Source organism: Protomyctophum parallelum, assembly GCF_964188405.1.
Source record: "Protomyctophum parallelum genome assembly, chromosome: 13".
Taxonomy (NCBI): domain Eukaryota; kingdom Metazoa; phylum Chordata; class Actinopteri; order Myctophiformes; family Myctophidae; genus Protomyctophum; species Protomyctophum parallelum.
In genome coordinates, this window is record NC_139708.1 from 28,433,186 (window position 1) to 28,495,062 (window position 61,877).

Sequence of the window (61,877 nt, forward strand, 5' to 3'; positions counted from 1 at the left end):
GAGGGCTACACCATAGGGTAAAACTCAGTGAACTTTAAGCGCTAGTTCCCCACTCGGACCAAAATTAATGTTCATCACATGAATACTGACACTGTACATCCCATCCCATGAAGACAAATGTTAAGTCATTTTCATTAGGCATATGTGCCCTGTTTAAATTATATATATATATATATATATATATATATATATATATATATATATATATATATATACACACACACACACACACACACACACATCTATAATCTCACAAAAACAGAATCCAAACCATGATTTGGATTTTATACTATGTATAAAATTGAGTCTATATAGCTATATAGCAGTCAGTTGGAGAGGAGACAGAAAGAAGAATAATCAATCACAAATTGTCTACAGCTGTTGTGGCATCATCATCTCCGCATCATGTCAAAGGAGTAAGAGCTTAATGAATGAATCTACTTTGTAACTTAACAGAAATAAATGTAACATTGTTTTACCTTTAGACGAGCTTAAGTTGTTAGTTTGCAGCAGGTGGCAGCCAGGCAGCAGCAGTGAGTGAGGCAGCAGCAAGTTGGTTCAACTTCTCCCTGTCGCAGAAAGAGCAGGAAATGAGTCTGTGGGTGAAATGTGTTGCTGTATTATGTATGAGAAGATTTACTCTAAACTTATGCTCGACGAATGCAGATTCCGTAGTACGACGGTGTGCCTCGCCGAAAATAGCAAATCTACAACAAAGCTCGCACAGTCACTAAATGTTTCGCATTGTGAGCCGATCTGCCATGTTCAGCACCGGACGCCTTTATAAATTAAGGCATTGTAAATTAAAAAATATATTGTAATTGCATCCTGTCATCACAACACACGCGCGCGCGCGCGCGCACACACACACACACACACACACACACACACACACACCGGTTATTAATATGTATGTCGAGCACCAATGCTACATTGATTAAACTAACTGCCCTTTAGGTTTACAAGAGGGTCCACCATGTTCAAATCATTAAAACATTTAGAGACGTACAAATATAGATCATACCATAGCCTATAGCCAAAAAGAACAGAACAGGAATTCATCATACATGTTCAACTGCATTGTTTAAACATGACTGAGATAAATAAACTAGTCTAACTAACTAACCGTGAAGCACATAAAATATCGCCATGCAATGATGCAACCAATCAACCAACGTGCTATTTTAAGACCAAACGAAATTGCAATTGTTAACAGTCAATACAGACAGTAATGACAGTCACGGAGTGGCTACACTGTCATAAAGTTTGACAGTAACTTTCGAGCTCCATGGATGGTCTGTAAATATTCTGTGTTCTTTGACCTGGTCTGCCATCTAGTGGAGCCTGAGAGAAAATCGTCACTAAAGGGCAGTGGTACGTGGAAGTTGGAAGTATAGTAGGCCTACTCAAGTATCATTTTGATACAATACTGCAAAATAGAAATACTCTGTTATACGTAAAAGTCCGGAATTAAAAATGTACTTGAGTGTAGTACAAATGTGAAGTACAAAATATTGTGTTATGTGTTGGAACTGTAGCACTATGCATTTGTTGTGTGTATGTATAGGAATACTAATAGGCTGTAGGCTATGTTGTATATTTCACAATCTCTGCAGCAGTTGACTTCTGTTGTGGTCAAGTGTTCAATGCTTTTTTGCATGAGTCACGAGTACTATTTTCTGTGCCTTACTACACTTCCTCTTTATTTCTCTCTCCTCTCAAGGAGGCGCGTGTGTGTGTGTGTGTGTGTGTGTGTGTGTGTGCATGTGTGTGCATGTGTGCATGCAGTGCACAACAAGCAATGTACTGTGTAAAGCTTTCAGCTTCTTAGCCCCTGTCAGACTATGCCAAGCTCATTGTCTCTGTAAGGGATTTGTGTGTGTGGTTTCTGTGGGGATGATTGTGTGTATGAGTAAAAAGAAAATGGTCCGCAGAGGGTCGTAAGTCGTTTCATCTCTAATTAACAAGCCAAACACTTCTCTGGATGGCTGATTTAATCGCCGAGACTTAGGGTTGTCTTGTCATTGTTAACATCATGTTTGTGTAGCTGTTAATGTCATTAGACAAACTATTTCACTTCAGCTCACCTTTACATTTGAGTCAGTTTCCCCTTCCGACCCTTGCCCATGCAAAAGGGTGCTTGAGTATTGTTATTCTGCTTTCAAAGGCCAGAAATGTAGTATTGGTTTCTTTTCTTTTTTTAAATGCTGTGTTTTGTTGTAAGTAACAAGGCTATGTGACTAACAGTGTCTCCCAAACTGGACTTGGACAAATTAAAAGACTTCTGCAAGCCTGCAAATTAAAAGCATGCTATGCAAAGGATGGAAAAAGAAAGGTTTCACAATCAGCATTATTTACCAATCATTGTGATTAAAGTGCCACAATTAGTGCCACAATTCTATAATCTACCTGGATAATAATAACTAACCATTGGATTTACTGTTATATATTCCAAATTGTTCTTTTCATCGAAACACTGTAAATTTAAGTGTTACATTCTGTGGACAGATCCAACAGCTCGTTCAAAATATTGGATTTGACTTTCTCAGACTATTTTATAGTCTCAGCAAATCGCTTTCCTCCCCACCGGTCTTTCTCCTTTGGTCAAATAGAAATAGCAATCTTTTTAATCAGTTCTAATGGTCAAACGTATTACTAAAACATTACAGTAGCTTTAAAGAATAGCTGTTTACTGTTACTTTCACAATTCCTGGTTGTTGACATGCATTTACATCGTTTGAATATTATTGTATCAATGTGATGGGGTGCATGGTCCTGATACAATCTGTTCCTCGTTCATTTGCCAGAGAAGTCTACAGATTCAATTGGGAGAATGTACACAGGCAAGGCGGATATCCTCACACAGTTAACCACATCAGATGTCGTCCTTAAATGAAAAATTGATGTCCGATGGATGACAAGGACACTGACATGGAGAGCAACAGAAGTAAGAGAAAAATAAGAGACTGCATTCGCCCCACTCACTAGATATGTTCTAGTTACGTTCTTAGCTTACGCATGTTTCATGATGAATGCATTTTATATTATGTGATGCATTCCCATGCCTTTTTGTTATTGCTTAATGTAAATCGCTCTGGATTGAGAGTGTCTCCTAAATGCCTAAATTGTAAAAAATGGGATTATGCTTTATTGTAGTCCCATGTAAATAAACAGAACACTATGCCTTGCCAGTAAACCAAGAGATGATGTTACAGTACCATGATTTTAATGGATGGTGGCCTGTTACTGTGGTGTGGTGGTGATAACCTCAGATCCCATACATAAATTATAGCAGTTCCACCAAAGCCGCTAAACTGAATGAGAAAATGAAGCCAATAAATCAGCACAGAAGCCAGACATATCACTACTATCAGCATGCATGTATCATATTCCACAATAACAAATGAAAACACTTAAAACCATGCCATACAGTACATTAGTTAGTTCACATATTTGTGTGTGTGTGTGTGTGTGTGTGTGTGTGTGTGTGTGTGTGTGTGTGTCTCTGCCTGATGACTCAGTCTCACACTGGAACACGCAAACCTCCATGGCCTGGTTACTGGGAAGTGAATGAGGTGTCTACACTTCCAGGACTTTGTACAGGGTATGTTACTGGGGGTCTGTGTAAACCTGTCATGTCGTGGAGGTGACACTGACCAAGCGGGGGTCTGGTTTATAACAAATTAGAAGAGTAGTAATTTCCAGTATTCTGGTGGATTTGGGGAGTTTGATACTTGCAGGCTGTACTAACAGAGGGATCCATTAAAAGTCTAATTGAATTCAATTACAATTTATGAGTGTATATGTACACTGTATGTGGGACTGGAGTTTATCCAGCCATCATATACATAAAGCGAGAGTAACATTCACACTCTCTCATTGATGAGAGATAGGTCTGACCGGGTTTGACCACGCAAAAATGGTGAAATCCCCCATAAGCAGGAGAAATGCCGGCGCAGGAGACGTGCAGGAGGGTTAGCAGGTATGGGTTGCAGTGTGGGCATACCCCCTTTCGCATTGTGGAGTTGAACTTTCATTGCAAAGTTTCAAAAAATATCTCAATTAATTGTGTTCTCATCTCCCTGCGAGATAATAAACCAGTCAATTGCTCCGTGACCAAGAAGCTTAATGTTGCCCGGTTGATACAGTAATAACAGTCTAGTGCTACACAGCATTGTTTCTTGTCAAGTGAATTAATTATGTCATTTGTCACAGTTTTTGCGCTATGCCTTGACCTGAAGCTTGGAACAATCGTGTTGGGATTGGGAGAGTATGTTTTCTTTAAACTATTTGAACATGACTGCCCTTACCTCCCCTAAATACACATGCAACACACACAATAATATATTATACTCCAGGCATACACACATATGCATTACACACAGGCTAGTACCACTTTAGTACCAGACACAGATTTCAGGTAGAACTCAGTCCAGATGCCCAGTCTACTGGGACATTAGATTCTGTAGCATCTCTTTGTCTAAGTGAGGTTGCTGTAGTAAAACTCTAGATTATCTCTTCCCCTGTTCATATCATAATGTGGCTTATGGGGGGGGGGGGGGGGGGGTGACCCAGAGGTGTCCGAAAGCTGGGGCAGCTCATTCATCAAAGCCAGGAGATGACTGGATGGAATGGTGTTGTCTTTCATCTTCATAACTTTGTGTGCCTTTGATTTAGTTTTTAACTACCAGTACTTATAAACTGGGGTATGATTGTCACATAATTGTACATTTAAACTAGTTCCAAGCAGAATCTACACTTGATCCACTGTTATATAGAAGTCACGTAAAGTGTGCTTTCAATGTTTAAAGAAAAACCCAAGACAACCTTAAGCAAGTGTGTGTGTGTGTGTGTGTGTGTGTGTGTGTGTGTGTGTGTGTGTGTGTGTGTGTGTGTGTGTGTGTGTGTGTGTGTGGGTGTGTGTGACAGTGTTTTGAAATTAACCCCCTTAATGTCCTCTGTCCAGTGTCTGACAGTCTGTCTTTGAGGGAGATTGACATGAGAGGATTTTGCTCCCTAGGAAAGCTGCAAGCTGCTTAGAGAGCTGAGGCACACACTTAACGGAATTGGGGAGAAGATAGTCTTCTGATTAAGTCGATAGCTAAGCTCACCCGTGGAGAGACTCTATTGCATAACACTGTCTGTACACAGCAAAATCCTGATGTCAATTTAACACTGAGAGTATAGGGTCCATTTACAGAGTAAAATGAACACAAAGGATTTGACTAGGTTTACCTTTCTTTCTCTTACATTCAGTTAACCGTAGTGGGTCAATCAACACTCCTGAAGACCCCAACCTGTCAATCTCCCTGTCACAGTGTCACAGTGGAACGACGGCCTGGTATGAGCAGAGAAGGGACGTCGAAGATGAGGAGTGACTTGGATTGGCGCGTTGGCAAAGTGACGTGGATGGGAGGAGCCTGGAGAGTCTACTTAAACCCGCTTACAAATGTTAAGGGACAAATAATGCAATAACGCATGAAGAAAGAAGAGAGACACACAGAGAGCGTAGAGGGATGTTTCCAGGAAGAGGGTTAAGTGGATAAATACATCAAGAATATCTTATATATTGGAGAAAGAGACGACACAGAACCCTGAAGCAGCATCCACAGGAAAATTACTAAGTACATTTACATTTACTTTGTAGTCAGTCAATTTTGAATTTCTGACTATTACTTGTAACAGAGTATTTCTATATTGCAGTATTGATACTTTTACTCCAGTACAAAATGTGAGTACTTTCTCCACCGCTGCCCACATTACGTGCAGAACCAGCGTCCACAGGTAGCCCACCTCAGATCCTGGAAGAGGCCCTGATCTGACCCCAGCATGAGCAGTGGCTCCACCACCTCCTGCAGCCTCACCATGGCCGACGTCTCGACGCCCACCAAGGTGACGTTAGGCCCCACCACGCCTCGCAGGGGACCCCCCAAGTTCAAACAGAGGATGACCCGACAGTTCAAGAGCAAGCCTCCAAAGAAGGGGGTGAAAGGGTAGAGAGCTCAAGTTTATCTATACTTCCTGATGGAGTTCAAGATTCAATGCAAAATGTAGTTGCCGTTCCGTCCAGGCATGCCCAAATATGGAGTCATATTGATTGCGGTTCAGTCGATATATATATATATATTGTTTAATCCGCTGATTCGGCCACTTCCCACTTGGCGAATCACGCCTGCAGGTCTTCAACGATACTTAGGCTGAGTTCAACTTTGAAGTCAGTCGGTCCCATATAGCCAGGCATGCTAATGACATACCGGTCGGATCGGCGGTTCTGGACAAACCCCTACCCGACAGACTTGATGCCAGGCGAAGCACTCCCTCGGGTTGTTTGCAATGCGTGCACCTAGTTTGAAGTCGGTCGGTTGGACGGTATCTATTCTGAACTACAGAATAGATATGCACATACAAACACACACAGATTTTGCACATTTATAGTATGATAAGTATGCATAAATACACATTAGAACAAACACAATAACACATTATATTTTACGATGATATGGTCAGGTATCGTAATACTGCATGTTTACTCATCACACAAATCTTTTCTTTTGTCCCGATAATTATAAAAATACAATTTATGTACAATTTAATGCATAAAATTAATACTACACACACTAACTAAGACAGTTAGTGTGTGTCCAGCAATTATGAAGTATTGTTTTATTATTAAGTATTATGATACGGTACTTGAAAATGACATTATAAAATATATTGATATTGTTATAACGCATTATTAATACTTACGAGTGCTTAAATGTATAACTTGTTATATAACTGTCAAGTGTTATAATGCATTATCAGTATGTTTATACCTGCCACCTGCTTTTACCACCGCACATTGTTATCCAGATCAATTCTGACCATGTCTTTGTTGTTCTTTAAAGATTTGGAGATGACATCCCTGGAATGGAAGGGCTTGGCACTGGTGAGTAAAGCATCCTTTCCCAGAACAGTTTTGATCCCTTCTGTTACTCCACGCTGTCAGTAGGCCTACTCCACGTTTCCTACAGTAGATAACTGGGATTAGTTGTCAGGTACTTTTGACAAAGACTTGAGATTTGTGTTAGCTGAGCATATTGACGGTATAATGTCAGATGATGTGGGTTTGACAAAGCTGAAATCCCCCGCAAAAATTGTGATATGAATTGTTTGTCACTTGAAAATGTAATTCCCTTCTCAATTGGGGTTCCCCATTTAAGCCTGAGGCCGATTCTAAAAACGCCTCTAAAAAACTGAAAAACTTCAAATATTTATATAGCAGAATCAAAATGTTTACATTTTTTAATACTGTATGTAACCGAGGCCAAGTATCTGGTCTGGTCTGGGATTCCGCACTCCGTTCCTTCGTAACACTGTACATACTGTACAGAACCCAAATATGGGTTCCCGATCTGAGTGGGTAAAACACTAAAATGGGTTCCCGCCCAGAATGGGTTAAGTAACATGCTGTAAATTGTAATATATACAATTATACACAACAGTGACGGTTGATAGAATATAAATGTTAATATATTAAAGTCTTCACAGCATTACAACGGCATTTGTTCAAAATGTTATCATTTCGTAGACTGTGTTGCTACATTTACACTTTCTTCCCTTGGTCCAGACTACACTGTGGTTTGTCCATGGGAGGCGTTCAGTCACCTGGAGCTGCATGAACTGGCCCAGTATGGAATCATCTAATGACAAGAGAACCCATCACGTTACCCTCCATCTGCATCCCGAAACAGAACCAGAGACTGGACCTCACACCCCACACCTCGCTCTCTAATTCAGTGTGGCTGGCATGGACGTCACACGTTCCACTATAACAATAAAGTGAAGCCAGGGCCCTTGGGAGATTCCAGGATTTTCACCCCTATTCAGTGACCAGGGGTAGCGTGGTGTAGTAAGGGAGCAACTTCCTATGGCAATGTAGCTTTCCAGTGAATGGGTATGAAGTACACAAAAGAACATGCATGGCGAGATTCTCAGATGTACGATTATATCATCCTGTATATTTTCATGCAGTGTCATTAATCTTCTATTTTATTGTCCCCGAGCTTTAAAAAGAGAGGGATTTTGAATCCATTTTATGATTTTGCTGCGATGCAGAAAAGTGTCACAGTATGTACGCCCAGTGTTATGCTGGTCTATTTGTCGGTTGTTGCTCTGATTATCCCGTTAGTATTTTTGAATGTAGGTTTATGTTCTTAAAAGTCAGAAAAGTGTCTAATAAAAAGTTAAATCCAATGAAAAGAGCGGATGAGAGATCACCGTGTCATCAAGACTGCCTCGACTCGTGCACTAACTTCATTTTATACTTTATTAGCTCACAAAAGGTTCGAGTGGTTACAAAATACAGCATACATTTTAACATCTACACCTGTACAAACAAACAGCACAGTGAAAACGAGACAAAAACAAATGATTTGAGGCTAAATGTAAAAGCAACAAAAATAAGTGCACAGGAGGGGGGGGGGGGAGCATACAGAAAACACTGAAATAGTAAAATGTTTCATTTTTTTTTTTTTATGTACACATTCAGGTAATCCTGGCATGGTCTATAAATGTCACTGATGGCACGCCTTATCTGGGTCAATTATAAAGAATTTAAACACATCATCGAATACTGTCACGTTAAATGACGTAAATAAAATAAAATGTTCACTGCAAAAAGGTTTTACATTCATAAAATCTTTTTTGGGTCAAGTGTATTTCGCAACATAGTAAAAACTAAAATCTATCTTCGATCTCAGTAGTATATCAAAGTGCAAATATATTGTGGCGATACAAACTTCTGAATGTTTGTGTAAAAATGTGTTTAATTAATGGTGCTGATGATAAAACTGGGAATAAATATGCAATAGTGTGTTCCCAAAATCCTGTCCCAACACAGTTCTGATTCCCAGGTGGTCTCTGCTATGGTATGTGTGGCTGTAGCCAATTATATCAATCACTCTCCATCAACTTAGCCAACAATGTTCATTTGTTTAATATTTTTTTCAATGATTCAGGGGCTGGAGCCCGGCTACCATCAACCAACTCCTCAGTCAGAAACGACAATCATGTGACACAAAAGCACAAATAAGATACATCCATTACATCCACGTTTTCGTACCAAATAGGAAATGCAACTACTGTATTGGGAATGGGACTAAAACCTTTTGTCGTGCCATTGTTAATTACCAAATCCTTCAAGCCATCAAATTGTCTCCCCATATGCACCCACCCACCCCATTCTAAAGCTTAAGAAAAATACGAGACTACGTTAACAATGTAATAAATAAAAGCATCCTCACTCACACAGTGCAAAACTAAACAACATAAAAAAGTGGATGTGCTGATATCAGCTGAGCCAGAGTGCTCTTGAATCCACCCCGTTTAATGGAATTAAATCTATGACACAAACATGAACCTGTGTTTCTATGTACCCTATGTAACAAGAGCAGCAAGAGCTTTGAATGAACCTGGTTTCCAGAGTTTAATTACTTTTGTCTTCTACCACGGGACATAACTTGACGTAGAGAGGAGCCATTGCTCTAAAAGGTGCAGAGAACATTCTTAGAGGACAAGACATAGGAGTCAAAAGTTAAGCAAACAGTTATGTTCCCTTTACATTTGACTTCCAGCCCTACAGTTTGGATAGTTTATGTTCATTAATAATCCCTTCGTGCGTTCATACCAGGGGGGCAGTCAGACAGATATTTTGTGAAGCCATAAGGAAATCGGGATTTCCTGAAAATTCATATAATGGCCTGTTGTGGCGCTGTCATTGGGCTCAAAAAACCCCATAGCTCCATAGAGATCCATGTATTTGGGCCCAACTTCACCTAGACTGTATTACCTTAATAAACATGATCATGAATACTTTCTGCTTCCAGTCACTAGTTTAAAGTCTCATTTCTAATGTCATAATATTCTTTTGGGAAAATTATGGTCCCATTTATTAAAAAAATGACCATAAAGTCGCGTATGGTCTATGAACGGGATCCCCCACCCACTCGAGTCAAAATAAAAACCAACGAAGAAGAAGGGGGGAAGTCCCGCCTCGTTGTCTGGGCCAGACAATGGCTCAGCTGGGCCCAAACGGATCTAGAAAGATGGCAATTTACAATTCAAGGACTGACGGGCTTCATTTTACGTCCATATCAGACCCATATTTTTTTTTACAGTCTATGGTTCATACGCCTTCACCTATGGTCCACAAATAGAAACAACGGATAGGTTTCCTGAAAGGTCAACCCGTCCGGTCCAGACCAGTACTTGTTCTAAAGTTAAGAAACAATAAACACACTCAGTAAAGTCATTGACCCATGAGTCCATGACACATCCATCCATCAATAGGTTCCATAACCTCTCAGATAAACAATAAACACACTCAGTAAAGTCAGTGACCCATGACAGATCCATCAATAGGTTCCATAACCTCTCAGATTTGTCCATCTGGGTAAAAAACAAAAAAGAAAATGAGTGGGAGATATTTATAACCATTCGACAGGGAACGACAGACATTCTGGGCAAGTTAATTCCACCACACTTCAGATGGTGTTTTCACCATTCGACCATTTCCATGCACATTTTTCTGTCCACACCTGGCCATCTGTGGATACAAACCGTGTCCTTGTTGTGTTGTCACGGTGACCATTTTGGCATGGCCTCTTTGGACCACCACAGAGTCCACGCGTGAGTGCATAGCTGGAGCTGAGAGGTAACTAGGCAACAAGTGACCGGTGTAATCCATGGGAATGAGTGCTTTTGTTTGAGGTGTTTGTCCGTCTGGTATCTAAGTCAATCATTTACATGGTTGTTGTACCACGTGTGTGTGTGTGTGTGTGTGTGTGTGTGTGTGTGTGTGTGTGTGTGTGTGTGTGTGTGTGTGTGTGTGTGTGTGTGTGTGTGTGTGTGTACACGCGCGCGCTTGTCTCCAAGTCCATTGCACATCATCTGTGTCTACTATGTTTGTGCCAGCTGTAGTTCTTCCAGACCATGTTTGCCCAGAGTGTACCTGGCCAAGTCCTTCCTGGTCACCAGACCAACCACCTTGAGAAGAAGAGGGGGGAAAAATACAATCATCTTCCTCAACATACCAGTTGTAGTATCACCTGTAGTAAGATGCACACATCTACTATGTTTGCACACACACACACACACACACACACACACACACACACACACACACACACACACACACACACAGAAGTATAGCTGATGCATGAGACTTGTTTACTGATGCAAGCTCGCAATGCATTTCCAATGGGAGTCACATGGTTTGACACAACATTCTTGTTGTATGGGGGGGAGGGGGGCAGTCGGAACACAGCCAAAAGCTGTACAAACAAACCATGTGACTTCCATTGGAAATGCATTGGGGCGGCCATGGCACTTACCCTTTGTTTACATCTAGCATGGATCAATGTTGTATGCTAGATCGAAATGTGTGAGTGAAGCCTTAAGAGCACAGGGAATGACGAATGGATGCACACACACACACACACACACACCCACACAGCTAGAGCACAGGGAATGACGAATGGATGCACACACACACACACACGACTCGGAGTTACTTACCCTGTTCTCGTCATCCACAACCACTAGGTGTCTCAGTCCCAGAGCTCTGAACAGCTTGAACACGCGAGGCAGAGATGTCTCCTAAAACACACACACACACACACACACACCAGAAAAGTGGTGTTTACCCTTGCCCATTAATTATTTCAAGGAGCCAACAGAGTTCTTGTTTCTACACAAAAAATGTTTTTTTAGTTTACCGAATGGGTTCCCAGACTGTATATACTAGTACACCTAATAGAAGAGAATAAGGTGTATACATGTCCGCAAGTAATTGTGGAACAGTGTAAGGTGTGTGTGTGTGTGTGTGTGTACCTGTGGTACAGTGTACGGCGTAGGGTTCATGAACTCTGTGAGGTCCATCATGCACTCCCTCTCGTCTTGCGAGACGTGGATACTCTGGATGGGGGGGAAGCGGGGGTACGCGTCCCTGAAGTCCTTCAGCTGCAGCTTCCTGTGGGTCAGCCTGGACCGAGCCAGCTCCACAAACACCTGGACACACACACACACACACACACACACACACACACACACACACACACACACACACACACACACACACACACACACACACACACACACACACACACACACACACACACACACACAGTATATGAAAATATCTGGGGGACGTGTGGACACTCAAATATAACACTAACCCAATGCAGCACAAACATGATTCAGACAGATTCACACACACACACACACACATCTCACCTTGTGTTTGAGCAGAACGATGAGCTGAGAGCGAAGGATGAGACCGCAGAGCTTCGCTGGCTGAGAGAGAGAGACGGCAACAGGAACAGGTGATGGAGGGATGTGTGTAAGGAAAAGGAAATTGATTAACCTTGAATGATCAACCCACTGGTTTCTATGCGCCGTTCTGTACAGTACTGTACATGTGAATTTACTCAGAACTGTATTCTATTTTATATAACCTTCCTTAAGCTGATTTTTACATTGTGAACTATTTCACACCATCTTTTCTATACACATTATATATTTATTATGTGGACATTTTGCAGGGTGACGTCCAGTACTTTCATACATTTTATACGCATGTTCTTATTAACCCATTTAAGCCTGACCTCGAAATTTAAAAAAAATCTTCAAAATCCTCGAAAAAAGTGTTTTAAAAAAAAGTTTCACTTGACCACGCGTGAAATTGGTGAATTATTATATTTTTCACAATGAGACGTAATAATTGTTGGGGGGAAAAAGCAGCTTAAGTGATGAGCTGTATCTACAGTATACCTCGTCACTGCCGGTGAGTTGCACGACGACGGGGAAACCGTTGTGATTGGTGGAGGTGTTGCTGAGGACGTCCACGATGGTTCCCACCTTCTCTAGCCTGTTGAAACACGTCACTGGAGAACTCATCACCTCCCTGGAGACGAGAGACCGAGACATGGAACAAAGCAAGATCAAACCTCAAGACTGGGAAATGTAATGGTGGTGTTTAAGGCCGACCAGTTGGAGAAATCGTGACATTCTTATGAGACCATTCGTGTTTCTGGAAGACGCTTCTAAACTCTTAACTTAAAATAACTAATGACCGAAAATAGCAGATCTACAAGACCAAGCTCAGTCTGTGGGGCAGCATGCTTTCATGGAAGACTTCTATAGAATCCAAATGACTGAAATCAGTCGTGGCGACTGAGAACTTTAATCTATGCAGAGTGGGCTGGACAATGGGGAAAAAGGGATGGAAGAGTTAGTTAAAAGGTGAGGAGACAGAGGAAAGAAGATTATGACGAGGAGGATGATGGTTGGAACTTAATAAAGATGATGGTGTGAAAACAGAGAATGAAAAGGTGATAGTGAAAGGGATGAAGAGAAATAAACGTTGGAGAGGGACAAACCAAAACATTATTTGTTCGTCGTCTATGTGAAGTCGACATGTCATTCGTGCCAATCAGAGAAGGCCTTACATCCCTGACCTGCTATGAGCCAATCGGGGCAGTGGGTTACCTTGCCGTCAGCCAATGAGATGTGGCCGGGGCCTCCCAGTGTAGGAAGGGAACACTCTGTAGTTTGATGTGGAGGTCATATATGCCCTGGAACACAAACGCAAGAGATCACACACACTGGTTGGTCCTCTGCGCATGCGTGTCTGCAAAGCATATTACATAATTAAATAAACAAGTCTGCATATTACTAACTAAATAAACAAGTCTTCTATCAGTAGTACAAGGGACATGTGGTGATGTGTGTGTGTGTGTTGTGTACAAGCACGAGGCTGTATGTCAAACAAAGCATTTTTTTTCCCCCAGCTGAAACGCAAGGGGCTCTCCTAAAAAACGCCACCAGTCCAGAGTTGAAAATATTTCTGTAAAAATATATATATTTTTACGTTGCACTGTAAACACGCAACGCTCCTATTGGAAAACAATTCTAAAGATATGCCGTGCTCAGGAAGAAATGCCTTGGCAGAGCAGACACACTCAGAGCCTCGTCCTCTCGGCTCACCTCCACAAAGTAGTCTCCTACGATAGATAGAGTCTATAGTCTCCTACGATAGATAGAGTCTATAGTCTCCTACGATAGATACAGAGCAGACACGGAGAGTCTCTTCCCCTCGGCTCACCTCCACAAAGTAGTCTCCTACGATCTTGGCCGTCATGAGGACGAGCATGATGGGGAGACCGTAGGTGACGTTTCCTGTGGCCTCCACCATGATGACGGTCAAACTGAGGGTCATCCTCACAATGCCCCCTGCAGGGCGAAAGGCAGCATTACAAGCTAATACATATACATCATATCCCATCTTGACCCGAGATCAGATTCTAAAAATGTCTTCTACGTCTCTTCGACGAGTTTCTGAAAAAGCTATGTTTCTATGTCAGTCGTTCTTCGATAAAAAAGAAATAGCAGACCTACAAGCTCGTAGTGCGCGCTATGAGCTTGTAGGTCTGCTATTCTTCAATAGCTAAAGCATAACATAATGCTAACACCAAAAGGGGTTCCCGCCCAAAATGGGATATACATATGCATGTGTGGCATGGCCAGATTATTTATCACTGCATAGATATTAGTCTGGAACTTTGGTGTGGAAGATTTATTTCCAAGGGGCGGAAAAAACAAACTGATTCCAACGTCACAGCAAAACAAAAAAAAGTCACTTTGAATAGTGGGCTCTGATTGGTCACACACGACTCTGGGGTGAGTGGAATGCAAGTCAAACTGAGGAGTGCCAGACCAATCTCCCCAGGGATTTATTTATTATTTATACAGTAAATGATAAAAATACTGTACTGAGTACAGGACACAGAATCCAGTCTTTATTCCTGTGAAAGAGTCCTTAAGCCATTTAGGCCTGACCTCAAAATGTAAAAGTTTTTTTTTTAAATGTATATTTTTTGTGAAAAACCTCATGTTTCTATATCAGTGGTTCTCAATATTTCATGTCAAGGACCCCCATAAATATATGAAATTGGCCGCTGACCCCCATCTGAAAATGTGTTTCAGGAACCACCTCCCAGAAGCAAAGATTTGAGTTAAAAACGTTCGCTCTGAAAGAGTATATATTCAAAGCTTTGCACCACATGTTCATGATTTTAAAAAAATAGCAGACCTACAAGCTCATAGCGCGCGCTTGTAGGTCTGCTATTTATAGCTAAATTATAACATAATGTTTAAAACACCAAAAGGAGTTCCCGCCCCAAAATGGGTTAAGCAAATCAGTCAAATAATATAGAACCCGAAAACCAGTGAATATAGTACAAGTCTAGACTCTGTCTGAATCACATGCCTGGTCCAAAGTGGCCATGGCAGCGTCATCCCTTCATCCTGTTTACATTAGCCATCAAACATGAAGTCATGCCCGAGTCGTACATAATTATGAGTTGTGAGCTCGTAGATGTAGATGTAGCTACTTTTTACATGTGACACTATCACATGACAGACTATAAATGAATACTGCAATATGGTGAAACTCACCAAGCTGTGATGCAGCTCCAATCAAGGCATATTTGCCAGGGTCCGCCCAAATCTAAAAACGCACAAACAAATTAATGTAAAACAAGTTAACAACAGTTGAGCAAATGTTTACGCGAGTGAGGATGAGACTAAAAAGTAAAAAACATGTCTTGGCCCAAACAAAATGGTACATACAAATTAAAATGACATTATAGTATCTATCATTCACTTGTATGCATTTTAACTTCATGAAATTATAATGGCATATCGAGAGAGAGAGAGAGAGAGAGTGTGTGTGTGTGTGTGTGTGTGTGTGTGTGTGACTGTGTGTGTGTGTGTGTGTGTGTGTGTGTGTGTGTGTGACTGTGTGTGTGTGTGTGTGTGTGTGACTGTGTGTGTGTGTGTGTGTGTGTGTGTGTGTGTGTGTGTGTGTGTGTGTGTGTCACACGTGCATGCAAGTGTGTGTCCGCGGCTGCGCAAGTCCGTTTATGGCCAGATTATAGGAGTGAGATTTTATTCTGAATTTTGCCCACAAGGGCCCCCCCTTACATCCAACAGCAAAGCGTGTCATATTTTCTTCTGTACCACAGGTACTGTACTACTCACAGAGTCTGAGGGGCTGATGGCGGCCAGCAGTATTCCAAACAGCCTCCCCCAGGCTGCTCCTATCAGGAGGGAGGGGATGAAGACTCCTGCGGACACGGTCAGCCCGTACGTCCAGCAGGCCAGGAAGAAGTAGGTGAGAGTGAACATGCCCAGCGTCAGAGGGTTGTACGTACCTGTGGGTGAACACACACAATGCAGAGGGTTAGGGTCAGAGGGTGTGGATGTGTGCCTGATCAGCGTGATCAGAGGTGAACGGGTCGGGAAAAGTGTAAAGACTCATACATAGTCTGGATCTTCGGTGTTGAAGTGACCACCGAACTACAACATGACGTCACGAGCCGCGGTGAAGAGCAAACCACCGCCACCGCTCCAGCCCTTCTCTGTTTTTACTCACCACCGCTATTATTTCAGGTGATGGAGGGATGTGTGTAAGAAACCACCCTTATTTCAGCTCCGGTGGTCAGCTCACCACCGGAGTGGTGGTCACCTCATCACCGAAAATCCAGACTATGAATGAGCCTTAAGGGTCGAGAAAAAGGAGGGAATAAAGAGCGAGATGAGAAATTGATATGAACAGATTTGTGTAAAACTAATTCAGGTAATTTACATCCATAATTCAGACCAGCAAATCTTTATGATATTAATCTTTTTGAAAAGGTTTAAATATTATGGAGCTGGTTTGTTGAATAGAGACAGAGAGACATGTGAGTTGTACAGCATGAACCTGTAATGAGGAACATGTAATGAGGTTGTAATTGTAATGAGGTTCTTGGAAGAAAAATGAAGGCACACTGGAGGAGTGAAAGAAATGAGCGGAACATGTTACAAAACACGAGAAAGTGTTTCTGAACTGAATGCTACACACGTTAAATTGAAGGAGGATGGGGGGGGATAGTAACCTGGGAAAGTATTTATGTTGAATCCTCCAGGGATGCATTTTTTTCTTATTTTAATATGGCATTTTCTCGCGAAACGATGGAAAATGACCAATTTCTCTGATTGATTGCGGGAACAGGATTTCTTCGTGGTTCAAATCCCAACGGTCCGGTGCGATTTCTACGTTTACCGCATGTTTGTTTTAAAACTGCCTGTCAACGTCTGACATAAAACAGCTCCTAACTCGGCTTCTGTTCAAGATGAGCCTGTCACTACAAAAGCAGGTGTTACATAAAGATAATTTTCTCCAGAATGGAAGATGGTAAAATAAAAAAATTAAATTGGAGTGGACAAATGTAGCTTTCTTTTGAGGTATGCGGTGTGCTTCTCGCTATAAGAGAACATTTACTGTCGGCCTAGGAAAAGTGTGTTTGTCCAATGCTATCATCGTAGCATACCGGGTAATGAGTTTGCGGGAGCCGTTAGCAAGCAATCGGTTAAAAAGAGGTAGGGTAAGTGATATATTTATTTGTTATAGAATTAAATAGCTCTATAGTCCAATAGTCCTAATGTATATAGTGTTTGTTCAGTATATATATATATATATACACACATCATCGTCCATTACCTGGCTGGTTATGGAAGAGACTCCGGACACTTCTCTCAGGGGTGTTGAAGAAGGCCGTCGCCATAGAGTTGTACTCTCCATCTGCACAGAACAACTGTTAATGGAAGAAAAAGAGTCAATGAGAGAATCAACAAAAATAAAACACTGTATTGATAACATTGGCCAGTAATATGTGCGTGTCTGTGTGCGCGCGCACCTGCAGAGGGTACTCCTCGGAGTGGTCAGGTCCCAGCGGCTGACAGTCATTGGAGAAGTAGATCATGGCGAAGGACACAGTTGCCGTCACGGCAGCGACCAGCATGGCCTCCATCACCTGGAGACAGGGCCGGTGCACGTACCTGGAAGGAGAAGAAAATGGCAATGCCAGAGTGTCGTTTCACACGTCGTGCCCTTGAGAACATCTCATGGCTGGGTGTTGCGGACCTGCCACTGCCAACGTGAGTGGTGCTCAAGTTCCTCTTTCCACTTTAGTTGGTCGTCACTACTCAAGTGTTCCAGAGTGATTCTAGTTTGACGCCCCTTATTTAAATGAATATTTTAGTGATAATCATGTCCCCAAATCAGGAAGTAAGAGAGTCTGTCCGTCTATGTCCGTCTGTTCAGAGTTAAACTTACGGCGCCAAATGTCTTGTGCACAGTACCATATGTCACCCATTCTTGAGATAAGGGACAAAACTTTTTTTTTTTTAAGATACATTCAAATCAAATGGATGTATTTGTAGACACAGGTCTCAACTAACAATCTTGAGAAGGAACAGGTTTTTCGAATAACATTTCTTTCTAAAATGGGACATTTATGCACTTCATAACTGATTCATGTCAACATGTCAGACACACTAAAATCCCTTTTATTTTAATTTGATAATTTCAACAATAATATAAAGTCCTCAGTTATCTTATAATGGCTTTCAGTAATCATTGTTTTGTTCCAATATCACACTATTATGAAATATCCAATTTCTCAAATCCGTCATTTCAACCTTTATTTTCAATATTATAACATGAAAACCATAAAAAAACAAATCATCATTACGTATCATTTCAGTTGGTGTTTCAATACATAAGCACAAAAGATTTGACATCGAATCGTCTATTTCTTTGGAAATTAACAAAAACATCACGGGACCAACGTCTGACGGAGTTGACGGACATCTGACGGAGTTGAACTGATTTAGGTTCTAGACCACCTAGGATCTTGATTCTGGTAACTAATCCCACATTTTCAAGGATGAGGAATACAGTGGTACTATTTAGATTTGTCCTGTGACCATGGCAGCCATTTTTTTAAATGGCAGCCACCTGCTGTTTTACAATAACTCAAGTTCTACACCACCTAGGATCTTGATTCTGGTGACTAATCAATCATACATTTTCAAGGATGAGGAATACAGTTGTACTATTTATTTAGATTTATCCTGTGATTTTACCTGTGACCATGGTAGACATTTATTAATATCCCCTGACTAAATAACTCATGTTCTAGACCACCTAGACCCGACTTTAACAGAGACCCGAGTGACACCTAAACAACAAATTTGGACAGCCCCACCAATTAGTGCTACGGAAAATAGCAAGTGTCTACCCTAGGCCCAGAGGGAGACACAGAACTTAGATGCGGCTCCTCAACAAGCTGCCACCATGAGAGCTGAATTCCGCCACACAATGCTCTGCGGCCCAGGAGCAACCAACACCCTGTTGGAGTTCTCTGAGTGGTTGAAGCACGAGTCCTAACCATATAGCCTGTGCAAAGGCAAACACCTTGTCCTGCTTGAGGTGAACAGTGAGCAGTGAACAGTGAGCGAAAGACTGAAGACAGAAGATCTGCCTTCAGGACTATCAGGCAGGATGTGCAGACACTGAAGGCATCAGTGTCTTTCTCTGTGTCCCCAGCATGTCAACCAAAGCAATGTTACCAAATCAAAGGAGCCTTCACCTCAAGTCACCTGGGGCTGTGTGAGCAATCGTATCGTGTATCTAGCCTCACAACTAAATACAGACTCTTGGCCAGACTGCCGTTTGAAAGTGTCAAACCCCTCATACTGATTGGGGAAGACCACCCCACCTAATCACACCAACCGAACAAGTGAGGTTGGGTTGGGCTGGACCCTGCAGGAAAGCAATCTCCAGCCAAGACAATGTAAGTTGACAGAGCCCCAGAACACAGAGCTCATGAAAAGGATGGAGAAACACTGGCAGGAGGCCACCAAGATACAACGCCCCAGAGACCCAGAGTGTGCCACCGCTGGCAGTAAGGAGATCAACTGCTGCAGCAACAATGTCATGAAAGGCAAGTCTCCACCAAAAAAACCCTGAACCTAATCGGGGTGTCAAGAGACTAAAGTTTCTCCCCCACAGTTCCCTGCAGTGGCCAGTGAAGTCAAACTGTGCATCTGTACCTGAAAGGGACAAGTCAAAGGCCAGAAAGACCACCTCCTTTTAATGTCCTGTCAGTAGCAACTCAACCTGCACCTGAAATAAGCCCTGACCCCTCCCAGAGAAAGTTCATCCTTGAAAATGTAATGATTAGTCGCCAGAATCAAGATCCTTGGTGGTCTAAAACTTGAGTTATTGGTAAAATAACAGCAGGTTGGTGGTCATTTTGAAAAACAATGGCTGCCATGGTCACAGGACAAATCTAAATAGTACCACTGTATTCCTCATCTTTTAAAATGTATGATTAGTCGCCAGAATCAAGATCCTAGGTGGTCTAAAACAGGTGGCGGCCATCACCACGAGACAAATCTGTGATGGCCCTATAGCCAAAAATGTTCCTTAAGGCATGCTCTGTGTGCCAAATTAGAATACTTCCCAATATTCAAAAACTATAATTTTATTTTTAACACTTTTGTCGTAACTTTTGTTTTAACACTTTTGACGTCAACTCCGTCAAATGGCATTTGTTTTCATCTTAACCCTTTGTAGTACAATGTAGCCATTTAGTTTTCTTCAGTTGTTAGCTAAACCTAACCCTAAACTAAAATACTAAACATTATTTTGGAATTCTTAACAAAGATCATAATAATGATCTGAGTTGACATGTAAAAGCTGTGACCACATTGATATCAACATTGTTTGTTTAAAATATCAAACAATTGAATGCTTGTCAGACCAGGTGCTGTTGCAACAAATATAAACAGGACTTGGAAAAGGAGTCTTCAGGCTAAATCTGTCGACAATATTTTCGGATTAATTTAAGACTTTAAAAAAACCTGACGGAGTTGACGGAGACACACATTTGATATGAGATATTTATTGGAAAATGTAAAAAAAAAATGAACTCTGTATATTGTTTGCTATGTTGTTGACAATCTACTTTCATTTAGTATGTATATTTATGTGATTGTGACAGTATTAGACACTTTTTTGGCTGTTTGAAATTGTGACCACTTGCTGGGGACAGGCTAAATACAGGCATTTTTGGGTACAGAGCCTGCTTTTAACTAATTCAGATGGAATATGAAAAAACATAAAATTATTTAATACGTCAATTACGTCACTGGCCATTAGGGGGATAACACACACACAGCCACAAGTCTGAGATCCACATGAAGACATGCTGGTCCCATGTGGATTCCCTATGGAGACTCTTTGTGTCTCCACAGGGAAGCACTGCTGGTCATCAACTTCAAGTCAAGTCTAGTCTACATGGGGTGAGTAATTGATAGAAAAAAAGGGTGATTGTCCTCCCACACGACTGTGTTCTGATGCAGTGGTTATTGTTAGCAACTTAGCATACTAGAGCATTGACTCATGCTGGTATAAATATGTTGGTAAAGCATGATGAAAACGTATCATTGGTTACTTCCGTAATGTGTCTTTATGTTCATGGCTTTGTTGGTGTGGAATTGGGTTATTCTTGCTGGACGCTTGTGGTGTAATAATGCATGCTACCGAACAATTTCCTATGTCACGCACACAATTGGATTAATCACAACACAGTACAGAACTCCGACAAACCAACATCATTGTCCTACAGCGTCACAGATGACAAATGTGCTTTGTTTTAGCATTTTGTGTATTTGGAACTTGTCTCGGGCACTGAACGGTTCACCCGTTCCAAAAACGACGGTATAAGCCTTACCGTATCCTGAATATGGTCAGCCAGTAGTTTAAGACATTGAACAGGGCTCCCAGCAATCCACCTGCCGGTTAAATGCATTGTTATTCAAATCTGTTCACACAACACAAGTAGAGCACATAAAAGAGCAGAATTAATCATGAATAGTATTGACCAAAAAAGGCACAGACGTTTTAGGGAAATTCCTCTTAGGACTTTTCCCTATGGAGGTGTGGTAGAATCCACTGGCACTGCCGTTTTATTCTGTCCTAGCAAATACTTTACATGAACCCAGTGTGTCATGTGTCATTCTAACACACTCTAATCTGGGTGAGGTAGAAGTGTAACATGAGGTTGAATGCATTTAACATATACAGAAGTTGAACACGGCAGGGTGGGTGAGCTGGACTGAGGCGCAGAGAAGCTGTCATAATGGCGGGCATATGCGCCTCCTGGTGTCATAAGTAATGATGGAAGACTAGTAGTGGTGCTAGGATTGACTATGACCTTTGCGGAAGACAGGCTTTTCCTATGTAAACCTTGTTCACTGCTATTCCATCAGTTTAGTGATGGCCCATGCCTGCATGTCCGTGAAGAAATAGATTTGCTATTTGACTCTGTACTTAGGTTTCTGTCTCTCTACTGCAGAACACCGTCGCCTGCTTGCGGTCTGAGCTTTTCCACCTGCAATCCTAACTCCCGATAAGATCTAGCACTAATATTAGAGAGGAGGGGTTTTACCTATGGCTCCCATAACGATGAAAATGGGAATCTCATAGAGGTTATAGGCCACACTCTGAAACAGAAAAACAGATGTTATTTAACCTCCTAAACTGAAACATGTTTCACTCACTGATCTCTTTTCTAGACTGTCACTAGTCTTTGGGTACATTTTGAAGAATGATAAATCATGAATAATTAGTCAGAGAAATAGCCAGCTGAATTATAAACATAATACAGTGAACAGTACAGCATGTATTAAATCATTAAGCTGTATTATAGAGGCTCTCACATCACTCTCAAAGCGACCAAAGTTGATGAGACCAGGGCTGGACAGGTCACCTGGCTTTTCATGGTAGATACTCAAGAAGAAGTTCAGAGTGAAGGTGGAGATCATGGAGGCAAAGAACTGGAGAGAGAGAGAGAGAGAGAGAGAGAGAGAGACAGAGACAGAGAGACAGAGAGACAGAGAGAGAGTAGAAAAAAAGATATGGAAGAAAGTCCGGATCAGGGACCAAATGTTTACATTTTTGCATTTTGATTTTGGTCCGTCTAGCGCAGGGGTGCCCATTACGTCGATCGCGGTCGACCAGTCGATCGCAAGCGCTGCGCAGGTAGACCGCTTGGCCCTGCCATGAAAAAACTAACAAAAAAACAATCCGCGCCTCGGGCAGGCGGCGGCGCGGCGGCGGCTTTAAACCCCCCCCCACAATGCAGTGCCTTGTTTTCAAGTGTGGGGAACAAACAAACAAATTAAAAGGATATCTATCCATCATTGTTCATATAGCAAGATGCGCGCGGCAAAGAAGCCTAAAACATATCACTTCCATGCAGAGTGGGAATAAGATTATTTTTTCACAAAGTCCAACTGCGTTTGCCTTACTGCCGCTACATTCATGTGCTTCCCATTCAGAAGCTGATGTTGATTCCATTGCCTCGAAAATAGCAACACATGAACTTCTGCGTTGGAGAATGAGATCATGGCGCTGCAGGCTGACATACAGTTAAAGTTGCGCGCCCGCGATGGAGAGTTTTGGAACTTACTCGTGGAGGAAAAGTATCCAAAAATCAGGACTTGTGCAGTCTCGCTCACAGCGTTATTTGGCTCCACATATTTATGTGAATCAGCGTTTTCCCACATGAAGATAATTAAGTCCAAATATCGTTCCACGTTGACGGACGATCATTTGGAGGCCTGTTTAAGGGCCGATTCATACTTCTATTTTAGAGCCGAATAAAAGTCGGTTCGGCGCTGTAGAGCCTACAATGTGACGTCATTTGAGGTTCGGGGGGGCGGGTACCGTCCTAAAATCGGCTCTTCGGTGCTACTGAAAATTTCTGACGAGCCGAAATCATTTCGGCACTACAGCGCAGAAACAGCGGTAAAATAGGAGTATGAATCGGCCCTAAGACTAGCTGTCAGCAGTGACTGTCCGGATTACGCAGCGCTGACGGACTCCATTCAGTGCAAGGCTGCAAGCAGTCATCTGATTAAAGGGATAGTTCAGATTTTTTTAACTTAAATTGTATGAAATACTTCCCATTAATATAGTGGTTGCAACTGTATTAATTGATTGCCAGAGTCCTGTGGTGGGAGTTCTGCTCTGGTTGAGTTGAGTGGTGCATTATTCCTTCATGTGATTGTGATACTTTTAATATTTGTAACATTTTATGAGCAATATATGTTATTACAAATTGAAATTGATTGACGTTATTACAAAGAGTAACTTTAACAAAAAATCTCTTCTTTGCAATGTGGGGTAACTGAAAAGGTAAATAAATATAATTGATTTTGAAACAGTCCTAATGCCTTAATGTTATTTATTTTGAGTATTTTAAGCAATGGGATAATATTTTTTTGGTTGGTAGATCACCTTGAGCTGTAGACCTCAAGTCAAAAAAGTGTGGGCACCCCTGGTCTAGCGGGACTTTGTAAAGCGAACCAAATGACGTGGTCATACAGGCCAAATTGATCTACTGATATTTCTATGGACAATTACTTCACTGCCAAACTACAACAGAAGCTTGTTGTGAACCACACACACAGTCTTGCCAAGCCGTTAAAAATGTGCTGGCTCATAGCCTCATACAGGGAGAAAAGAGTCTATACTATAGGATAAAGTTAACGTTTATATTGCAGCTAATGAAGAAAGATCAGCTGTCATATCAATAGTGATTCCCGTAAGAAAGACATGCTTTACACAACTGCCGACGGCTATTTTGGTTAACTTCCTATATTTGGTCCTCTATAAAGTCCCTGTCCGACTGCGTTAACACCCGCACTGTGGTTTGTTTGGAAATTAACAGAGGTCGGCATTTTCAGGTTTCTCGTTCCCGTTCACACCAGCCGGACCATGGTCCCTTTTAAACGAAGCAAACAGTCCTGCTGTGAAAGCAGCCGCAAGAAAGAAAGAGTCGACTCAGGACTGGACTTCTCTGCCCCAACTTCTCCTCTCCTCTCTTCTCCACCCGTTTCAAGCCTGCTACTCTTTTCTTCCAGTGGTATTAACCTACCATCCTCTATGTCATCCTCTGATTTAGTGAGAACAGGCCACTTCCATCTTCTAATTACTTAATTAATCTATCAGTGAGAACAGACCACTTGCAATTAATTAATACATCCTCTTCCTTCCTTTCGGTATTCCCTGTCCTCCATGTCAGCATCTGGTTAACACCTATTCCCGGGTCTATTCCAGTGGTTCTCATGGATATGAGGATATTGAAAGTGGGGCCCCAAATAATTGTCAAAACATTCAGTCATTAAAGTACTCACTATCCTCCATGTGAGCATCTGGTTCCAGAAAGAAGCTCCTTCCTCCAGGGAGAACAAAACACCACCTGCATGGGACACAAGCATCACCACGGTGGAATGGAATACACAACCACATTTTATATAATAATAAGATCTTCAAGACTGCCAGTATTTTCAAATATCTGTCTCGTCGTTTTATTTTCCTGTGTGTGTGTGTGTGTGTGTGTGTGTGTGTGTGTGTGTGTGTGTGTGTGTGTGTGTTTGTTTTACCGACAGGTGCTCCAAAGGCAGCAGACACACCAGCGGCAGCTCCGGCAGATACAAAATCTCTTTTCTCTGTGTCCCTCCGAAAATATTCAAATATCTAAAAACACACATGTACACGTTAGTAAACTACTAAACTTACAGAAACACATGCCACATGGATAAATGCCTTATTATAGTCCCCAAAAACGTGTGCACTACACAGTGCAAATCTCTCAAGGTGATATGTTTTTTTTTTATCCAACATGAACAGTTTCAGTCTCAGCTGCAATTAAGTCACTTAAAACACATCGACACACACACAGTACCTTGAAGTCTCTTTTCAGAGAGGTGCTTCTACCCTGAGAGACCCCTGCAGCTACAACAGCACCAGAGTGAATCATGGGACCTTCCTGAGGAATTGTGGGACAAACAAGCAGACCACAATAATTTCCATCAATACTACCTTAAGTATAGGAAAGACACCATATTGTTATGGAATGTGGTCTCTTCAGGGACTAATGAGCGACATTTCCCTGAACAGCATGACAGCACACCATTTCCTTTCATCACACCTGTGACTAGAACATGCAATGCTTACCTTTCCCACTGCCAGGCCTCCAGCCACAGAACAGATCACACCAAACACTTTAACCAGCAGGGTCTATGGAACATGCACACACACAGAGCATGAATGCAATTTCTATCTGTTCATTGGGTGCGTAGCTGTGTGTGTGCGTAGCTGTGTGTGTGCGTGTGTGTGTGTGTGTGTGTGTGTGCGTGCGTGCTAGAGCTAGGCTACAGGTGCAATCTACCTGTGTTTATCTTCGGCAGCCTAGGACATGTACATAGTTTGGTTGTAAGAGGCTTCCAACAACTTGGGATGCTAAAAAAAGCAGCTAAACGGATTGCAAAAATGTTGTGCAATCTCTTCCACTATCGGTAGCAGCCGCCAAATATGGTGAAGACGCTGTTACTTGTACGTGTGGGTATTTGTCCGGGATTTGCTGATTGCATTCTGTACTGTAGTATTGTAGCTCTTATGTGGACATAAATAAATGATTAAAATGTGTGTGTGTGACTGTGTGTGTGTGTGTGTGTGTGTGTGTGTTTTACCTTGAGTCGTACGACCCTGGGAACCTTCACTCCATTCAGGTAGCATTTTATCTGCGGTATACCACTCCCTGCTGCAATTGGCTAAAGCAGGGAGAGGGAGCAGAGAGACCACATGAGGGGGAGGAGTTGCATATAAATGTACTGCATACAGGAGTTATGTGCATCAAAAATCTGTGCAATTAATTGTATACAAATGGGTGACAAATTAAAGGAAAAACCAGCATAGTGTCTTAGTAAAGTGTTGGTCCACCACGCCACGGGCAGTCAGAATACGACTAGGAACAAATGCTACACGTCTATTGAACTCAACTGAAGGAACGGAACACCATTGGCATTTTTGATAGTCGTGGACTGGTCAAAAGAGCTATCAAACATGTTTGATTCACATAATTGTCTTACTCATTAGACATCAATCCATTAGCCCATGTGCAGTGTGGATGGGGTCCTGTCATCCAGGATGAGACCACTCCCATCACGATAGAAATGGTTCATTTATTTCCATAAAAGGCCATAAGGGTACAAGTAGTGGGGAAATGCCCCTACAGCATAACAGATCCACCAGACCCACATAGGGGCACATAGGGTCAAGCAGTCCCCTTGTGCAGTGGTTTTCAACCAGTGGTCCTTGAGGCAGTTCCAGGTGGTCCTTAGCTAAATGATGGAGAGTTTGTAACCAAATGGACTCTTATTGTCTCCACCAGGCCGAAGGCATGTGGGGAGAGTATGTTTTGCACTCCGTCCGTCCGTGTGTCCGTCCGTCCGTCCGTCCGTGTGTCCGTGTGTCCGTGAGCAGCTAATCTCGGCCACCGTTAACCCGGTCGATGCCAAATTTTGCACACACACTCCCTGGATGCCAACGATGAACCTCTGCCCCAAACTTTCCACAACGGCCTGTTATAGCGCCACCAGGAGGCCGCTTTGTGCAAAACAAGTTTTTGCACAGTACACCTACAGATTTTGTCCAAACATCACGCAAATTGGTACACAGTCTCTCTAGAGCCATTCAACGAAACCGGTCTTTCAGATTTCTCACACTCCATCCTGATTGGTTAAGATTGGCTTCCAAAGTTCACAGGAGTGCTCAGTTTCAAACAAAATGCTGCAAATCATGAACACATCGCGTGATTTGCGTGAAATTGTGCACCCACATTCCCACTAGGCCGAGGACAAAATGCCACATCAACAATTTCAACTCAGCCTCAAGGTGGCGCTATAACTGGCCGAAAAGTGTTTTTACCTCTAACTGCACGGATCTGTGGATAACTTTGTATGCCAACTCCCTAGAGGCCATGGAAAAACCTTTGCCTGGAATTTTTCACATCTGCTCTTTATAGCGCCACCAGGAGGCCGACATATGTAAAACACATTTTCTATTATTACTCCTTCAGATTTTATCCAAATTTCACGCAAATCGGTACACATGATCTCCATAGTCATGTGATCAAGGCAGGTTTGTTTGATTTCTCATATTCCATCCTGATTGGCCACGATTGGCTCCTACAGTTTTCAGGAGTAGCCCGCTTTGTACAAATCGCCACAACTCCTCAACGCAGCGTCCGATTGCGATGACACTGTGCACGCATATTCCCACTAGGCTGAGGAAGAAATCCTGGTGGAGACCTGTGCCCAGAAGGGCACTTTTTCTAGTTAGATCTTTAACTCTTGAGTAAAATTATTGTTAAACATCTGCATTACTTAATTTACAAGTAATGCCGTTGGCTCTCCTAATGGTGCCAACTTCAATACAGCATGGGATTGTGGACAAAATCTTATCCAACGACGACAAAATATCCATACGTTTTGGGTCTGAGAGGCTAAATCTCATCAAATGGTTAGGTGGTCCATGGCTAGAATGCTGAATAAACAATAGGCCTTGATGTGAAAATGGTTGAAAACACTTGTGTATGACACACTCATTCACTTCAGTACGTGCATTTGTCTTTGTAATGTAATGAGGGAACCCCTACAATCAACATTCGTCTTCATGTAGATGTTGGCATATTGATCTTGCAGACGGCCAAATTAACGTCCTACTCTTTTACAGTTTGAAACTAATAAGACAGAGGCGACGGAATTAATTTGCAACTTCATATTGTATTTGTACTTCATTGATTAAATCAATGACTTCTATTATTAAACCCCATGCCTATACACAATTTCAACTTCAAACTGGGGTTGTTCCAATCGATTAAAAAAAAGTCAAAGTTATCCCTTTCCATACATTTACGGAGACTTTATAAGAATTATCAATTTCAGTGAGTTTTTCCTAAAATATTGGAAAAACTGGTATATAAAGCATTGCACCACTTTCAATGTTTTGCATTTTATTGTATCATACATTATGCCTGTATGGAAGCATTTGCATTTGTTATAGTTGGGAGGGAATTCATGAAAATCAATCAATCAATGATTTGATTTTTGGTGTGGTGTTAGGTACAGTATGGACATAAGGTTTTCAAAAACCATCGCAAAAGAGTTGGGCTCGCCTCGCCCCCTAGTGGTCCGTTTGCAATTAATCCAATATTAGATAGCTCAGTACAGGGTTGAAACACAAAATAAATTTTTTTTTTTATATTACTATTGGGTATGCTACATAACATACTAAAATGTAGGGAAAAAAATACTTCTGGAAAGGCATCATTTTCAAGATTAAAATGCCTCTCTGGTTACTGACTCAGTTTACAATCGAAAGGTTTTTCTCCTGTGTGGATACGCTGGTATGACTTTAGGTGAATTAACTGACTGAAACTCTTGTCACAATGTTTACAGTGGTAGGGTTCTTCTCCAGTGTGGATACAATGGTGTATTGTCAGGTCAGCTGAAAATACACCAGCGTATTTCAGTCAGTCATATAGTTTTTCTCCTGTGTGGATACGCTGGTGAATTTTCAGGTTGCTTGACTGACTGAAACTCTTGTCACACTGTTTATAGTGGTATAGTTTTTCTCCTGTGTGGATACGCTGGTGAATTTTCAGGTTGCATGACTGACTGAAACTCTTATCACACTGTTTACAGTGGTATAGTTTTTCTCCTTTGTGGATACCCTGGTGTGACTTCAGGTGAATTAACTGACTGAAACTCTTGTCACAATGTTTGCAGTGGTAGGGTTTTTCTCCCGTGTGGATACGCTGGTGAATTTTCAGGTTGCATGACTGACTGAAACTCTTATCACACTGTTTACAGTGGAAAGGTTTTTCTCCCGTGTGGATACGCTGGTGTATCTTCAGGTTCCTTAAATCACTGAAACTCTTGTCACACTGTTTACAGTGGAAAGGTTTTTCTCCCGTGTGGATACGCTGGTGTATTTTCAAACCATCAACTTGACTAAACCTCTTGTCACATTGTTTACAGAGGTAAGGTCTTTCTCCCGTGTGGATACGTTCGTGTATTTTCAGGCTGCATGACTGACAGAAACTCTTGTCACACTGTTCACAGTGGTATAGTTTTTCTCCCGTGTGGATAAGCTGGTGTGACTTCAGGTGACTTAACTGACTGAAACTCTTGTCACAATGTTTACAGTGGTATGGTCTTTCTCCTGTGTGGATACGCTGGTGTGCTTTTAGTTGACTTGGCTGACTGAAACTCTTGTTACACTGTTTACAGTGGAATGGTTTTTCTCCAGTGTGGATACGCAGGTGTGTCTCCAGGAGACATACAGCACGGAAATTCTTGTCACAATATTTACAGATGTGGGGTTTCCTCCCTTTATAAGTTGTCCGATGAGTCGTCACTTCTCCTGGCTGATTTATAGTCTTGGTAAGCTGTTGATGACAGTGCGATCTTGGTTGGTCCGTGTCTTCTTGTTTCTGGCTGTTAAGAGAACTGCTGATCGTCCGAGAGGCGGCTGAGGGGATCTGGCCTTTGCTCTGCATTTGGCAGTCCAGGTCATTGTGGCCCGTCTTTGCGTATTCATGAAGGTAGACCTGAGAATTTAAGCCATATGGACGCCGAGTAAAGCTAACCTGATTCTGGGGAGACCTCATACCTTACAGGAGTAGTGTTTAATTCGAAGAAAGGCTGCTATGCATCAACTGTGATGGGATTGAGTATAGGTGTTTTGCAGCCTGTTGTTCACTCACTTACTATTTAAAAAATCTTGCAGACAGTTAAAAAACTGGTTCTAAATGAAGTTTTCAAACTTTATATTCAGGGCTCAGGGCTGACGTCACACACAATCTATTCTAAACCATCACCATGCATGACCAACAACACCACTTTGTTCAGGCGCCGCTGCAGTTTGTGCATGTGTCCAGAATTTGGTACAATCTTAAAATGCTGTTTCAAACGTCGGGTTCAGGGACCACCAGGGATCCAAACGGACCTTTGCGGTTCTGTAACTCGGAGTGTACAAATGGAATCAAATGGACGCTTATTAGTAACAGAGTGCATAATCCTGCTCCAGTGCCGATTCTGCGTTCACACGGGCAGATGCAAAAATTCACAGCATATTTGTCGCTTAGTATCTGAAGTTGAAGCCAGTTCATCTCATTTGTAGCTTTGTAACTTTTGACTTTTCATGTCACTGGCTTACATTGCCCGTGTGAACCCTCCATGACACAAAGGCCTCTTTTCCACTATGGGGTGGAACAAGAACCAGAACTAGAACTTTCCAGATCCCAGAACTACCAGGAACCTGTGAAGTTCCAGAACCAAGTTCTGCTTCTGTTTCCATACGTTTCCAAGAACCTGATAAGTCTGCCCCCCCCTCCCCCACGACCCCTATTCCCCCAATGCTGAGTAGCTCGGCCGGCAGGGACCCCTGGTTATTATTCAACAGTCGTGGAAAGTGGAAAGTATGTATACAGTATAGTATTGTATTTAAATACATTTCAGCTATTTGAAAATAGACAATCTACAAGCTCGATGTGAGCTTGTAGATTGTCTATTTTCAAATGTATTTGTTTTATTGTACAGCCACATGCCACAGCTGTCACATATATTTCATATACATAATACAATACTGTATATATGCACAAAGTGTATATGGATATGGCATACTGTATATGCAGCATACATTCTGCATATAGGCTATATTTGCCGATATGGATTTCCTTTCCATGTGGGGAGTAGGAAAACAGTAAAACACACGTTTTAAATGCATTAGACCAGTTGTTCTCCAACCTTTACCCGTCTACAATATTTTGCTTAAACTGCAAGAGAAAAAAAGATCTCGTATAGCTCATATGATGCTAAATGATAACCCACCTTTTGAATATAGCATTTAACATGAGTGTGGGTTGACTAAACAAACTGTGCCATAACATCCAGTCCAGTTGTAATGTCAATATCAAGAAATGTGCAAATACAAATAATTTAACCGTTGTGCTAGTTTAATTTAATTCTTCCAATGTGTAGTATGGTGTACAGCACATTTCTAGTAATGATGTGCCTAATGCCTTGCCCTGAAAAAGAAAAATAAGGTATAGTGTACACACCACTGTCCGTGTATGAAACAATAGACTCTACTAATCTCCAGTAGCATTAGCCTCATAATACTGTGCTTCTGTTCTTACCATTTAGAATAGCGCGCGTGCGCGCACACAAACACACACCCCCCTCTCTCAGCAGTTAGCCTATAGCTGTTAGCTGTAGAACAACTGCAAGCAAACAACTCGTCGCGACAGCTTTATTATGGCTCTCTCTCTCTCCCTCACGCACACACACACACACGCTCTGTCTCTCCCTCTCTCGTGGCCTCTGTGCTTTTACAGGTTATTTTTCTGTGTGTCCGCTGTGTCCCACTTAGGAGTTTAAACTGTGCGGTGTTGTGTTGTGGCTGTGCGGTGTGAGCTTCTCCTCGCTCTGGTCCCCTCAGTCACCTCAGCAGCGCTGCTGGCCCCGCCCATAGGTTCCCAGAACTCAGTGTCAGTACTACCTCAAAAGCAGGGCCGAAAAAAGGTTCTGAGAACCTGGTCTGAAACCGTGCCGTACCGCGCTGTGCGCTGTGGAAACAAACCCAGAACTAAAAAAATAGGTTCAGGTTCTGGAAAGTTCTGGTTCCACCTTTCTAGTGGAAAAGGGGCCTTAGTTTCAATGAATAAGCTTGACCATTATAGGGTTGTTGTGATCACTAAACAATGGCAGTACTATAAGAGCTGGGGACACAAACTCAATTTATCAGGTCAATGTGTTCATTGTGTTGTCATTGATGATTGGTTTGAAAGCTGAACACTTTGAGGCTTAGCCAGTTACAAGTAAGACGCGCAAACGCGGGAAGCGAACGCAGCTCGTGTGTGTGTGGTTGTGTGTGTGTGTGTGTGTGTGTGACTGTGTGTGTGACTGTGTGTGTGTGTGTGTGTGTGTGTGTGTGTGTGTGTGTGTGTGTGTGTGCTACAGCTGCGCCCTGTGTGTGTGTGTGTGTGTGTGTGTGTGTGTGCTACAGCTGCGCCCTCTGGTGGCGGGCGGGTGGTGTCACAGCGGGACAGACAGACACACACACAGACACACAGACAGACATGAGCAGCAGGGTCTCATAGTAAGTGGCTCACTGCGTTCGCAATCAGCTGTGATCAAAGGCAGAAGATAAAAACAGAGAAGCAATGCTTTTGGAACAATAATGCTTAGTTTATACTTTGCCATATCATGAAGTAAATAGGCATAACCACTTCAGTGTCTCACATTCACTGGACAGCCGGGAGCTTAAAATGCCTATAAGCTCGGATTTAATATGTAAAGAAATATTGACAATTATGCTTTTCCAGAAGTTATTTTTCATTTATTTAGCATACCCAATAGTAACATAATTCAGTGAAATTCTCTTCTATAAATTATTTGGTGTTTCAATATAATATTGGATTCATTGAAAACAGACCACTAGGGGTTGAGCCAAAATAGTTTCCGATTGTTTTAGAAAAACCTTATGCCGATATCAAAAATGAAAAACTTGTCACCAAGTGCACAATCTTAATGATTTCGGATTAATTCCTTCCCAGCTACTATACTTCTCGACTCAATTATTCGGGGGATTCCTTTAACTTTCCACTCCTCTGTAGCCACAAATGACATGAAAATCACATCCCTGTTTAGAACATTTCTGTGTGTCTGTCTTACCTCAAAGAAGGCAACTATGATGGCTCCCACCATGACAAAGGCAGAATTGAGAACAGCCCATAGGATGAGAGAGATGGACAGGCCACCCACTTCTGTAAACTTCTCAATGTCTGGAGGGGTCAAAGGTCAAGGTACTACCTCACAGAGTATGGAATCATGCAGTTGGGACTGGGAGGCTGACTTACCTAATGATCAAACCAATAGTCATATATATATATAAATAAAATAAAGACATTTGCATTGTGCGCTTGTAGAGCTGCTATTTTCATTAGTTTGGTTCCCAAGCAAACATTTAATCTCTCTTTGGGGTCTCGTGTGTGTGTGTGTGTGTGTGTGTGTGTGTGTGTGTGTGTGTGTGTGTGTGTGTGTGTGTGTAAAAGTACAATAACATGGACATAGTATTTTTGGAGGTCGACAGCGCAAAAGGTTGAGAACCCCTGCACTACATACTAATGACTAGAATACAGTTATGATCAATCAAGCATAATCTTACACATCTCGATGGAAAATGCATACTAAGTGATACACATGATAGGGAATTAAATCTATAATTGTCTACAGTTCTACACAGATTCACAGATTCAAGATAAATAGACAATGGCGTCCACTGTAATGCTCACCCTTGGTATGAACCGTGGAGAGGACGGTCAGTTTGTTCGGCTTAACCAAGCGAGCTGATTGGACAAAGAGGCTTTTCATAAAGTTCTCAAACTCTGCCCGAACCCGACCAGGCCCGACCCGACGTTTTAGGGCCGGGCCGGGCCCAAAAAATATGCTAATTTGTCGGGCCGGGCCGAGCCTCGGGCTCTGTGATTTTCTGCAATTTAAAAAATACTGAGCCCAAAATGTCTGACCGGCGTCACCGTCAAATCCCGACGTCAAATCACGAACATATTAAATAATATTACTCTGTTCAGGGACCCCGTCGAGACGACTCGCAACTCGTCTTCGGGTCCTGACACAGTTGAGAAACGCTGCGTTAAAAAGTATTTAAGGATGCTCTGTTTGACCACTTGGTACTTGACTCCAGCCAGCTCCTCCACGGCAATGTCTATAAAGCAGGCAATGAGACCCGTCAGGAACCCAATCAGACCGCACACCACCCAGCGACTGATCTCCAGACAGCGGAAACCCTAGGAGGGAGAGATAGCGTGAGGGAGAGATTGTGTGATGGAAGGAATGTGCGTGGAGGGGGTTAGAATGAGAGAGTACAAGGGCATAAGAAAAACAAGAAAAAGGGGTATAAAAGAACACGCACATGGAACATGTGTAAACACGTAGTTAATGTCCCCTTTTACAAGAAGGTAAATAAAATATAGTAAAGAACTAAATGAAACGTAAACTCCAGTTAAAATCAGTTGTAAGTTGTAATAAGAGAACTTAGGAGGACTAAAAGCTAGTAATTACCTTTATACATCTATCCATCCATCTACTGTACACTACAGGAATATACATTATACACCGAGTTACCACTTACAATGTAGCTCATTCTCCTCTCCTCCTCCAGGAACAGCTGGTTCTCACTGTTATCATAGTCCAGACTCTGGAACGATTTACAATAAAGGCATTTAGCAGGATTTCACTTATGTAGAGCGACTTACAATAAGCAAGGTAAACACATAACACGAACAATATAGACAGTGAGTGTAGTGCCTTGAAAGTGTACTACAACAGGAAAACAATGGACCTAGTAATAACATGATGCCATCTAAATTAAATTCTTAACATTGTGGCACAGAAAAAGATGCACATTCGCACACAGAGAACATTCAATAACAATTGTGATTTATATATCTTTTCCAAAATTCCATAATTACTTAAATTGTGTAGTTCTGCAGACTGCAATTCTACAAGTTAGGCCCTGGTTGGCTCAAACAATTAATGCCTTGACCACATAACCAGTGAACCACAGCATCCTGTATTTGATCTGTGGTTTAGGACATGCCTTCTCCTCTCAGTTCCTCCCCATCTGTCATATTCACACAGCGGCCATTTAGTTTTAACATCACATTCTGGTGGTGGGTGGGAAACCCCAACATGATGAGGCTGTCACCTCATCAGGCCAAAACAGCCATCAGGCCAAAACCCCAAATGGCTGCTGTGAGAATAATGGTCAGCTGTCAACTCCTCACTTTACCGATTCAAAATATAGCAAAGACAACATGAATGAGGCCTATTTCTTTGTTTACCTCGTATTTGAGCGAGAGCAGCTTCTCATTGTGAGGGATCTCTTTGGGGCGTCCCCTCAGCGAGTCCTGAAAGAAGGGAATCAAGAGTACAACGGTAATACATAGAAACACTGATCTATGAGCACTGGCCTATGGAAGACCAGGGAGAGAAGAGAAAGTAATCGAAGTCGCAGAAATCAAAGTGAAGGTACAGCAAGAGTGAAGCCTATATTTTTACTTCGCCGTATGACAATGTCACTTGCCGAATATAGCATATATATAAGCTCACAACACGTCATGACGGCGTATAAATGAAGCCTAAAGGACTTCATACTACTCCAGTTTGAGGTGATAAGGTGACCACCCGGTGGTTACTAAAAACAGAGATATGTGTTTGGGGAGCGCCTGAGCGGTGAATCGCTTTCCACTGCGGTGTGACGTCATGTTGTAGTATTCGGTGGTCACCTTATCACCTAAAACTAGAGTATGAATAGGCCTTCAGTGTAGCAGTGTAGCAGCTGGTCATGAATAACAATATGACTGGGCCATACCGTTTTCAGCGGTCCTATACTCAGTCCTACTGAGCTGCAGTATGCAAGAATATTTCCTGTCACCACTAGCATTCATTTAGTCAGAGCTTGCGCTCTCCAAACAAGAGTTTACTGAGGTGTACCTTATCTTTTATTTTATTTTTTTATCACCATGTTCAATCACTGCACTTCTGTTTCGTTATGTGCAACCACAATTGCTCTACAGACAGCAGAGAATGTATAATTACATTTTTATTTGAATAAAAAAAAAAAAATCTATAAATTCATGACCATGGCGATTACACCAAGCATAGCTTTCTGAGATTTACAGACTGCAGCTCTAAGGGTCTGTGCAGTAAAAGCAGAAAAGGCATTTAGGTCAATGAGGCGATTTTACACAACCGAGCCATATAAAACCACCGTGACGAGTCCACAACATAATGTGACACCAGTGTTCCCACTTTATTTTATAGACGGGGCAGAAAGGCCTCTGACATAGCAGCACTTGGACCAAGTAACGAGACAACTCAAATAAAATCAAATGTGAAATAAAATTCTTATGAACAGGTTTATAGTTTCTGGCTGTGTTGAACTATAAGTCCAGCCCGTTCACGTGACTAATCGGGGAATCACTGGCGCACAAAACTCCAGCAAGGCAATCCTTACAAGCACACAAGACGGCAACGGTAGGCTAGAATGTGCATGCAGGGCACTAAACGGGCATGAGCACATGCATGCTCTGAGACGGTGCAATTCATATCGTCATGCACGGGATAGTATCATGCACGGGAACAAAATGTACAATATCATATCAATATAAGTAATATTAAAGCTAGGTAATTCCCAACCGTTGCCAGCTGGTGGCAGCAGTGAGTTCGTCCTCCTGCTCCCATCTGGTCTCTCTCGGGCAGAGACGATGTACTAGGAACAAAATCGGATCGGAGCGATATGCGGCCATATGCGGCCGCTAGGGGCGGGATCAACATGAGACTGGTGACGTATTGTAGCTGTGCCACGGCGCAAATGTAAACACAAGCTAACAAGACTACAATTATTATGGAGATATCATATTTTTGTCCCGCTGCTTCCGGTTCATGGTTTCTGCTTGAGCGAGACCAGATCAAGGTAGGAGGAGAGAACTTGTGAACTCAACATCTGGTGGAGTCAGGTTCAGTTGAGGCGGCTTAGTGCTGAATCTAATAGTGTTGAGCTTAAAGGCCAATGCAAGTCATCTTACAGCCAACAGAGACTCAAGCTGCATTCTTCTTTTAATGTAGTCTAAGGAACAGGATTTAAAGTCATACTGTGTATCATTCATTTTAGTAGTCTTTATGGCGAAGCCTATTGTAGCTCCGCTGTCATTATATTATTTGTCTATAAGTTCCACTCAGAAAGAATGCTCCCGGGTCCTAGCACCAGAGGATATTTTGGAAAGCAAAAACCAGTTAGAAACTGTAAAATATAAATACACATTTACAGTGTATATATCATTTGGCAAGTGTCTGGGGCTGATACTAACAGGAAATGGGGAGAGAGATGGGGGGGGATGACATGCAGTAAAGGCCGTCGGGATCGGGAGTCGAACCTGCGGCACACTGCCAGACTGGATTACCAGGCAAGGTGCCTGGACCGCTGAGCCACGGCCCAGGCCAAAATGAAAGTAGTTGTAACAGTGTTTGTTTATGTAATTGTGAAAAATATACCAGTGAAAGATCAAAAATAGCTTTTGTTTAATTGAAAACGTTACACAGTATGACAACATTATTGAAACATTTTAATCTTTTTGGGAGACTAGTGAATCAAGCTCTGTGTTTAATGTACAAGCCAACATCACATACATTCCAATTTCTTCCAAATAGCCTACTTGTTGTGGGCAGGGACCAGTTTTGATAAGCCAGTCTTTGGTACCATACCCTGATTTGGAAGAATCAGTACTGAGGACTTTTCATGCACATGGTCAACTATCATTCATCTTGCGCGATGAGTCATGCTGGAAACCATCAGACTGGACTATTTTATTTTCCACCCTCGTGCCTTTAAAACACAGTGGATGAGTCAACTTTACTGCTACTCTCTTCTTGTCCATTAACTATTTTTGACAGGGGGGCGGGAGAATTCGAACATGGGGCTAAATACATATTTTTTTACAACATTTTAGGGCGATTTCTTTATTATTATTTTCTATAGTCTAGCCACAAAAGATCACAGGATCTATTGAATGCGAAGGTGGAGGTGACAAACTGACATATTGAGCCTACAACACACAGTATGGCATCCCCCTAGTACCCCCCTTCACATTCAGTAGATCCCGTGATCTTGTGTGGCCAGATTTTCCTGGGGTCTAGTAGGACTACAGAAAATAAAGAAATCAACATAAAATGTTGTAAAAAATGTATTTAGCCCCATGTTCAAATGTCAAAAATAGCTAAAATGGGGAAAATAAATAACAATCACTGTTTACTTTCCCTAATAACAATCTAAAACATGAACCTTGGTTGGAAAAAAAACTAAAGTTGTCCTGTTTTATTTTATTGAACATTAACTGGCTGAACTGAAATTAGAGGTCTTTAGTCATTATAGAGGCCTACTATTAAGTACTATACAACATTAATCAGCTTACACATAATTACAAGCCAGGTCGGTCTTGCTGTAAGGCTGCTCAAATAATCTTGTGCAACAATAAAAGAGCTGCTATCGTTGAAATAATGCTAAAGTATAACATTGCTTGGACACACTTCCTCGAATATTTTCATGCTGGTACGCCCGAAATGAGGGAAGCATCCGTGTCATTTTAGATCGTATATGTCGGCTGTTAAAAAATTGCACACATACAAACTCACAGGGCGTCACTTTGTGCTCTGCTGCGTGCTTGTACATCTGCTATTTCTTAAAGTTTTTTTTTTTAATCTTGAAAGTGTGAGAACTATAAACTATGTTATACTTTAGCTATTGCTACGAGCTTGTAGGTCTGCTATTTTTTTTTAATCGTAAAAATGCGGCACAAATCTTTGAATATATATTCTTTCAGAGCAAACGTTTTTCTTATTTCGACGTCAGGCCTAAATGGGTTTTAATGGGTTACTAATCGTGATCATAATATCCAGAGGAATGCTATTGCCATACCAACCTTGTATTTGTCAGTTGCATACTGCAGGCACTGTGACTGGACTTTATTTCTTCCCGACTGCCTAACGAAATACCCCTTTGAGCTGTAAATCCAATGTCCACACCGCTTTACTGGTGTAATTCACCACAATTTGTGGAACATACAAAAAATACTGCAAATAGTGCCTGGCACACTTTCTTAGAGGCTCGTGTAGACTGATTTAAGGCTGTTTATCCTGAATCAACTGCAATAAATGACATTACGATATCGGATGTAAAATAGGATGCACATGAAGGTTCTTTGAGGGAGATGACGTGATTGGTACACAGACAGAACGGAGATGGAGACAGCGGAACCGGACATTAGACTTTACCTCATCTGATGTCATCTCCTCCTCCAAATCCACCGTGCTGAGTCTGCCTATGTGAAATAAACTGCCTCCTCCAGGCAGCTAACAGACCAAAGACATTACACACCTAAGCAAAATGACATGTATATGGCTATGTGAAGCACTTTGCAAGTTAACATTTAAACGGTCATCATTGCCATAGTGCTACTAAGAATGGATGGTTGGGGCAAAGGGTTTAAATGTACAAGTAGGGGACACATTTGCACTTAAGTGATTATGTTATACTAATGGCCATGATACTGTGAAACACAGGATGTGGGTCATTAGCCTGGACTATTTGATTACATGTTGACTGCCTGACTGTGCTGTGTCTGTGAAGGAGGAAGCGGGTATTAACACAATTTGTTGCACTGCTGGTTCACTACTTTAATGTCTGCCGTCACTTCCTGTCTTTTGTACCTGAGTAGTAACAATCTGACAGTTTTCAATTTTATTTGTACTCCCAAATGCCTCGACGAACCTATAGTTGTAGTTTTGCAACTGTTCCTCCTCATGCTGTTTGCATGCGTGCTCTGTGTTGGGTTTGCTCATACAATAGTTACATGCATGCCTTGGAAAACTCAAAACCAATGCTGGACAGCTAGGGCAATGCCATGGAATCAAATTAGTCAAATAAATTCATAACGCAGCATTTTCTTCTGCTGTGTCAACTGTCAAAACACATGACACAGCCTTTTCATCCAAGTCTATCGTTACATGTCAGTCAACTCAGACAGCTCAGCTGGTATGCTAACTCTAGCTAGCCAACGCGCTAACGTTACCTGTCTGGAGTATCGGGGCTGTTCAGAGCCGTTAAGGAGCGGTGTCCCTTCCCCGGTCGCCCCGGACTCGTCAGTTCGGCTGGACCACGACACCTTCTTGGTGATGTTGGCCATGGCAGCCTCCGATAGAGTACAAGTCTCACAACCCGTGCAATAATTAGTCAAATGCAACTGTTGTAGCTAACTAACTCCTAGTATTCTGTCAGCTCCCCATGACCAACACAACACCAGCGGTCTCGTGACGCTTAGTATGGGTCCCATGCGTGGCCAAAAATGTTTGACGTGGACTTCTGGGTGTTGTAGTTTCTAGTTGTAGGCCAAGACAGCAGCCAGCCACAGCAATTCCCATTTCCCATGATAATTATTAAAAACCTTTATATGAAAAATTGCAACTAAAACGTCAAGCAAACCCAAATATAATATTATACACAACATTTTTGTTTTAAGCACCAACAGATGTTAGCCTTGGATGGAGGCTGTCTGTCATAGATTTATTTTATCTATACTGAGATTTATGTATCAGTCAGTAAATTATTAAATAAATCTATGACAGTCTTGATCCAAGGCTAATATTATGTTATAAACATCATACACAAGAAATAAATCATGGCCTGAATTATAATTTGATTTAGAGGTTTATTTCAACATGAAAAATTATAAAGCAAAAGTTTAAAAGCACATTACGTTTAGTATAGTATATTATGTGTTACTAGTAAAGTTGCACATCATCTTATAAGAACGTGTTTAGTTTACAGTAAAATGTTCAACTGTCATACTTTTGTGAAAAACTTTTGATTTGCAGTGAAACACTTTATTTTAAATCCTCTGTTTTCTATATATATGGTCAGACACAGAGTTCCAAACCCTCGCACGCGACCTGTGTCACTTCTCCGTGTACTTCCTCTATGTCCTGCATACCGAGCACCGCCCCTCTGGGCACCCCTCGCCCTGCTGCCACCCCTTCCTCCTCCTTGGGGCTCAGCACCCGCTCCCAAAGCCGGAACCCTGCCATGCGCCCCACGAACCCCTCTGCCGGGTCGAACCCTCCGCCCACCGTGTCCTGCTCCTGCCCCAGCACCACCGAGCCTCCTCCGGGACCTCCCAGCCCTTCTGGAAGTTTGACCCCGAGGAGGTGAGGCGTCGGTCCGTGTAGTGCCAGTAACGTCCCTGGATGGAGGACCAGACGAGACAGAGGTGACAAAGTCCAGGGTCACGGAGGACGAGGAGGGTGAGAACATGGAGGTAGATGAAGAGTGGGAGTGGTAGGATTGGATAGGATAGGATTGGTAGGATTCCTAACCATCTGCCCATTGTACCAAGACATCAGAGACACATAACTTCCCACAGATTACAACCTCACACAGAGATTTTGAAAACATGACCAATGACAAAAAACTCCCATATCTGCTGGGCGAAGTACAACAATGTGCAAACACAGCAGCAAGATTTGTGAGTTGCTGTGATAGGAGAAGGATATCAAATGGAACACAACCACCCTAAAGACTAATCATTGTATATATATAGTATATTCCTGCAATATACCTGCATCGAGTGACCTTGGTACATAGAATTTGATCTATTGAAGATTCTGACCTTCAAATGTACATCATTTTCGTTTTGATTGTATTGCTGTATTGTTGTATTGTTCTTTCTGCTTTGGCAATGTAAACGTATGTTTTCTCATGCCAATAAAGCCCTTTGAATTGAATTGAATTGAATTGGGAGGTGGAATGTGAGGACGAGGAAGGTGACGACGACGACAATGAAGACGAATGTGATGATGAAGACGAGGAAGTGGAGTTTGGTCCAAACAGAAGCAGCTGGTTGTCGTTGTGGTCCGTGGCGTAGGAGAGCAGGGTTCCAACATGCCCTGCCGCCACACTGAGCCAAAGGCACACAGAGAGCTCTGGGAGGGCCGGGAAACTCCGGGAAAACGTGACGTAGTTCTCAGCCGAGGCGAAGGGAAAAAATAGTATGGAGTCCACATTACAGACTGAGAAGACAGAGACAAAAACAGAGACAAAGCAGACAGAGCGAGATAAGAATCTAATAAGTTTGTCTTGTCTACCTTGGCCTATCTACAAACGACTGCTCTAAAACTCATGCACGGCCCACAGGTGTCATGTTTATCTCTATTAGATTTCTGAAATGAATGCATTCGTGCTTGATTAGATATAATGGTAAGGGACAGGAGAGATTAAGTTGTTAGACTTTATTTAGTTAGAACCTACAGTGAAAAGGAACAAGGTGTACATTTTATCCCACGACAGGATACCCTATGGATGGTTAGAGTTTGTTGATATAGACTAGTAGTAAATGGATTCTACAGATGACAACACACTTGCTTTCTTTCTCTCTCTCTTTCTTTCTTTCTTTCTTTCTTTCTTACAGTGTGTAACGTTCTCCCTTGTGTGTCAGCAAATGAGTGGGCGGCTGTGTTATGTAAGCTACAGTATATGAGAGTTACAATGATATCTGCTCATCTACCTTAATAAATTAGAATGAGAGCTGAAAGTGGAATTTTCTATAATTTTTATCCCACGAGTTTGTAACCCATTTTTCACCCCTGTGTCAATTATCTAATGTGATCCTGGGCTCTACACACCCTCCGCCAACCTTGGGAGAGCAACGGACTTGAACTCATTTCTTCCTTCATGCATGAGTGTCTAAGTTGCTCCTTTACATCGGACAGGGGGGAGTTTCCCTGGTTGGACATAACGTGTGGAGGGAACACGTTATTCCAACCAGTTCCTTTCCCCTTCATCAGGCGTCCCGGCTGGCCAGGGGGAGGCAGTTTAGAGACCAGGATTACTGCATGTTCTTTGTGAGGGTACCTACCCTAAAATGGAATTTCTATGTTTCTATGCAGGGCCTTGTAACTAAATTGTTCTGGTACACACAAAGCTCTCTGGAAACAAAACCTGGTCTGTGTTTGAAATACGAATAAAACAATGCTCCCTTTATGTCCATAGGCTTAATGAACATATAGTTACCTCCTGACATACATTATGTCCTATCCTTCAACTATAAATGTCCATGTCATTACAGTTCTGAAATAGCATCCATACTCACTCATAAACTTGTTGAAATGTCTCACACTCTTCTCCTCCAGGCTAGCATGTTTGTTGACTAGCCACAGCCCATTTTGTAATTTCAGCTGGTTATGGTAGAAATATTGAGTGAAAACCCAGCTCCTTGATTTTAACAGGGTTACCCACTGGTACATCATCACGCCTGGCTCTTAATTTGGTGACATAACTGACAATAACCAGAATGTGTGTGTGTGTGTGTGTGTGTGTGTGTGTGTGTGTGTGTGTGTGTGTGTGTGTGTGTGTGTGCGCGTGCGTGCGTGCGTGCGTGCGTGCGTGCGTGCGTGCGTGCGTGCGTGCGTGCGTTCATTCTGGGCTCAACAAGACAACACACACACACACACACAATATTATACATTTGAAGTTAACTGTAAGTGTTTCTACATTGCACAATTGATACTTTTACTTAAGTAAAAAATAATGTACTTTCCCCCCACTGAACCTACCTAACAATATCATGAAGGCGGAAGCCATTGCTTTCCGACTAGGAGTCCCTTCACCCAGCATGGATTTCAATGTCTCACTGGTTTCAAGTTTCAACACACACACACACACACACACACACACACACACACACACACACACACACACACACACACACACACACACACACACACACACACACACACACACACACACACACACACACACACACACACACACACACACACACACACACACACACACACACACACACACACACACACACACATCTTTGATCTTCATCTTTGAGGTACAGTATAATATTACCTGAGGCCGATTCTACAAATTCTATTTTTCAGACACTTTCTAGATTTTTTAAAAATGTTAAAAAATAGCAGATGTACGTGTTAAGCATTACAATCGAACGAAGAAAAGCAAAAATGTAGGATTTGTGACGTACTGGTAGCAATCGTGTTTGCTCTTCAAGCTCACGCCGTGTTGTGAGCTTGTAGCCTAGATCTATAGCTATTTTCACTACTTCTTAATTTTTTTTATTGTTTATTCATGGCAATTATTATATTTTATTTATAAAATATGTTTGAAAAATGTTTTTTTTTTTAAATTAATTAAAGGTTATGACTTATTTTAGTTGAAACTTTTAAAATCTTTAGGAAACGGAAAAAAGGAGATACCGGTATTTACGGGTGCAGTACTTAGAGGCTATTCTGCATACTGTCAATCTGTCAATCAATCAATCAATCAATCTCTATTTTATTTGAATTGAGATTGGAGGATAGAGATGCAGCAACTCGTTTCAAGAAAACAATCAAAACAGAACAAAACAATCATCCACTAGCCTACAATACTACATCATATCTCATCATCTCGGTTGACCTATATGGCAGTGATACCCAAACTTACGCTAATTAGCCTGCGGACCCCCATTTGAAAATATATGGCATGGACCCCCATAAGAGAATTGATCTAGCAGTGATTCTCAACCTGTTTAATTTCAAGGACCCCCCGTTTGACATGCATTAGTCTACGGACCCCCATTTGATGGCATTTCTGAGTCTGAGACCCCAATTTATATTGTAAATATTGACCCATTAACACTCTCAGAGTTACAGAACCATAAGGGTCCATTTGGTTCTACTATCATCACTATAATTACAGAACCATAAGGGTCCATTTGGTTCTACTATCATCACTATAATTTATCATGTCCCCGGACCCCCTTTGGGAACCACTGCTCTGGTACCAAGTACCTTACCCCTGCACCTCTCTCTTGTCCTTATTTTTGGTGTGAGGAATTCATTGCTACAGAGCCTGCAAGTTGGTGATGCCCAAACCTTGCAGGTCTCTTATTCTCCTTGTCAGAGCAGTATGGGTGTTCAGAACCGCTTGTCTGCTTCCTTGAACGGCCAGGGGTCAAACGTCTCTTTGAACCAGATTTCTGGCTGGTTGGTGATTCAAAGTAGCGGAGTAGCCCTTCGTTATGATTCTATAGGCTAGACTGCTGGGGCCCTTCTCCTGATTATCCTCCTCTCCCATGAGTACAGAAGAACCCCCAAATGCCGTGTCCATTACTACATCTGTTATTGTTTGCTGTACATCACATCTTATCCGATTCCCAACCGGTTAAGGCAGATGGCCGGCCACCTACAAGAGCCAGGTTTCAGCCTGGGAGATTTTACGTGTCACTGCTTATTGTCATGGGGGAATCGATGGGAATCTAAATAATAAAACGTATGGTCTGTCTTGACCTGTTCTGCTTCTGCTCTATATTATAGGAGTGTCAGGCATGAGATAACTTTAGTTTAAGTTCAAATCTGCTGTGTTGGTTGTGTAACAAAACCAATATGAAGTAATCTGGGCTAAACTTCATGATGCGTGGGTTGCTGGAGAAGCAGCCTGTACCGTTTTGACGAAGTCACATTCGAAAGCAGGTCTTGGATTCTCTTCCACTTCTGCTTTGAGGGTTGATATGACTCAATCTGGGAATGCTGTGATTCACAAATTCCCCTAAACACCCTTCTGCTTTTGTCCCCTGCAAATGTGTGGTTTGCAACATTTAGGATTAATTCACATTGGTCCTCTTCTTATCAATAACATCACATCTAGATACAGTTGTCCTCTGCCAGACTGAGTTTACTTTGAGCTACAGGCTGTGAGACCAGTTAAACCATTAGTAGAGTCATTATTGAATGAACTAGAATGGATGGAATTGCTGCAGCAGATGCTGAAGAGAAGACGCCACTGTTGGACAGAGGAAGCACAGCAGCTCAAACTAAGGTCAGTGTCATTTCACTTTTACTGGCATTTATACAACTGCACTCTAGATTGCAAAAACCAAATAACTTGTCTTTGTAATATTCTTTTTAACTTTATATAGATCAGTAAGTCCAGGCTCTTCCTGGCCGTGTTCACAGCTGTCCTGGGGAACTTCAACTTCGGCTACGCGCTGGTCTACCCATCCCCCGTGCTGCCCGCGCTGGAGGACCCCTCCACGGACCCCCGCCTCAGGATGGACACGGACCAGGGGGCCTGGTTCGGCTCCCTCTTCATGCTGGGAGCGGCGGCCGGAGGCCTGGGCGCCATGGTGCTCAACGATGTGATTGGACGCAAGCTGAGCATCATGACGTCAGCGGTGCCCTCTACCATCGGGTGAGTGCGTCCGTGTGCGTGTTACCAGATCTGATGTGAGTTTTTTACTTTGTCATTATTATCCCACAGCCACTACCAGAATCAGAATAGGGTCGACATGGTGTCTATTAGGATCAAGCTTACCAGCACTCCTCCCAACTTGCCCCAGACTATTCATAAGTACTCTGTCTTTGGCCTAGGCTTATTATCGTACAGTACGAGACGATTGTATAAGTTAATATAAAACGCATTATTCAGGCCACCACATTTCAGCCACCCCTTTTTCCCATTAGGACCACTCTACTCAACGTCATCAAACAGCGACATGCACCTATGGTAACATCATTCTACAGGCCACAGTTTGGTTACACCTTTTCATTGTCTCCACCAGGCCTGAAGGCATGGGGAGAGAGTATATATAGTTTTGCACTCCGTCCGTGTGTGTGTCCGTCCGTCCGTCCCTCTGTGTACAGCTAATCGCCGGCACCGTTAACCCGGTCGACGCCAAATTTTGCACACACTCCCTGGATGCCAACGATGAATCTCTGCCCCAAATCTTTCAAAACGGCCTGTTAAAGCGCCACCAGGAGGCCGACTTTTGAAAAACACATTTTTGGATATTACTCCAGATTCTGTCCACAAATTCCGCAAAACGTTACACACTATGGGCTGCGTTTGCGTGTCTTAAGTACCAGGTCTTATTACTTAAATTAAGAGCTGGAGGCGTGATCAATGCCATTTGGCTATTCTGAGTGGCCAAAGAGCATTGACCACGCCTCAAATCATGAACGCAGCGTGCAATGTGCCTGTGACCTGTGCGTGTGCGTGTGCGTGTGTGTGTGCGTGTGCGTGTGTGTGTGTGTGTGTGTGTCAGGTACATGCTGATGGGTGGAGCAGCAGACAGGTGGATGCTCCACGTGGGACGCTTTCTGAGCGGTGTTGCCGGGGGGATGACCGCTGCCTCCATACCTGTAGGTTACCATGGTTACACAACTCGTTATAACCACCTGCACATCAGCCCGTGCATTACTCTATAGAGCGTCGCAGTCCCGCCCCCTTTCAGAACTACGAGTGGCCCAGGAAATGATTCTCCATTCATTTTCTCCATAGGCTTTTCAAAAAGTATTTATATAAAGACAGTTACGCCGCGGACAAAGCCAACTCGGATTGTGACAAATAATGACAACAAACACAATATTTTGTGCCGATCAAATAATTTGAAAGAAGAAAATAAAGGCAGGATACAACACTATTTGTTTTGTTTTTCTTCTTACTAATTATTTGATCGGCCCAAAACATTGTAATTATTGTCATGATTTGTCACGATCCGAGTTGGCTTTGTCCGCGGCGTAACCGTCTTTAAATAAATACTTTTTGAAAAGCCTATGGAGAAAATTAATGGAGAATCATTTCCTGGGCCACTCGTTGTTCTGAAAGGGGGCGGGACTGCGACGCTCTATAGGCCCCTTTTCCACTGGGGTTGAAACAGTTTGGTTCTTTTCCCCCGCCTAATATTGAATGAGTGTTTCCGCTAAAAATTATTTGGTTCAGAACCCTAATAATTGGTGATAAAAACTGGAACCAAACCATGGCCGCCGGTTCCCTGAAAGAACAATGGTTCCATGAAGAATCTGCGTGTGTGTGTGTGTGTGTGTGTGTGTGTGTGTGTGTGTGTGTGTGTGTGTGTGTGTGTGTGTGTGTGTGTGTGTGTGTGTGTGTGTGTGTGTGCATCTCAGGTGTACATCTCAGAGATATCCTATCCAGCTGTGAGAGGAGCCCTGGGATCCTGTCCTCAGATCACTGCTGTGTTTGGAGCTCTGGCTCTCTATGCCCTCGGTAACAACCCAATAAAACATGTATCCATCTCTCTCTATGCCCTCGGTAACAACCTAATAAAACATGTATCCATCTCTCTCTATGCCCTCGGTAACAACCTAATAAAACATGTATCCATCTCTCTCTATGCCCTCGGTAACAACCTAATAAAACATGTATCCATCTCTCTCTATGCCCTCGGTAACAACCTAATAAAACATGTATCCATCTCTCTCTATGCCCTCGGTAACAACCTAATAAAACATGTATCCATCTCTATGTATGCCCTCGGTAACAACCTAATAAAACATGTATCCATCTCTCTCTATGCCCTCGGTAACAACCCAATAAAACATGTATCCATCTCTCTCTATGCCCTCGGTAAAAACCCAATAAAACATGTATCCATCTCTCTATATGCCCCTATGCACACACACACACGTCGTCCTCATATTTTGAGGATGCAATATCTAGAATGGATCAGTTATTGTTGTATTTTATAAGATTATTATTGTCAACGCGTGATCAATGGCACATCAAAATCATACTGACCTATCATTAATGTTAACTGTGGCTGTATTATCATGCTACTGACAGGTCTATGAAAAGGGTTTCTTAAACATACAGTAGGCTGCAACATACTGTCCGGGATGTACCAATGAGACATTTTGGCCGATAACCGTTATAACTGATGGTGTTATGAATGATCTCATTCTGTATTAAAACACAATTTTGTCCATTCTCAAAAAAATACGATATGGGACATAACACTGTTCAATAATACTTGAATGTAGTATCTAAATCTAAAAAAAATCCAACTCGTTGACTCTTTTGAAAGCTTCCCCAGAAAACACTGATAGAATTTGCAGCCTTCATCATCATCATCACAAAAGGCCTTTTCAGGCTTTTGTATTTATTTTTCAACATTAAACTATATCTCCTAAAACGATATATTATTTTGATATCGATTCGATACCGATATTGCCCATATGGTCCGATGCCGATGATGAGCGATGACTTGCCCGTCCCTACATACAGGTCTGGTGTTGCCGTGGCGCTGGCTGGCGATAGCAGGGGGAGTGCCAACGTTACTGATGGTGGTGTTGATGGTGTTCATGCCGCGCTCCCCCAGAAGACTGCTCTCCCTGGGGAGACACCAGGAGGCTGAGAAGGCCCTCCGCTGGCTCAGAGGGAAACACCACGACACCAACGCAGAGCTCACCGTCATGCAGGTGAAGCACGTGGTGGACAGTAACAAAGTACATTTGTGACCCACCTTTGTGACCCACCCATTTACAGATATCTATGAAGAGTAGGGAAATGATAAAAATGCTACTATTAATTCACATTAGCCTTCATAAGATCACAACTGGCTGGCACTGCCATTAGCTAATTGAGTACTGTATACTTGAGAAAAGGTTTTGAGTATCTGCACTTTACTGTATTTGTGGGTACTTTAATATTTCAAATACATAATATTGTATTTAACTCTACTACTACATTTCTAGGGCGGGAAAAGGTACTTTATGAATTGAGCAGTTGAGTCCCTAAGTCCATAATTTATTCTGACCCTGACTGCCTCATAGGAGGGCTGTGGGCAGTTTGGAAACAGTCTTCCAGTGACATCATCATTAGGCAGATTATTTTTTAAACAATATTCTTTTACAAAAATGTTTAGATTTTCATTATCGTGAGAACGGTGTCCTCCATTTTCGCATTGCAACTTTTCAGGACTAGAAAGCCTGTAGTTTTTATTAGCTTGTATTCCCCATCGATGATTGATCGAAATTTGGCATCGACCGGGTTAACGGTGCCGGAGATTTGCTGTTCACAGACAGACGGACACACATACTCTCTCCCCATGCCTTCGGCCTGGTGGAGACAATATTGCCGATCCAACCGACTTGACGTAAGGCACCACACTCCCTTGGGGCCTCTGCTGCAATGCTTGTGCAGACTCTGCCGAGTGAAGTCCATCGCTTTGTGTATAACACAACGGACAGCAGCACCGTAATATCGTCTGGTTTCCCTCCTCTCCAATTCCGGCCATTGGCATGGGCTTCCTTTGCAAATGGGGACATGAAGTTGCGGTTATAGGCCAGGTCATGAGCCCGCTTAGCAATGCTCTGTGCAGTCCGCAAGATGCTGTCATGGTCGGCGGTGTCGAGTTTCTTGAGCTCCTGCAGAATCATGTCATCTGGCATGTTGTCAAAGAGGCCATCGGTGGCAGTGAGGATCACGTCACCGAGCTCAACATCAAAAGAGGAGCTGTTGGCTGCTTTGGGCCTGCTTCCCCCCGGGGAAGCAACGCACAGCTGAAAGGGAGAGTTGAAGTGGTGCACTTGCGCTTTCGACCTGTGCACCAACTCTCCCCCTCGCACCACCAGGAATCCAGAGTCGCCGAGGTTACATGTGTGCAGACGTCGACTCCCCCGTTCTAGAACTACGATGCAGACTGTGCTGCTGCCCAGCAGGGGGTCTTTTCTCTTCCGGAGCTCCTTGTACGCAGAGGCGAGGATGCCCACTGGGTTAGCGGGCGTGAACTGGTCTTCCTTCACCAGTCGCTCGCATGTCCCCATCAGAGTGGCAGAGAACAGGGAGGGGTCGATGCCGTGAGCGCGCCAACCACCGACGCCATCTGCTATGCCCAAGACGCTGGCAGATGTATTTTGTGCTATGAAATAGGCATCGTCCCCATAGCACATCTCTTTCTTCAAGGTCTTCTTGCCCTTGTCACGCTTCTTCCCGTACCCAGAGCTGGCTGTGATGAGGCTGTAGACAGATCTGGTTTGTCTGTCATGAGAGCACAGGCGCATTGGTAACATTCTGTTGTTCCTCTGTCTTTGACGGATGGATGGATTATGTTTCTGGTATGATGTTATAGACTGCATTATGAATATCAGCCAGGAATGTACAGAATCTCTGTGAACTGTCAGACCGATGACATCAGGGATCTCCATTTATGGTGATAAAAGGGACACAGACAGACAGATACAGAGACCTCCATTTTGTGCATAAAAGGGACACAGACAGACAGATTCAATGGGTATAGAACAGATAGAGCGGGTTTAACTGTGCATAACATTGGTCGTCGACGACGACGTTAGGTCGGTGGATGACAGATGTCATAAATGCACTGATGTCAGACCATATCCAAGTCACAAACATAACATGGCCATATATGGAGACTGGTGCATGTCACAACATAAACATAAACGTCCGGTCTCATGCCAGACATGCAGAAACCGTAACAACACTGATTCGTGGCCCCTTGTATGGCTATTCAGGGTTAGATGGAGTCAGTGTCGTGATCTTATATGGAGACGGCCATATATGGAGCATGTCACAAGGCGTGACGGACTGACTGACATGAGGTTTTCATAGTAAACGACCTTTGGAATGGATACATCTTAAATATCTTTCAATCTTTTCAGTTAAGCACCATTAATTAGTGGCCAGCTCAGTTGCCTTGTGGTTAGAGTGTCCGCCCTGAGACTGGGAGGTCGGGGTTCAATACCTGGTCGGGTCATACAGAAGACTGTACAAATGGGACCCAGTGCCTCCCTGCTTGACACTCAGCATCAAGGGTTGGATTGCGGGTAAGTCCCTGCGACATACTAGCGTCATGTCCAGGGGGTGTACTTGTACATCAAGCTGCCTCACGCTACAGAAACAGGAGATAGGCTCCTGCCCTAAGGGCCTCATGGCTCGGCAAGGCTATACTTACTTACTTACCATTCATTCGTAAGGTTAACAAAACATTCCTCAGGCTGCACACCCTCTATAGTCTAGTCCAGTATGTGTGGGTTAGTGTACACATGTCTTCACACCCTCTAGTCTAGTCCAGTATGTGTGGGTTAGTGTACACATGTCTTCACACCCTCTATAGTCTAGTCCAGTATGTGTGGGTTAGTGTACACATGTCTTCACACCCTCTATAGTCTAGTCCAGTATGTGTGGGTTAGTGTACACATGTCTTCACACCCTCTATAGTCTAGCCCAGTATGTGTGGGTTAGTGTACACATGTCTTCACACCCTCTAGTCTAGCCCAGTATGTGTAGGTTAGTGTACACATGTCTTCACACCCTCTAGTCTAGTCCAGTATGTGTAGGTTAGTGTACACATGTCTTCACACCCTCTAGTCTAGTATGTGTAGGTTAGTGTACACATGTCTTCATACCCTCTAGTCTAGTATGTGTAGGTTAGTGTACACATGTCTTCACACCCTCTAGTCTAGTATGTGTGGGTTAGTGTACACATGTCTTCACACCCTCTAGTCCAGTATGTGTGGGTTAGTGTACACATGTCTTCACACCCTCTATAGTCTAGTCTAGTATGTGTAGGTTAGTGTACACATGTCTTCACACCCTCTATAGTCTAGTCTAGTATGTGTGGGTTAGTGTACACATGTCTTCATACCCTCTAGTCTAGTATGTGTGGGTTAGTGTACACATGTCTTCACACCCTCTAGTCTAGTATGTGTGGGTTAGTGTACACATGTCTTCATACCCTCTAGTCTAGTATGTGTGGGTTAGTGTACACATGTCTTCATACCCTCTAGTCTAGTATGTGTGGGTTAGTGTACACATGTCTTCACACCCTCTAGTCTAGTATGTGTGGGTTAGTGTACACATGTCTTCATACCCTCTAGTCTAGTATGTGTGGGTTAGTGTACACATGTCTTCTGTCTGCCATGTGTACAGCACAGCATCAACACGCAGGGCAGAGTCACATGGTCTGAGCTGGCCACACCCATCTACTACAAACCAATCGCCATCGCAGTGCTGATGCGTTTCCTGCAGCAGATGACAGGCATCACCCCGGTCCTGGTTTACCTGCAGCCCATCTTTTCCCAGAGCAAGGTGGCTCTGGAACCCAAGTAGGACATCCTCTTCTCTTCTCTTCTCTTCTCTTCTCTTCTCTTCTCTTCTCTTCTCAAGACTGAACAAGCGTTGCTGTGTGTTACCACCAGGTTTGATACTGCCATTGTAGGGGCGGTCCGACTCCTCTCCGTTGTCGTGGCAGCCAGCCTGATGGACAGAGTTGGACGTAAAGCCCTTTTGTACACCTCAAGCCTGCTGATGTTCCTGTCCAGTCTGACGCTGACCATGTACTCCCATGCCACACCCTGTCCTCCTCCGTCCAACAACCTCACTCTGGACCACAGCTCCCACAATGCACTGCTGGGCATCACTTCAGACCCCAGTGCACCAAGCCTCGTTCCACTCATCTGCACCATGCTGTTTATATTTGGTGAGCATATATAGTCACAAGTCTGTGATAATTCAACTAGTGGTCCGGGGACCACCAGTGGTCCTTGAGGTGTTTCCAGGTGGTCCCCCCAGCTAAATGGAGAGTTGGTAACCAAATGGACCCTTATAGATCTTTAACTCTTGAGAGAGTAAAATGAAACCAAATGGACCCGTATGGGTACATTTGGTTTCATTGTACGCGCTCTCTCTCTATGGCTCTCTACTCTATGGTTCTGGGGGGGGGGGGGGGGGTAAGAGATCGCGCAAAGGTCGTCGGGATCGGGACTCGAACCCGCCATACGCTGTCAGGCTGGATTACCACTACCAGCCTATAGGTGCCCGAACCGGGCCCGGGCCCAAGCTCAACATTTTTAACACAAGACAAATCTTTTATGGGGATCCCTGGATACAAAGATATTGTCGCCATGCATGTTGCTGTGTCTCCCATAGGTTATGCCCTGGGCTGGGGGCCAATCACGTGGCTGCTGATGTCAGAGGTGTTGCCGCTGGTCGCCAGGGGCGTGGCCTCGGGTCTGTGCGTGGCGGTGAGCTGGCTCACGGCCTTCGTGCTCACGCGCGCCTTCCCACACCTGCTGCAGGAATACGGCCTGTACGTTCCCTACCTGGCCTTCACCGTGGTGTGTGTGCTCTGTCTGCTCTTCACCGCCGTCTGCGTCCCAGAGACCCGCGGACGCTCCCTGGAGGAAATAGAAAATTACTTTAGGACAGGACGCAGTTTCACCATCATCCAGTAAGTGGCAGCATAAAGCAGTGGTTCTATACCAATGTTTCAATTCCAAGGACCTGGATTGCCACCACCAAAAAAACAGTGTTAATTTTGTTATTAAAGACTTACTGTAAGTCGACTAAGGTTTTCAGAAGACTAAAATAGGACCAAGACAATGGTGTGTTATTCAAAAGATTAAGACTAAGGCTATCCCTAAAATGAAGATTAGGGATGGATGGATGCATGGTGGACAATTCCATACTGCTTTCTCAGGTAGGGTGTGTGTGTGTGTGTGTGTGTGTGTGTGTGTGTGTGTGTGTGTGTGTGTGTGTGTGTGTGTGTGTGTGTGTGTGTGTGTGTGTGTGTGTGTGTGTGTGTGTGTGTGTGTGTGTGTGTGTGTGTGTGTGTGTGTGTGTGTGTGTGTGTGTGTGTGTGTGTGTGTGTGTGTGTGTGTGTGTGCGCGCGTGTGCGTGTGCGTGTGCACCACACCCTGCATACAATCTAAAGAGGTACAGTGACAACCTCTGCAATCTGTCACAACAAAACATAATCATAATGGCTGCTATGCATGAGTATTATGGCAGGAATCTTCAAGGAGTTGGCTCGTCAAGGCCTAATTGCTTTATGCGCATGAACATACATGACAGGTATACAAGACAATGAAACAACTAATTATAATGTAACATTACAACAAGAATCGGCAGCATAGAGGCCTACTATGTGTTCATACATGCACGCACAGTCGCAGACATCCACGCACACACACTCTAAATCATTAGTAAGGGGTTGTAATTACTACGTACTAAGGGTTTATTCTGTGTGTGGTGTGTGGTGTGTGTGTGTGCACAAGCTGAAACATACAAATCCTGTGTTATTTATCTCTGAGAGTCTACAATGGATAAACTCACACACTGAGGATTTCACTGTGCACATTTTCCTCTACATATACGTTTTTAACTATTTGTTTTACTGCATAATTTACATTGTTGGATTGTCATTTTGGCTCCTTGTCCTGCCTTGAACCCTTGGTACTGACCCCATGTGCCTATACTTACTGCATATTGAAATGTAATAGACTGTTCAAAACGAAAACCAAGAAAGGCAACACATGTGAAATATCTACATCACCATCAATAAAAGTACAGATAAAAAATGACTGACTCGATGCCTTATTTCCGGGATGCACTGTTCCGAGAATTATACTTTGTCGGGACACTCCCGATTTCAAGCTTGCGTATGAGTCATCGCTTGTCCCGCTGGTGTGAATGATAGGTCTTTTGATTGACAAGCGCTGTACTGCTAAGTTAGAATAGGGAATGTGTGTGGACTGTAATGTACAGCCTGCGTCATTTAGTAAAACCTCGTTCTGATATCTTCGCTGTCGTGTGAAAACATCATCATATGCCCAAATTCTATATCTAAATCTAAATCTACAAGAGCTTGTATAGGTCTTGTACATCATACAATATATATGCGACACTCTGTATGATGAAATGCACCATTAATTTACAACAAAACAAACAAGTTGAAATAGGAAGATACAAGGTTTGTGCCTGACGGCAATTATATATATTTATTTATCTATACATGCACCAAGTCTCAGTGTGTATACGCACATACGTCTGTAATCCACGTAACTCGAGAACCGTTCGCCCCACCGACTTGACTTCAGATTCGACACATGCCTTCCACAGCCCCACAGGGAATGCAGTGCCCGGTGTCCAGATAGCCGGTTGTCCAGAACCACCAACAAAGGGCCTCTCTCTGCCCAGGCTCTGGACAGGGCCCCTGCCCAGGCTCTGGACAGGGCCCCTGCCCAGGCTCTGGACAGGGCCCCTGCCCAGGCTCTGGACAGGGCATGTCGCCAGGGGGTCCATAAATGGAGCTGACCTGTTCCGACATCACAATGATTGTTCCGACATCTGCATAGACTGCATGCCTGACAAAGAACTCCATATATGGGCATATACTGTAGGGGACACAGACATAATAACTGGGTGGGGCATTCATTTTCAACTTGCATCGTTCCTAGTAGGCCAGTGCCCAACGAGCACCGCTCTGGTTCTTTATAATTTGCCTGTTTGTGCCTTTTATATTGCCTGTCAATGTCTGTTTATATTGCACCGTTTGCTCTAATGCCTGTTTATGTTTTTGTTTGTCTGTCTGTTTATATTGCGTTGTTCGCTTTGATTTATTTTACCAGCACGTTGGTTGACCTGGTCATGTTACATGAGCTATATAATTAATATAAATAGCATCACACGAGTGATAAATGAACAGAAACAACACCATTGCAACGGCTACAAATTACGAATTACAGTGTGATATGAGTATGGCTTATTAGCCAGGCTAGTCGACTCTACTGCACCTACAAACGTTCTGCTCGTAAAACACATGAGCACTACAGGAAGATGTGTTGTGTATATTACAGGAACTCCTCAGGCTGTGTGCGTGTGTGTGTGTGTGTGTGTGTGTGTGTGTGTGTGTGTGTGTGTGTGTGGGGGGGGGGGGGGGGGGGGGGGGGGGGGGGGGGGGGGAATTAAAAAACTTCAGTGCACTGTGCCTACACAATTGTTGCGACCGCAAGGAATAAATGCATTCACCATGTATCTGAAGGAAGTCTGATCCAATCATTTTTAGATTTCTCCAGTTTAATCCTGAGTTTAAGTTTTTGTTGTGTTCAAGATCTGATTTTAGGCATGTTTAAGCCTCCAGGAAAATCCGTGTTGAGGTTCTTAATCCACTGTTTTTCATTAAAACGTCTTTGTCCTACTGTCCAGTTGGGATTGTGTTGAAGTCCAGCGCATTTTAGAGCTTCAATGCCGTGAGCCATGAAATGTTGCACAAACCTTGTGGTTGTCTTTTTTCCATTGTTAATATTGTATCTGTGTTGTCCCAGCCTTGTACCTATTGTTTTACCCGTTTCTCCGACATATTGTAAACCACATTTTTCACATGTGATTAAGTAAATGCAGTTGCTGGTTCTGGTTGTTATTTGTTGTTTAATCTCTAACACGCGTTTTGTAGTTCTATTTTTGACTAATTGTTTGGGTTTGAAGTATTCTGGTCCCTGGCGTGCTGGTGTGTTGATTTCTTTTAGCTTGCCGTGTACTAGATAATCTTTAAGGTTTTTGTTTTTTCTGTAGGCCGATATAATTTTATAATCTTTTAGAAGATCATCCGTTCGGTTCTCAAAATTCCTTTTTATTCTGTTGTTGGCTAGTGTGCTCTGTGTTGAATAACTGGTTATCAGGGCCAATTTGGGACCTGATAATTACCACCCACGTGGATTCCGGTTTGTAAAGTGATAAGGCCCTTTTACAAAAAATAACTTGATTTACAACATAAACAGCTGTTTGAAGTGAAACTTTATCTATTTACACATTGGCTATTCAAAAATAGCAGATCTCACAGAGAGGTACTTCGTGCAAAGCTGCTAGCTTGTACATCTGCTATTTTTGTAACTAACTTTATTTTTATTTTTACACACAAATCTTCTCTTCTGGGGGTCCCTGGTATGAAAGATATATTTAGTCATAGTTTTTTTTTTTAAGTGAGCATTTTTCGTCAGTTTTAGTCGACAAAATGAACACTGTCATCCAGGTAACCACTGCTGGAATTTTCACGTCATAAAAACTGTATAATCTCTCAAGACAGATTCAGAGCCCCGCAGCTGAATCTGTCGGCAACGTGTACAGTTGTTATTACAAGGGATGAAAACAAAGGAGCACCACCGGAAGAGGCGGGAAAGTGAACGGGCCGACATTCGGTCTCTACACTGGAAATTGGGCAGTGCCCATAGAGAAAGATTCAAAGTAAAAACTGTTATTTTTTGCCTTTTGCAGATGGGTTCCCAGGTTGAATACTGGAACCATTTGTAGTGTGTGTAAGGGCTATAATTTATTCAAACATAAAACCAAGGCCCACAATATAATAATGATTTTAAGGTAACATTAGATCAGATTACACCTTATTTGTTCCAGAGGGATACTCGCCTGCTCAACATGAAACACACAAGGAACATTAGCATATTACAGCACAACACAATATACACTTTGATTGATTGATTGATTTATTAACAGTTTGCAGAATTACAGTATACATTTCAAGTACAACTCAATACAAAAACTGTTAACAGCGAGTGGACGACACCATAAAGCATTACACTTGTTTACAATAGGGCCCACCATTTTCAATTCATCAAAACATTTAGAGACATGCGAATATACACAACACTGTTCATATTATGCAATGTTTATAACCTGTTCTGTTCTGTCTCTCACATCAAAGGATGAGCTGCTGTGACCTCTGAACTTTTTTTTGAGTGGTGCAACCACTCCAAGGAACAGCAATGTCCGTGTGTTCGTGTGTTCACCTGTGTTCACCTATGACGTGTTCATTAATGAGCACCAGTATAATGAGTACCAGTAGGGGCGCTGTTTGCCAGAAACAGAGGGAGAGAGAGACAGTGCTGCACTGTTGCCTGCTAATGAGAGAGAGAGAGAGAGAGAGAGAGAGGAGGGGGGGAGAGAGAGGGGAGTTGCACCACTCGGTTCACACGGGTGTGATTGTTTTTACAGTCTAATAGAGTCTATGCTCTGAACCCTGTGACATTGATTGATTGATTGAAATATTTATTAACAGTTTGTAGAATTTACAGTACATTTTAAGCACAAACTCAATACAAAGACTGTCAACTGTGAGTGGACGACCCAATTAAGCATTACACTTGTTTACAACAGGGTCCACATTGTTCAATTCATCAAAACATTTAAAGACATACAAACATTTAGAGACATACAAATAGACATTTCTATGTAGCTAAAGTACAGAACAGGAATTCATCATATGGGAAGCAAAAAAGGGAAAAGATACAATATACAGTGAGGGGGGGGGGGGGGGGATTCAGATTTTACAGAGGCCAGTTTCGAATTGCAGCCATCCGTAGGTGCCCTTTGAGAGCGGTTTTGAAGGAGTCAAGGGATTCACATGTCTTAATGACTGTTGGTAGGGCGTTCCACATTTTGGTGGCATAGGAGCGAAAATAATTTAGTCCCTTGTTTGTGCCGAATCTGGGTTGTACATGGTTTGTTGCACTCCCTCTGGTGTTGTGGGTGTGGACTTCGTTTACATTAAGGAAGTATTTAGACAGGTACATGGGTATCTTGGTGGTGTATCGAATCTTGTGGACCAGACCCATTGCAAGATGCTGTACTCTGTCGTCGACCCTAAGCCATCCCAGCCTGTCAAAGTGGGCAGGGGTGAGGTGGGTTCTGGGGGTGAGGCCAAGTAGGAGCCTGACCAGTTTGTTTTGGGAGGTCTGGAGCCTTGTTTTAAGGGCCTTTGAGGTGCTGTGGTACCAAGAGGTGGATGCATAGTCAAAGAAACCTTGTACGAGGGCTCCTGTTAAGGTCTTCAAGGTGTTTTTGCTGACCAGTGAGGAGATCCTGTAAAGGAATCTTGTTCTTTGATTGACTTTTTTGATTACGTTGGTGGCCATCTTATCACCGGAAAGATTGGCCTCCAGGATGGAACCTAGGTAGGTAATTTGATCTTTTCGTGTGATAATATTGTCACCCACTCTAACCAAGAAGCCATCTGCCTTGCTGAGATTACTATTTGATCCGAAGAGGATGGATTCAGTTTTTCCCAGGTGTAAGGATAGTTTGTTATCAGCGAGCCAGGTGCAGATTCTACCGAGTTCAGAGCTGAGGGTCTTTTCAACCTGCAGTTTGTTCCTGTCCGAGACCAGCAGTGCTGAGTCATCTGCGAACAGGAACAAGTTGCAGTCACAAGCTGAAGTCATGTCGTTAACATATATTAGGAACAGTAAAGGCCCTAGTATGCTTCCTTGTGGGACGCCACAGCTCACTGGGAGGGGAGGGGACAGTGTTCCGTTCACCTCCACCATCTGTTCTCTCCCCTCCAGGTAGGATTGCATCCAGCTCACTAATGTGCTATCAAAACCAATAGCTTTAAGCTTGTTAACCAGTATGGAGTGGTTCACGGTGTCAAAAGCCTTTTGGAGGTCCAGCATGACCATGCCGCAGTATTTTCCAGCGTCCACCTCGTGTTTGATGTGGTCGCTCAAATAGAGGAGGCATGTGTCAGTGGAGTGGGATGTTCTGAAACCAGATTGGAACTCGTACAGCAATTTATTAGTGGCAAGATACTTTTCAACCTGTTCATAGACTATTTTTTCCATCACTTTCGAGATGGAGCTAAGAATAGAAATAGGGCGGTAGTTGCCGGGTTCTAATTTACTCCCTTTTTTGTACAAGGGGGTTACTTTGGCCAGTTTAAAATCTTGGGGGACCTGTCCCTGTTTGATGGAGAGGTTAACTATGTGGGTGATGACTGGAGCTATGGAAAAGGCTGAGTCTCTGAGAAATTTGGAGGGGATATTGTCATGGCCAGTGGCCTTGTGGGGTTGGAGGGCACTAAGTTTTTTAAGTACCTCCTCGGTTGTTACCATTGCCATTTTGAAATCATCTTTACAAACACCAAGGTTTTTGTAGAAGGCTTTGATGTGCTCTACACCAAAACGCCCAGAGTGGGAGGGCAGTTTGCTAACCAGCTTTGTTGCAATGTTTGTAAAGAAGATGTTCAGGTGGTTGGCTACATCAAGCTTGTCAGTGATGAGGGTGTTATTCGATTTGATGTTTATGTTAGTAAACCTGGTTTTTAGTTTCTGACCAATGAACAATGAACCTTATTCCCACGAATCCCTGAGAGCCTACAGACAGACAGACAGACAGACAGACAGACAAAGCACATTGAGTTTACATGGCAATTAGCTATAAAACAACAAATGATTACATATATAATATAATATTTGCCAGGTGAAAGATTGGCTTCAGAAAGTATTTATTTAAAGACGTTTACGCCGCAGACAAAGTCAACTCTTGTCGTGACAAATCATGACCACAAACACAATTTTTCGGGCCAAACAAAGAATTAGAAAGTAGAAAGAAACGGCACCCTCCCATGATTTGTCACGACAAGAGTTGGCTTCGTACGACACTTAAAAGGTTTTCAAATAAATATGTTTTGAAATGTCTCTGGGAAAAATGAGATTCATTTCCTGGGCCTGGCATCGTCATGAAAGGGGGCGGGACTGCAACGCTATATAAGCGTTGTGGTCCAAAAATAAACAAGCTGTCTCGGCATTATTGTCTGGGAGGTGTCTCTGTATCGTTTGTCAGTCACTCATATATGATACAGTCTGCTTCTAGCGAAAATGTAACTATTTCAGTAGCAGTAACATTAGCGTTTTCTCTCAGTCAGTTTATTCTTCATATCCATATGAGTGAAGCGGCCGGGGTGACATGTTTATTTTTCAAACACAGTTCTTATATGAGGCGATCTAAAATCCCCCTATGGGGATTATAATGCAAATAAAAACCTGTGAATTTGCGCCCTCTACCG

The 61,877-nt window shown here is 42.8% G+C and overlaps 6 protein-coding genes across 7 annotated transcripts in view; 2 read left to right on the forward strand and 4 right to left on the reverse strand.

Annotated features, from left to right (window-relative positions):
- Positions 1–613, reverse strand: part of arhgdig (Rho GDP dissociation inhibitor (GDI) gamma) — a 59,400-nt gene extending 58,787 nt beyond the window's left edge. Inside the window, exon 1 of the mRNA XM_083779607.1 lies at positions 480–613. The gene's annotated coding sequence lies outside the window, so the exon portion shown is untranslated. The remainder of the gene's footprint in view (positions 1–479) is intronic.
- A 5,216-nt stretch (positions 614–5,829) lies between these two features.
- On the forward strand, positions 5,830–7,686 carry LOC310868589 (retinal cone rhodopsin-sensitive cGMP 3',5'-cyclic phosphodiesterase subunit gamma; the record flags this gene model as incomplete). Its single annotated transcript, XM_083779044.1, has 3 exons — positions 5,830–5,993; positions 6,888–6,928; positions 7,610–7,686. 3 exons carry the CDS (start codon positions 5,830–5,832, stop codon positions 7,684–7,686), a joined length of 282 nt encoding a protein of 93 aa, XP_083635170.1.
- A 610-nt stretch (positions 7,687–8,296) lies between these two features.
- clcn7 (chloride channel 7) lies at positions 8,297–40,715 on the reverse strand. Of its 2 annotated transcripts, XM_083780726.1 has the most exons (25): positions 40,497–40,715; positions 39,700–39,777; positions 35,712–35,777; positions 35,000–35,065; positions 34,523–34,655; positions 33,523–33,632; positions 26,473–26,553; positions 25,958–26,020; positions 25,686–25,769; positions 25,384–25,477; positions 25,135–25,199; positions 22,654–22,770; positions 22,383–22,437; positions 21,666–21,726; positions 17,781–17,922; positions 17,585–17,678; positions 16,081–16,253; positions 15,496–15,547; positions 14,144–14,271; positions 13,528–13,613; positions 12,811–12,943; positions 12,274–12,333; positions 11,872–12,048; positions 11,557–11,637; positions 8,297–11,025 (listed from the first exon to the last, which is right to left on the reverse strand). In XM_083780726.1, the coding sequence occupies exons 1-25, from the start codon at positions 40,608–40,610 to the stop codon at positions 10,939–10,941; spliced, it is 2,400 nt and encodes a 799-aa protein (XP_083636852.1). In that variant the 5' UTR covers positions 40,611–40,715; the 3' UTR covers positions 8,297–10,938. The 2 variants fall into 2 exon arrangements, with proteins under 2 accessions (XP_083636852.1, XP_083636853.1); XM_083780727.1 differs by lacking the exon at positions 39,700–39,777.
- Positions 40,716–41,340: 625 nt separating this feature from the next.
- ptx4 (pentraxin 4, long) lies at positions 41,341–44,059 on the reverse strand (the record flags this gene model as incomplete). Its single annotated transcript, XM_083779045.1, is given in 4 exon segments — positions 41,341–41,594; positions 41,597–41,799; positions 42,237–42,489; positions 44,032–44,059. Coding segments are annotated over 4 exon segments (738 nt in total).
- Positions 44,060–46,120: 2,061 nt separating this feature from the next.
- slc2a6 (solute carrier family 2 member 6) lies at positions 46,121–54,527 on the forward strand. Its single transcript, XM_083779932.1, has 8 exons — positions 46,121–46,303; positions 46,404–46,675; positions 47,529–47,625; positions 48,391–48,490; positions 49,508–49,701; positions 53,174–53,349; positions 53,443–53,723; positions 54,173–54,527. The coding sequence occupies exons 1-8, from the start codon at positions 46,226–46,228 to the stop codon at positions 54,475–54,477; spliced, it is 1,503 nt and encodes a 500-aa protein (XP_083636058.1). The 5' UTR covers positions 46,121–46,225; the 3' UTR covers positions 54,478–54,527.
- On the reverse strand, positions 49,763–51,285 carry LOC310869560 (protein phosphatase PTC7 homolog; the record flags this gene model as incomplete). Its single annotated transcript, XM_083780373.1, has 2 exons — positions 49,763–49,772; positions 50,462–51,285. 2 exons carry the CDS (start codon positions 51,283–51,285, stop codon positions 49,763–49,765), a joined length of 834 nt encoding a protein of 277 aa, XP_083636499.1.
- Positions 54,528–61,877: the final 7,350 nt, after the last annotated feature.

Excerpts from the sequence above, each read along its gene's own strand:
- clcn7 (XM_083780726.1), bottom strand. The coding sequence starts at position 40,610 with ATGGCCAACATCACCAAGAAGGTGTCGTGGTCCAGCCGAACTGACGAG. Across the intron at positions 33,633-34,522 it reads GTACCAAGTGGTCAAACAGA|ACATTGAGAAGTTTACAGAA; the intron begins GCATCCTTAAAT and ends TGACCCCTCCAG. Across the intron at positions 11,638-11,871 it reads CGCCGTACACTGTACCACAG|GAGACATCTCTGCCTCGCGT; the intron begins GTACACACACAC and ends TGTGTGTTTTAG.
- slc2a6 (XM_083779932.1), top strand. The coding sequence starts at position 46,226 with ATGGATGGAATTGCTGCAGCAGATGCTGAAGAGAAGACGCCACTGTTG. Across the intron at positions 46,676-47,528 it reads GCGGTGCCCTCTACCATCGG|GTACATGCTGATGGGTGGAG; the intron begins GTGAGTGCGTCC and ends TGTGTGTGTCAG. Across the intron at positions 48,491-49,507 it reads TCTGGCTCTCTATGCCCTCG|GTCTGGTGTTGCCGTGGCGC; the intron begins GTAACAACCCAA and ends CCCTACATACAG.